Source organism: Pantherophis guttatus, chromosome 4, assembly GCF_059756535.1.
Source record: "Pantherophis guttatus breed Tessera chromosome 4, ASM5975653v1, whole genome shotgun sequence".
NCBI classification, from domain to species: Eukaryota; Metazoa; Chordata; class Lepidosauria; order Squamata; family Colubridae; genus Pantherophis; species Pantherophis guttatus.
This window is the reverse complement of record NC_142066.1, coordinates 33,688,541-33,760,629: the sequence shown is the minus strand read 5'-3', so window position 1 is coordinate 33,760,629 and position 72,089 is coordinate 33,688,541. Positions and strand designations below refer to the sequence as shown.

The following is a 72,089-nucleotide window of genomic DNA, read 5'->3' as shown; positions in this document are numbered from 1 at the left end:
CTTCCTTAAGAAGGATATCACATAAGTGGGACATCCCAGTTAGAAAAGCCTCTATCATTAATCTCAATCTCCACTCGAAAAGAAGGAAAAAGAGTCTGGTGGCGCAGTGGACTAAACTACTGTTAAAGTAGTATTTAGCTGCCAGCTGCCTTCAATTACTGCGAGTTCAATTCTCACCAGGCTCAAGGTTGACTCAGCCTTCCATCCTTCCGAGGTAGGTAAAATGAGGACCCGGTTTGTGGGGGCAATAAGCTGACTTTATATAAAAAAGAACACCGCTTTGGGGGGGGGCAAAAAGCCCTACTAAGCAGATATATACAAAAGTATGAAGGCTATTGCTTAAAAGCATTGTAAGCCGCCCTGAGTCTCCGGAGAAGGGCGGCATATAAAACAAACTAATAAATAAATAAATAAATAAATAAATAAATAAATAATAAGATGGTTTGGCATGTTTGCATTTTTATAAGTAAGCACCATTCTTTTGACCCAAGCTCAGAAATTACTCTTTTCAAAAGTCTGGAAGCCTGAAATACAATTCTGTCAGGGGCCTGACAATCTAGTCCAAAAGATATTGCAGTAATCAAGACCAAAGTTTGCCAATGCATTGATAAATGTGGCCAATTGATTTCTCTTTTGACTGCAATTCCAATAATTGGCCCTTATTCAATCTTGCTCCTGATTTAGAATTTCTCCAGTCTTTTCTGATTCATAAAGCTAGTGTTCATAAAACATATGGAGAGAGAGAGAAAGAGAGAGGGGAAGGAGAAATAAATAATAATATTTTTATAATTTATTGCTTTACAATATTCATAGCCAGACCAAATCTAGACAGATTCTGGACAGAATGCAATACAGTCAGAGACAAAAAATAAATAAATAAAACCCAAATAAATTTTAAACATAATGAACAATCAACATACAACATTAGGCACTCTTGAAGTAAAGAACCTAAGGACCATGGAACATTTCCTGTAGCCTAATCATAATTAACTACCTATTAATGTGTTTATTCAAAGAAGAGCTTTTCTTGATGCATGTAAAGAAATGACAGGAACAATTGTGGTGTAAACATTCAGAATATTCCAGTGACAGTGGTGGACAGCCATATATTTATTAGCTATAGTTTGTAGTCCAAAGGTAACCTAGTAGCTTAATTTCTACAGTTCCTTATTTCTCCATATTCTCCTATTTTTGGTGATACTTATCAGAGCCAAGTAAATGATGGAAGATTAATTAATTAAATAATCAGTCAGGGAAGAGATACAAGTACAGTGTGATTACTTTTGCTGAGAAACAATTCATGCAAGCCAGAAATTTTAAAAGCAAGCAAACTCATATGTAGAATTCTGCCATAAAATAACTAGACAATTCATGAACATTTTGTACCTTCAGTTAATCTGGGATTGGAATAATTATTTATGGAATTAACAATCCTATAAATTGAAAACTCTTCAAAATGAAAATTATATTTCTAACATTCAATCTTTATTTCATATTCTTCTTAGCAGTTCCCTATGGTTCATTTGAGGCCTCAGAACAATAATGTAAAATTTGGGGAGAAAAATGCAACCCAGCATTCCAGCACTGGAAGATAAAATAGAAAACGTCTCCACAGCTACTGAGTATTTTCCCTTCGAACTCAGATAGGTTGGAACAAAGGCTAACCAAACACTGCAGAAGACAAACATGCTGAAAGTGATGAACTTTGCTTCGTTGAAACTATCAGGTAACTTTCTGGCAAAAAAAGCCACAGAGAAACAGGCAATAGCCAAGAAGCCCAGGTAGCCCAACACAGAGTAAAACATGAGTACAGACCCTTCATTACATTCCAATACAATTTTTTTAGACAGTGAATGGATGTCAGCATTTGGGAATGGAGGGGAGTTTATCAACCACATGGCACAGATGTATATTTGAATGAGAGAACAGGAAATTACAATAGAATTGGCCAGTCTCCTTCCCACCAACCTTCTCAACCTAGATCCTGGTTTCGTAGCCATGAATGCCAAAACCACAGTGATTGTTTTGGCCAGCACACAAGAAAGAGCCACTGAGAACACAATGCCAAAAGTAATTTGTCGGAGGAGACATGTCACCTTCTGGGGGCAGCCAATGAATAACAGTGCACTAAGAAAACACAGCAGAAGAGAGAAAAGGAGACTGTAGGTGAGGTTCCTATTATTGGCTTTGACAATGGGAGTGTTGTGATGTTTTATAAATGCTCCAAACATCAAAGCTGTCATCAAAGAAAATAAAAGGGCAAGAAAAGCTAAACTGATCCCCAAATATTCCTCATAAGATAAGTAGGTTACGGTTTTAGGAATACAGAAATCCTGGCTCTTGCTTGGATATTTTCCAGCTTCACAGTTGTAACAGTCATTAATATCTGAAATATGGAATCGATTTCATATAGTTAGCAAATACATGCTACTATTATCATCACAAATAAGCAAAACAGCTTTTGTTATAACACTGAAAACTATTTCACATGGTGAGCAGGATACTGAATAAACTTAAACTGATTCTAGAATTGTTTTTTAAAGGAACAGTTTAAAGCCTTAAACTTGCAAAAAGCTTTTATGAAAATTTTCTGAATTTATTGAGGATAGTATAAGAGGACACATTTCATTTTCAATTGTTAAGCATTAAAGAAGCAGCCACATTTGATAAGGCTGCTAGGTTCTAATAGCAATAAAAGGATTGTGAGGTGACCTCTCAAATTTAGATGAATATACCATAAAATTGAACATGTATAAAAAAATGCAAAATAAACCATATGCACTTGAAAGACAGTTTTTGCATAGAACATTTTTGGTCTAAGCTCTCAGAATCTGATCAGAAAAGCCTATTCTGAGCATAATACAACATTGTAAATGCCAACTAAATGCCATCTGTTGAAAGTGGATCCCTTTCTTTGAGCCAGGAAAATGCTGACAAATAAAACATGAGGCACATTGTTGTAGGAAAGGAGGTTGATTGATTTTCCAACAGTAAAGGAATTTGTAGCTACAGAGAGAAAAATGGGGTTCTGAGATGTTGTATAGGGAGACTGGTTCTTGGTGTGGGGTTTGTGGGGAATAGGCTGTGTATATGCTGGTCCATATGTCTACCGTGGAACTTTCATGTTTCTCAAGAGGCCCCTAAGGGGGCGTGCATTTAGGCACCAGCGTGTCTACCGCCCCTGTCCCACTGTCCCCATTTATATGTAATCATTCTATGTGTTTATGGCTATGTTTTGCTTATTTATATCCTTTTATTTGTGCCAAAAAAAAATTTCATGTGTCCATGTCAATGTCTATACTGTTACTTGTTTCCTTGTACTTCTTGACAAATAAATAAAATATATATATATATGTGGGCTTGGGGTGTGTGTGTGGGTCGCCTATGTACATTTTCTACTGTGTCTCAACAAGTAAATCATAATTGTTCTTCCTGGTGTCTGTTGGCTTGCCTTTTGTAGTGTAGTTGGTATCTGGGCAACCTATTTGTGACTGCAGCAAAGTGTAACTGAACAGGTTCTTTGTCTGATAAATTACTCTTGCCCGGGTACTAGGTTTTGATACTTGGTTTTGCTATTGTCAGCTGATGGCTCAGCGGAGGTGCAGCTCAGCAATCTATTGTTACACTGTATGTCCCATAGTTTCCAGCCTGTATGGATCATGGGATTTATTTAATGGTTGAGCGATAACTGAGTGAGAGAGATAAAGTTAATTTTGGAATAGAGAATCCCTGATGATTATAATTTATTATTAAAATAAAATACTTAACATATATAAACAAGTGCAAAATAACACATATGGGTATATATCAGGGACGGGTTTCAAAACCCGTTGCTACCATTTTGTTCGTGGGTGCTCGTGCGCTTGTGCAATCCAGGCAGATGGGTGGAGCCTCCCACCACCACCGCTACCGGTTCGCCCTGGATTCAACCCACCACTGGTATATATGCAGATACATGTGTCTTATGCTTGACTCTAAATGACTATTTTGGGGAGGTGGTTTCTTTTATATTGTTCCATTTAAACAAAAGGGAGAAAGCATATACTTTTAAAATAAGTCTTTTTAAAAGCATATTCTATTACTCAGAGGTACATTTATTTATTTAGCATATGGTTGGTCACACACAGTATTAAAACACTTCATTTTTACAGGTTAAAAACAATTAAAACAATTTTAAAAAAGTAAGAAAACCTAAAAGGAAAACAGAAATAACATTTCCTCGGGGTGCCATCAACCAAACAGTGCAGGCTGGTGACCCCCAGGGGGAGGGCCTTCTCTGTGGGGGCACCTACCCTCTGGAATCAATTGCTTCCAGAGATAAGGAGAATCCAAGACCTCAGTGCCTTCCGCCGTGCCCTTAAAACCTTCCTTTTCCAGCAAGCTGGGCTGGCCTAATTTTTAAAGTGTTTTTAAGTGTTTTGTTTATTGTTTTTAATTAATGGGGCCAAATTTATATATATATATATATATATATATATATATATATATATATATATATATATATATATGTGTGTATGTGTATGTGTATGTGTATGTGTATGTGTATGTGTATGTGTATGTGTATGTGTATGTGTATGTGTATGTGTATGTGTATGTGTATGTGTATGTATATGTATATGTATATATATGTATATGTATATGTATATATATATATATATATGTATATGTATATATATATATATATATGTATATATATATATATGTGTATATATATATATATGTGTGTGTGTGTGTGTGTGTATATATATATATATATATATATATATATATATATATATATATATATATATATATAAATATATTAACTGTATTTTAATATTTGTACTCAATGTTTTTACTTGGCTGTTCACCGCCCTGAGTCCTCAGGGAGAAGGGCGGTATACAAATTTAAAATAAAATAAAATAAAATAAAAAATTTCAAAGTTTAATGTCGAGTTTGGAGATCCAGTCAGTAGCTGCCGTTGTTATGCAGAGGAAGTCCCTAGAATCTCCTGGATACCTTCTGTTAGGGCATTCCCTCACTATATGCTGGATAGTCTGTCGAGGGGCCCCACAATCACATTGTGCTGAAGGTGTCTTTCCCCATTTATACAGGGAGTCAGCACACACCCCATGAGTTGTTCTAATTCTATTTATATGTCACCCATATGTGTCAGGGTAGGCTAAATCCTGGAGGTATACTACTAGGACTGATATGCTCGGAGACATCTTGGGGGGAACAGCTATTCCACGCCTCCATCCACTTTTGTGTGGTGTTCTGATGATCGGCCATCAACTTAACTAGGTGTAGATTTTATGCACCCAGTAATTAGCCTCATCGTATGGTTAAGTTGAACATCAATAAGTCCTGTATGTAAACTGTTTATCCATACAGGTGCACAGTATTCCTCTGCAGAGTAGCAAAGCCCGAGGGCTGCACATCGGAGAGTTGGGGCTGAAGCTCCCCAAGTTGTTCCGCATAGTTTTTGTAGGATGTTATTTCTGCTGTTAACCTTGGCAGCCATATTCTGGATATGTTTCTTAAAGGACAGGGTCCTGTCTAAGGTGACCCCCAGGTATTTTGGTGTTGCCTCATATGGGAACAGTTTGTTATTTAGGTATACATTGAGTTCTCTTTTTGCCAATTTGTTGTTGAGGTGAAAACATGATGTAACTGTTTTACTTACACTTGGGATTAACCTCCATTGGTGGAAGTATGTGCTCAAAGTTGTAAGGTTGGCTGTAAGTACGCCTTAAGAGGTACAAATATGACTTTAGACAATGCCAATAGGAGGAACTTTTATTTTCCCATACATTCAGCAATTGGCAGTGTACCAGTGTACACCGTATAATTATTCCCTCCCTCCTCCCTCCCTCCCCCCTCTCTCTCTTTCTCTCTCTCTCTCTCTTTACCTTGTTCCTCTGAAATTTTTCCTTCAGAACATGGGATGCAGATGTAGCAACAAAACGGCTCTCCTTCTTTCACTTTCTTTCTTGTACCAGGATTGCAATTCTCACTGCATAGAGAAAGAGGTTGTGTCTAAATACATAAAAAAGGAGATTATCATCTACAGCATAAGGGTTTAAATTGTGAAAGATTTTTCATATGTTATCAATACAGCATGAAAGTTTTGCTTGAGAACAACTATATTACTTGCTCCAACACATCCTAAGCCAGACATTTCCCAGACATTATCCATAAAAATATTAAATAACCAAAATAGGTATTGTATAACATCTTTATTTGTGTGCAGCACTGAATCATTTCTTTTTATATTAGGTGTGCTTTTTTAAAAAAAATCATAATGCATTTTTAATAAGTTCAGCCAACCATCAATGCATGAATGCAACGTACAACGTAATTCAAATTTTGAGTTTTGGAACTGTCACTTCTAATTCCCACGCATCCTTTTGTATTATTTAGGGAATAATGCATCTTCTTTGATAGCTTTGATTCAGAGTGTTGAATAATTTTCCCCAGACACATCTCTGACTTTTCCATGTGTCACCATTTACTGGACCATAACATGCAACTATAATCAACCTCTGCATTTCAATTTCATATGTAATCACAACAACTTAAATGATACTAGCTTATATTTTGTGACCTATATTATACAATATAATATATTATATTGATGCATTCATCAAACAACTCCACATAAAATCTATAGTAAAAGTCAACGTCACCAAACCAAGAATTATTATCAACACTGAAGAAGACAAAAGTGGTTTTAAATTGGAGAAAGTAACATCAATAATCCTACATTTAACAGAATAACAGAGTTGGAAGGGACCTTGGAGTCTTCTAGTCCAACCCCCTGCTCAGGCAGGAAAGCCTAAACCATTTCAGATAAATGGTTGTCTAAGCTCCTCTTAAAAACCTCAAGTGTTGGACCATTCACAACTTCTGGAGGCAAATTGTTCCACAGATTAATTATTCTAACTGTCAGGAAATTGCTCTTTAGTTCTAGGTTGCTTCTCTCCTTAACTAATTTCCATCCATTGTTTCTTATCCTCCAAAGTCTTCAGGTACTTTGGAGAATAGGTTGACCTCCTCTTCTTTATGGAAGCCCCTTTGGGTTCACAATGTGTTGACTGCCTCTTCTTTAAGACAATCCCCCTAATCTTTGTGGCAATCCCTAACTGTTTTAATTTAGAATATACCTAAGAATAGAAAACATTTGTATTAAGATTTTTGATAAATGTTCACTGAGGATTAAAAGATCTCCCAATATATATTTGGTGAGAGCTTGAATCTCACCTGATTAAACCATCTGTGCCAGGTTATGGCATCCTCATTAATGGTGAAGGTTTGTTCGGAAACAGTCCCAGGATTCAACCACCCAACTTTCACTCTGTAAAAGGATTCATTTGAAGAAATGACCCAGTTGATCACATCAAATCCTGTCACTAACTCCCCATTGTGGTCAAAAGAAACTTGGTCACCAGCACTGTTGTTAAAAGATACAATTTTCAGATAATAATGGAGCTATATGGAAAAGTAAAATGAAAGAATTTACAAATTGGTTGCATTTGGACACAACTTGGATACAATATTGGACCTTACACACTGAGATACAAAAATATTTGCTGTGGATAGGCAAAATGGAAACATTTTTAATTACTATATTGAACTGAACAAAGCTTTTTTTTATATGGTACAATATTGTACTGTAGCAACAGCAATAGTACATAGACATATACTACTTCACAGCGTTTTATAGCCCTCGCTAAGCAATTTAAGATATCTACAGAGCTAATTAAGAAATAGTGGATAGTATACTCTGTTTTGAAGGGGCATGGTGACTGAGCAGTTAAGATGCTGAGCTTGTGAACCAGAAAGTTAGCAGTTCAAGACCTATATTGAAGCACCTTGCACTTCAAGGTGTTGGTGATCACCTTTAAAGCGCTCCATGGCTTAGGGCCGGGGTACTTACAGGACCGCCTTCTGCCACCAATTGCCTCCCACCGCCAGTTTGCTCCCACAGAGAGGGCCTCCTCAGGGTGCCATCGGCCAGACAATGTCGGCTGGCAACCCCCAGGGGGAGACCCTTCTCTGTGGTGGCACCTATCCTCTGAAACAATTTACCTCCAGAGATATGAGTGATCTCCGATCTCCAGACTTTTTGTCGGGCCCTAAAAACCTATTTTTTTCAGTTAGCCGGGCTGTCCTGATTTTACAGTTGGTTTTAAAATTTGATATGGATTTTAATTGAAAAGTTTTAAATTACGGGCCAAATTTATTTAATTATTTTAAATTTATTTTTAACTTTTGTGTATAAATGTTTTTATCTTGGCTGTTCACCGCCCTGAGTCCGAAAGGAGAAGGGTGGTATAGAAATCTGAAAAATAAATAAATAAATAAATAAATAAATAAATAAATAAATACTGAATGATGGACTGAACTTCTTACTTGCTCCAGTTCCTGCTAATCTAGCAGTTTGAAAACATGTAAATGCAAATAGATAAATAGGTACTACTTCAGTGGGAACGTAATAGTGTTCTATGCATCTTAATCTTTAAATGTGTAAGTGAATAAAATATAACATCTTTAAATTGGACTTCAGGCTCAACCCATCCAAGACCGAGTGCCTGTGGTTTCCAATGTCCCGATATAGTCAGTTGGCGCCATCACTGACTATTGGGGGCGAATCATTGGCCCCCACGGAGAGGGCTCACAACTTGGGCGTCCTCCTGGATTTACGGTTGTCTTTAGAAGAGCACTTGACGGCCGTGACCGGGAGGATTTTTCATCAGGTTCGCCTGATTCGCCAGTTGCGTCCCTTTCTGGATCGGGACTTGTTACGCATGGTCACTCATGCCCTCATCACCTCCCGCCTGGACTATTGCAATGCTCTCTACATGGGGCTCCCCTTGAGGAGCACCCAGAGGTTCCAACTGGCGCAGAGTGCGGCCACGCGGGTGGTAATGGGAATGACATGGCGCTCCCATGTAACACCTCTCCTGTGCGAGCTGCACTGACTCCCGGTGGTCTTCCGGGTGCGCTTCAAGGTTTTGGTTACCACCTTTAAAGCACTCCATGGCTTAGGACCTGGTTATTTACGGGACCGCCTACTACCACCAATAGCCTCCCACCAGCCAGTACGCTCTCATAGAGAGGGGCTCCTCCGGGTGCCATCAGCCAAACAGTGTCGACTGGCGGCCCCTAGGGGGAGAGCCTTCTCTGTGGGGGCACCTACCATCTGGAATAAGCTCCCCCCAGAGATACGGAGGATCCCGGATCTGCGCACCTTCCGCCGTGCTGTGAAGACCTTTTTATTCCACCAGGCAGGCTTGGCCTAATCTCTTCCCTCTTTTTAATATGTAAATTTTAATCTGTTTTTAAATTATTGGGGTGTTTTAATCTGTCTGGGCCAAAATGATTTAATTTGATTTTATCTGGTTTTTAAATTTTTTGTATCTATGTATTTTATTGTTTGGCTGTTCACTGCCCTGAGTCCTTCGGGAGTAGGGCGGTATACAAATCAAATAAACTAAACTAAACTAAACTTAAGTATTAGTGAATTCATTGACATCCATTCAACTTTCAAGGCAACAGTACAGAAAAAGTCTGCATTGTCTTCTTCTTAGATGTCTTTTTCCATTCTAGTCCATAATCTTCAAACTTTTTTTATTTTTTTTCACCCAGGTACAAATGAGATCCACAACCAGTTAACTTTTCAATATCAACCAAGGTAAGTTAGATGATGCCATCTGAACAGGTTCATAAATACATACTAATAATTAAACCTGAAATCACAAGTTGCAAAACAAATCTCAATTCAATTTCAGATCATAGCACAATAACAGGGGGGAAATGAGAAAAGGAGCTTGGCCAAAGAATCTTCTTGAGAATGAAGAAATGTTCAACGACACAAAGTCCCCAATTGAGAAGAGTAAAACTCCCAGAAGCCAGATAGTCTTCTCATGCTGACTGGGAATTATGAATGTTATTACTGAATATTTCTGGAAGGCACTATGTTAGGGAAAGCTGATTTAATTAATTACCTGCTGTAATAGCAGAATATGAGACTTTGGTCCTCTTCTATCCATCATTATTCTGTGTTTTAGCCTATATGAGGTTGCAGCATGCAATGCATAAGCCACAGCATAAATAGCATTGTAGATGCTATAGCTATGGCCAGTCATTTTCATCTCAAACAAAGTCCCAGGAAGAGTCTTTATCTTCTCTTCAGTACAAAAATTATTCTGTACCTCATCCACAATTGTATTAGGAAGAGAACACATGAAGGAATGTTCCCAAACATCCCTTATAAAACCATCTTCTTTTGTGTTGGAAGGATTTATATTCTCAACAAATGGCTCAAAACCTGGTAATTCACTGGAGCGAATTGTGAAGGACAGAGCACCATTGAGTATGTCTGTATTCCAAGTTCTCTGATAGGCAAAAGAAACAAGTTCTATCTGTCCGACCATAATCCATACCTTACCTATTGGCATACTTGTCTTTTCTTCTTCTAGTTCTAGATATGGCAACTATCGCAAATACGGTATGGTGTAAGATTCTCCATATAACACAACTACAGTGGCTTTGCTTCTCATCATATCATAATATGTTTTTATTATTTGGTACACTAAGTCTATTTTGACTTCACGTACCAATGGAAGTCTTTTTATAAAGGCAAAGCATACAGAGTGCTTTGAAAACAATGGAAGCATTGTTTGAATAAATGTTTCTCCATTATAATCATCCATAGCAATAAAACCAATCCATGTCCATCGAAAGTGTAGAACTAATGAGAGAACACCTATGTATTGAAGTGCTTCTTTGGGGGCCATCTGCTAGAAGAAAAAGCCTGGAGCTTTGTTAGTTGCCATTGGAAGAATGCCATATGTGAGCTAAAATCAGAAAAAAAGAAAGAAGGAAGAGGCAACAATATGTCAGTGTAATAGTTTAAAGTGTTCCAAAGACATTTGAAAAGATAAAATCTCCTGACATTTTTTTCTTTCGGATTTTATCAAATTTGATGAAAGGTGGTTTGTTTCAAAAATGTATTTTAATAGAGAAGAAAATCTCAGTGGAATTCTTATGAGTGAAATGTAGTATGTATGCATGGTCAAGGAAGATACACGTGGTGTGAGAATGTCTTGGAATCCTGATAGAAACATATTTTCAATTGTTTACTCTAAATTATAATGATACATATAATGCAGAAATTCCTTCCATTCAGGAGGAACAATGAAAAATTATTGCAAAGCTCTTTAGGAAAAATGTGGACAATCTGTCTACCCAATTTCTCTGCCCCTAAATTGGTGGAGCATTTTTAAACACAATCCATGTCTAGCATTATGTCCATGTTGTTGCATTATGACAACAATTTTTTTCAAGCTCTGTGAACAGGGCCGGATTTAGATTGAAAGAGGCCCTAGGCTATTCCACTTATGAGGCCCTTTCACCAGTGGTGGGATTCAATTTTTTAACAACAGGTTCTGTGGGCGTGGCTTAGTTGGAGGTGTGGCTTGGCAATCATGTGACTGGGTGGGCGTGGCTATGTGCATAGACTTTTTTCAGAGGGCTGAAAAAAGTCATTTCTGACTGGCCGTCACACTTTTGACCGGTCCTCACACTTATGACCATCCTCACATTTATGCCCGTGCAGCTTTCTTAACAACCATGTCACTCATTTCACAACTGCTTCTCTTCACCATGGTGACAAGATAGGGCAAAAACGTAAAATGTGAGGACAGTCGTAAGTTCGAGGACTGGTCAAAAGTGCGAGGACCAGTCAAAAATAACTTTTTCAGCCCTCTGAGTAGTCCATATGCACAAAAGGACTACCCAGAGGGCTGAAAAAAGTCATTTCTGACTGGGCCTCGCACTTTTGACCGGTCCTCACACTTATGACCATCCTCACATTTATGCCCGTGCAGCTTTCTTAACAACCATGTCACTCATTTCACAACTGCTTCTCTTCACCATGGTGACAAGATAGGGCAAAAATGTAAAATGTGAGGACAGTCGTAAGTTCGAGGACTGATCAAAAGTGCGAGGACCAGTCAGAAATAACTTTTTCAGCCCTCTGAGTAGTCCATATGCATAAAAGGATACAGCAATAGAGAGGGATGAAAGAAGGGAAGGGAAATTAGAGTAGGAGAGAGAGGGAGGAAGAGAGGAGGAGAAGGAGAAAGGAAGAGGAAGTAGGGAGGAGAAGAAGAGGGGGAGGAAGAGAAAGTAAGAAGGAAAGAAAAGAGAGGTGGTAAGGTTTGAGGAGAAAGATTGCTGTACAACAAAAAAGATGAAAGGGAAGAAAGCTAACCCCAAACAAATATAAAGATATTAAGATAAAGAATGAATTGTTAAACTTTAAAGAATAAAAGAGAACAAATATGAATAAATAACAATAATTAGAAACACACATACAAACATACAATGTATTTTCTTTGAACAGAGTATTTGGCCGGTTCACAAATTTAAACAGTGTTTAGTCACTTCAATTAAATTTACAATTTCTATATTTCCTTTTTGCCATATTTATTCCTCATCTATTTTTGTAAAAAACCAATATTACCCTCATCCTCATCTCTAATCTTAATCAAATTCAATTTTTCCCTTCTATTCTATATTATACCCCTTCCCATTGTCATCTATTTTTATATCCATCCTCACATTGGTTAATTATGTAATATTACAGTTGTTTAATATGAATTCAACATTTTAATATAAATCAATTAGTTATATAACTACCTTTTTTGTATATTAATCAATATGAACATGAATATTCCAATTATTTCCATGCAATCCAATTTCTTACAAATCAATTAATTATATTTACCAATAATAAACCAAATAATTTCCCCCATATATTCCTCCAAACCACAACTTAACCATTTCTGCTTTCAACACAATATACAATTAATAGTATCTCAATTATTACAATTCCCTAGTTAAATAGAGCTTTTTTTCTTTTGTGTTTTAAAATCTCCTTTTTCCCTAAATTTCCTGTTGTTTGCACCTACCTTTTTTGGTGAGGAAAAAGAAATCTGCCTGCCTAATTTTCCAACGTGCAAAGCCAACAGCCTGCTTTACTTTCTCTTTCGTTTTTCAGTATAGCTAGGGGGGAAAAAATCAGCACTTTTTGCAACCAAGGAGCAGATCTGTCAGCAAAACAGCTGAGAGCAAATCAGCTGGGGGTCGGAAGCCGATCTAAGCAAGGGCTAATTAGCCTATGCTGAAGCTCCGGGGGCCTATAAAATTACAAAAAAAACACCGAACCCTTTGTTAAATTGCTGGCTCCCCCACCCCTCGCCCACCACTATTTATTGGCAATAAATAGTGGTGCGGAGGGGCGGGGCAAGCCAGCAATTTAACAAAGGGTTCGGCTGCAGCACTGGCTCTAGGGCGGCCCTTTGAAGCCCCGCGGCAAGAATTTGAAGTTTTTTTTTCCTCTAGCCATCGGAGGCAGCAATAGATTGGGAGTGGGTGGGGTAAGCGAACGGCCGACGATCCAACAGAGCAGAGAGTGAGGGTGAGTGAAGGCATGGAAGCGGCTTTCTCCATCCTGCTCTCTTGCATCCGGAGCCGGTGGGGAATCACGTGGCAGCCACGTGGATCCCAGGCAGCGGAACTCAGGCTAGGGAAGGGGTGGGCAATTGTGGCTCTTTTACAACCTGTGGCCTTCAACTCCCAGAATTCGTCAGACAGCCAAGCTGTCTCAGGAATTCTGGAAGTTGAAGTCCACAGGTTGTAAAAGAGCCACAATTGCCCACCCCTGGCTACGGTAGGCTGGCGCCGCGCGGGTGGGAGGCGAGGGGCGGGCGAGCCAGCAATTTAACAAAGGGTTGGCCGAACCCCCTAGAATCCCCAGAATCCCACCACTGTGTAGGCCCCTCTTGATCTTGAGGCCCTAGGCTGAAGCCTAGTTAGCCTATAGGAAAATCCGGCTCTGTCTGTGAAGTAACCTGATTTTATTGTTCTCTGACAGGGCCTATTCCTAAAGGTCAGTTGGTATTTTAATGATTTGCATTTATTATATCTTAATATTTTCCCATTGTACAAATTCCTTACATTCATAAGCATGAAAAACCAAAACAAATCCTCTAAAACTAGGATTTATATATCCTGGTGGGGGAGATATACTGGATTTACTGGATTTCCTAAACAGAAAATTTAGTAGGGCCTTTTTTTATTATAAACTGAGTGTGCTATCCATCCAATTTATCTTATTGATCTTATAGATTTATCGTTACCAGAACTATAAATTAATTATAATTCACATATTTAACTTCAGATATGCTTACTTCCACCAGTTCCTTACCATTTAAGCAATTTATATTGCATTTATACATACATACATACATACATACATACATACATACATACATACATACATACTATGTATACATACTGGTACATAGAGACATATATTTCTGCTTCTAGAGAAAAAAACACTGTTATTAACATCTGCTGCTTGCAATTACTGCAAGTTCAAATCTCACCAGGCTCAAGGTTGACTCAGCCTTCCATCCTTTCAAAGGTAGGTAAAATGAGGACCCAGATTGTGGGGGCAATAAGCTGACTTTGTATAAATATACAAAAATATGAAGGCTATTGCTTAATGCATTGTAAGCCGCCCTGAGTCTCCGGAGAAGGGCGGCATATAAATTAAAGCAAAAAAAAAAAAAAAAAAGCACCTTAACAGACGAAGGCAGAATTAATAAAACAGAACATTTCAATTTCTCTTGCAAATGTGCTACCTGTGGAATCTTGTAGAGACTCAAGATGGTGGCCACATCAAAGGAAGTTTGAGAATCCAGACCCCCAATTACTGCAGTAACCTTATATTGAATATCACATAGATAATTAGGAACAAATCTCTTTAGTGTGTATATAAGTAGCATTGTAGAATAATAAGTCCATTTTGCATTTAAATAGCTGTCATAAATATGGAAAGCCAAAGTGACATTTGGTAAAATATGAGGGCTTTCATTGATCTCCTTTACTGCAAATGCCACAGCCAGGATCTGCTGATAATATTTGTCAGTATGCTAAAAGAAGAGTTGGATTTAGTACCATAAGTACAATTCACACTTCATAAAAACATTATCATTTCTTAAAACTTTGTCTTTATCATTATTCATTTTAATACTTCAGGATCTCGTTACTTGAGAAAATCTTAGACTATACAATTATTACTAAAAATCAAATCATAACAACAAAAACATATCTAGTCATACAGATCTTCAGAGCAGAATATTCTTTTAAATATTAGTAAAGACATTGTTTTCCATGAGGATGTACTAAATAAGATTTTTAACATCATACAAAACCACCAGAAAATGCTATTTAACATACATAACAAAAGTATATTTCTTCAAATTAGTAAACTAACCATCTCCTTCTGATATTACATAGGAATCAATAAGAAGAAATAATATAAAATAAGAATAAATAAAAAACCTTTCACTTTGAACAGAAAGAATAATAAGTATAACACTTTTGAACACCTTACTTAATCTCACTGAACAATGCAGGTAGAGGTTCTTCTGTGAAGGAAACAGGTGGAGAGACAATAAATATTTGAGAAACAATGCTGCCAATCATGAAATCTCCAGATAGATGATATTTGTGAGGTGGAGTCTGGGGCTGATAGAATTTGCATTGATCCTTGCATGTCATTTGAGGGAATAGTATTGATAGTAAGAAAATTAGTACCACTATTCTAAGTACAACTTTCCTGACCAGAAATAAATTCCTATCAATATCATTAAAGTATCTATGACACCACCACTTCATAAATTTAATATTCATTCCTTTTACTTATTCTAAAATGTGAGGACTTCATGATCAATGTAGATCTGTTTATAATTTTTTGCTACAATGCTGGATTCTGAGGGTGTTTATATATATTTATATATATTTCTTCACAACCATGCTATTAAGTTAGCTATGGAAACTGTTCAGCCCCCTTTTTTTACAAACAGCATAATTTTAGCCATTTGTGAATACATGAGAACAGTCACAATTATCCATTAAACTTGTAGATTCCCTATGGAGTTGTAAAAGAAAAATTGTTTACTGTATCTTTCCAAGAAGAGAAGGAATGTAGGATTGAGAAAAAAAAAGTATCAGAAATATGGTATGATGCTAGAAAGCAAATCTGTGTGTCTGGCCTATGTTGTAAGATAAAATACATAAATAGATGCTGTTCAAAGAAAATAAAGATTTGATTAACTGGCTTTTAGCCAATATGCTAAGAAATCTTGAACCATTATTTTAGCAAAACTGCTTTTATTCAACTACCTGGAACACTTTTAGCCTGCCATTTAATTGAAACAATCTGTTTGTAAATGTGGATTATGACCAGTGGTGGGATTCTGCCGGTTCTAGGGGGTTCGGCTGAACCCTTTGTTAAATTGCTGGCTCGCCCCGCCCCTTGCCCCGCCCCTCCGCACCACTATTTATTGCCAATAAATAGTGGTGGGCGAGGGGCGGGCCAGCCAGCAATTTAACAAAGGGTTCGGTGTTTTTTTGTAATTTTATTGGCCCACAGAGCTTCATCATAGGCTAATTAGCCCTTGATTAGATCGGCTCCCGACTCTCAGCTGATTTGCTCTCAGCTGTTTTGCTCAGGCTCTGCTGCTTGCTTGCAAAGAGTGCAGATTTTTTTTCCCCTATCTATGCTGAAAAACGAAACTGAAAGCAAAAGCCTGCTTTCCTGTTGCTGCAACGTTGGAAAATTAGGCAGGCAGAATTCTTTTCTTTTTCCTCACCAAAAAAGGTAGGTGCAAACAATGGGAAATTTAGGGGAAAAGAGGAGAGTTCAAGATTTTAAAACACAAAAGAAAAAAAGCTCTATTTAACTAGGGAATTGTAATAATTGAGATACTATTAATTGTATATTGTGTTGAAAGCAGAAATAGTTAAGTTGTGGTTTGGAGGAATATATGGGGGAAATTATTTGGTCTATTATTATTGGTAAATATAATTAATTGATTTGTAAGAAATTGGATTGCATGGAAATAATTGGAATATTCATGTTCATATTGATTAATATACAAAAAAGGTAGTTATATAACTAATTGATTTATATTAAAATGTTGAATTCATATTAAACAACTGTAATATTACATAATTAACCAATGTGAGGATGGATATAAAAATAGATGACAATGGGAAGGGGTATAATATAGAATAGAAGGGAAAAAATGAATTTGATTAAGATCAGAGATGAAGATGAAGGGTAATATTGGTTTTTTACAAAAATAGATGAGGAATAAATATGGCAAAAAGGAAATATAGAAATTGTAAATTTAATTGAAGTGACTAAACACTGTTTAAATTTGTGAACTGGCCAGATACTCTGTTCAAAGAAAATTCATTGTATGTTTGTATCTGTGTTTCTAATTATTGCTATTTATTTATATTTGTTCTCTTTTATTCTTTAAAGTTTAACAATTCATTCTTTATCTTAATATCTTTATATTTGTTTGGGGTTGGCTTTCTTCCCTTTCATCTTTTTTATTGTACAGCAATCTTTCTCCTCAAACCTAGCACCTCTCTCTTTTCTTTCTTTCTTACTTTCTTTTCCCCCCTTCTTCTCCTCCCTACTTCCTCTTCCTTTCTCCTTCTCCTCCTCTCTTCCTCCCTCTCTTACCCTCACTCCTACTCTAATTTCCCTTCCCTTCCTTCATCCCTCTCTATTGCTGTATCCTTTTATGCATATGGACTACTCAGAGGGCTGAAAAAATTATTTCTGACTGGTCTTTGCACTTTTGACCAGTCCTCGAACTTACAACTGGCCTCACATTTTACGTTTTTGCCCTATCTTGTCACCATGGTGAAGAGAAGCAGTTGTGAAATGAGTGACACGGTTGTTAAGAATGCTACAATGGGCAAAAATGATGACCAGTCATAAGTGCGAAGACCGGTCAAAAGTGTGAGAACCAGTCAGAAATCACTTTTTTCAGCCTCTGGGTAGTCCTTTTGTGCATATGTACTACTCAGAGGGCTGAAAAAGTTATTTTTGAGTGGTCCTCACACTTTTGACCAGTCCTCGAACTTACGACTGTCCTCACATTTTACGTTTTTGCCCTATCTTGTCACCATAATGAAGAGAAGCAATTGTGAAATGAGTGACACGGTTGTTAAGAATGCCACAATGGGCATAAATGTGAGGATGGTCATAAGTGCAAGGACCGGTCAAAAGTGCGAGGACCAGTCAGAAATGACTTTTTTCAGCCCTCTGTAGTCCCTATGCAGATAGCCACGCCCACCGGTCACATGACCAGCTAGCCATGCCCACCCAGTCACATGACCAGCTAGCCACGCCCACTCGGTCATATGACCACCAAGCTACACCCCAAACTAAGCCACGCCCACAGAACCAGTTGCTAAAAGTAATCACTACTTGTATGTATTTTTGGTTCTCACACTTATGACCATCTCAGGGTCTATATGATCATGGGGTCATCATTTGTGACCTTCTCAGCTGGCTTCCAACAAGCAAAGACAATGGAGGAATAGGATTGCTTAATGACCATAGCAAAAAAAGGTAATAAAATTGGGCCAAGTCACATGATAATTCAAAGACCATATCACTTAGCAATGGAAGTTCTGGTACCAATTGTGGTCATAAATTGAAGACTACCTTAATTATCCATTCTGAGTTTTGCTATCAGGACAGATGTTAATTGAAACATCATATATTCATAATCACAGTACTTAATTTCGTTAATTGTTTTTATGACATGTCTTCATCTCCTCTCCAGCCCACAGCTGAGTGAGCTTAAACTTGTCTTTTTGCTGCTACAAATTTAAAGCAGAACAAGCCTTCTTCTCCCAACATAGTTTTTTGTCACAAGCTACTCTGTATCATTGATCATGACTGATAACCCAAATCCTAAGACTATGATTTGCCAGACTTATTTTGGCCATATAGTTCCAGATATATCTTTAACCACATTACCTGCCACAATGGTTGGTTCTGAATTTCAGATCCCATCTTGTCCAGCATTGGTCTGTGAACAAATCTAGATGCAAACATGGCATGTAAAGAATGAGCCACTGCATAGACAGCATTGTAGATGCTATAACTGTGGCCAGTCATGTTCATTTCAAAAAAAGGAGCAAGAAGGCTTTTTAATTTCTCCTCTCCAGAACAAACATTATCAACCATTTTGTCCCTACTTGACTTTGGAAATATACAGTTGAAGGCAATTTGCCAAAGTCTCTGATAAACTCATCTGCTACGGTACTGGAAGGATTTCTGCTCTCAAGAAATCATTTATACTCTGGTAAATCGCTGGAATGAACTGAGAAGGACAGAGCACCATGGAACATTTCTGTATCCCAATTCCTTTGATAAGCAAATGAAATGAACTCCATCTGGGTTTGTCATTATCCAAACCAGGGGTCTGCAACCTTAAACACTCAAAGAGTCACTTGAGCCCATTTCCCACAGAAAACAAAACACCGGGAGCCACAAAACCTGGGTGGCATGGCCAACTTGACGTCATTCACTCCCACCCAGTCACATGACCCCCCAGTCATGCCTTTCCAGCTTTTGTGGATCCCCATTTTCTTTTCTATGGGAAATAGGTATCTCCCTCTCTCTGTCTCTGTCTCCCTCCCTCTCTCCCTCCCTCCCTCTCATCTCTCTTTCTCCCTGTCTATCTCCCTCTCCATTTCATCCCCCTCTTTCCATCTCTCTCTCTCTCTCTTTCTTTCTTTCTTTCTTTCCCCCTCTCTGTGTCTCTATGTCTGTGTGTGTGTGAGAGAGAGAGAATATCTCTCCCTCTCTCTTGCTCCCTCTTTCTGTATCTCTTTTCACTCTCTTGGAAAGCCCTGTGTGCTCTCCTTGGAGCTGTTCATTACCTCTTTTTCTTTCTTCCTTTTGGAAATCCGAGCTGGATGAGGAATGAGTGAACCCGCGGCGGAGGCTTCCCTCCCCCTCCTCTTGCGACCCCCTGGCTGGCTGTGGTGGGGCCGGGAGAGTGCACACGAGAGAAGGAGAGGTAGCATGATATACAACAGAAGTAAGATTTACATCACAGCACTAGACACTATAGAAAATCTGTTAAAAGGTGTTGCTTTTATAGCCTTAAACTGATTATTTACTTTTATACTACTTCAGAAAGGTGAAAGTTGTAACAAACACAATCATCATCTTTTCCCTGTACTGTATTCTGTTCAATGATTTATTGCTGACTTTGAGACAAAGTATTTGTAACTTCATTCAAATGCAACTTCTAAATTAGCAGTGCAAATTTATCCTTAATTAAACTCACTAAGTTGGAAATTCACCACATATATCATTCAAGAGTATGCTATAAATGGATGCAACATCATATATCCCTTAATGTATTATTTAAGATTACTCAAAATATTTCTTGATATGATTTGGTGAATGCAGATCTCTGGGCTTTTATTGCATTAGCAGTTATAATTGCAAAAATCTAACTTGACTGGAGTGTTGGTAGATTTATCTGATAAATTGACTGATATATTTTTTAAATCCCACTATTAGTACAGATCAAAGCAATATATATGGGGCTATCTCTTCCTCTTTATTCCTGACAACACCAAGCCTTCCAATAGGTTGGGATGGGAGAGGATGACTGCCTCAAAGTACTTCATGAACTTCCACAGATGAGAACAAGAGTCTTCCCAGTGTCAGCTATGCACCTCAATGACTATATAATTATTCTTTTAGTTGCTGAAATATTATGGATTGGAAGAGAAATAAAGATTTGGATGCATCCTGAGAGAGACAAGCATTAAAATCAAGCACATTCAGAATAAATAAATGAATAAAGAATAAGTTAATCTTTTTCACAGTTAAATTTATAATGCTTATATCTTTTAGGATTTCGTGATTGGGGTATCATTGGGGTAATTAAATTAAAATTAACTTCTAGGAAAAGGTCACTTGTCCCACAATGTTATGACCACAATATTAATGATTATGATCATCATAATGATCATAATCATAATGATTATGATAAATATCCATTGAAATGGATATCCATTGAAATGTATCTAGTTCTTACATAGAAGAGACCCTAATATATTTTAATTTGGATTGAATAATAGTTCAACATTTGCTTCACCCAAATTCAATGCCTTTACTGGATAAAGTCATGGGGAACACATTTACAATGGCAGAAGAAGAAATGGAAATAAGATAAATATTAAAAATCTTAGTTTGATGAAATTAACTATTTCATCAAACACTGTTGGAAGTGGTTCTTCTGTGAAGGTTAATGTATTGGAAACAATAAAGCTATGAGTAGTAATGACACCAATGATGAAGTCTCCCGACTGATAATAGGTCAGAGGTGGCAAGTGAAAAACACACAAGCCACATTTAACTATGGGAGTCTTGTACAATATGCAAGAAATTAGTAGAAACAGTAATGCCATCATCCCATTCACAGATTTCTCCTCTGCTCCCTCCATTATTTTCGGGGTTATTTTATCAATCCTCTATTGAAATGTCCTTTTGCATCTTGAGTTTTTGGTGGAAAATATAAATTATTAGATAGCAGATATGAGAATCTGTTGTTGTGCCTATACCTTGGCCATATGTATAAAAAATAGAAAGTATCATTGTTTTCTAATTTTCTATGTCAGTGATGGCTAAACTTCTCCAGGCTGAGTGTCCAAAGCGTACATATGTGAATGTGTACACGCAAACCCCCAAAATGCTATGAGTGCGCGGCTCCCCACATGCACCTCATGTATGTGTGACAGAGACCTGAAGACCAGTGGCTGGCAGATGTGCACACATGCGCAGCAGAGCTGAACTGCGGTGACAGCTCATGTGCCATCAGAGAGGACACTGCATGCCACTTCTGGCAGACGTGCCATAGGTTTGACATCACAGTTCTATGTTGTTACTGAAATTCAAGAGACAAGCTTAAATTCACTGTACTCATAGTATAGACTCTGGCATTTAGTAATTGAAAGTATCAGTGATCTAACAGATCCACATTTGTTCCTAGCCCCTGCCTATAACCTCTGAATGCTATACAAGATATATACTACTTTTCATAGTTTGTTGTTCAGTTACTGAATGTTAGCACCAGTAGCCACTCTACTCAAGTGGTCTGGGTTTGGGCAAGCAGCAAGATTAATTATAGTACTTCTGAAAATAAAGTTGAGGAATCCCCAAGGAACTGCAGAAAGGAGCATGTTTGTCAGATACAGACAGAAATTTTCTCTTTAACTTTGTTGGAAAACAGGAGACATCGTGAATTTTGAAGACCTTGGGATGAAATGTCAGTAAGTATGAATACATTCTTTATAATTGTTCAATTCCAGTAACAACTTATATTGTTTGAATAAATTTATTTTAACTTTTTAATTTTATTTCATTTTTGAAAAAAAAATTTAAAAACTAAAAAATATAAAGAATAAAAAACAAAAGAACATAACTAATACATCAACTATATATCAATTATAAAACACTATATGAAAGTTAAAATTAAACAAAGAAACCATTCTTTTAATTGTCATGTAATCCAGTCCAGAAGGAGACAATATTTTTATTCACTTCAATGAAAAAATGGAAGAATACATCTGATTTTCTGAAATGCTCTTGAGAAGAGACAGAAACTGTCATTTTAAAACCACCTAAAAGAAATGTTCATTGAAGAGATTCCAGTGGGGATAAGAAATCAAGTTTAAAAGAAAAACTTTGGCCATTTTTGAACAAAGCATAATCCACAAGTAGTTGAAATTTTTGTATGTCCTTGCCAGGGTAGTGTTGATTTCTTTCGAAACTGAATAGTGCAGAGTTACATTCCTGTTCCCTGATCTTCTGTGAGGGGAAGCTGGGCAAATATATTGGTAGTAGCTATTTTGTCAACTGAAGCACTTTCAGCAAAGAAGAGTTCTTTATCTTGTCTTTATAGTTCATTATTGCTTCATTCCTTTAGACTGTTGTTACTCCTATGACAATCCAGTATTATAAGGACTATTAAGAAAATAGGGAAACAGCTCTGTTTCATATGCTCGTAATTACTATATAAGCAAATCATTGCACACTGAATTTCACAGAAATGTATTTTTGTGTCTATTTTAAAATGCAAATTATAACATAGCACATCTAGCCAAACAGTGTAGATCAGGGTCGCCAATCTGTAGGCTGTGACCCACTACAGCTCCATTTGTGCAGGCGGTGTGTGTGCACACCCGCTGCTCACACAAATGAAGTTATGCATGTGCACATGCACCTGCCCATCACACAAAACCATTCCATCTTCCCCAGCCCACCCCCCCCACTGGGTGGCCAACCCAGAAAGGTTGGGGAACCAATTTAGCTTTCTGTGAAAATTCAGGTTATTTTAGTGAGGCCTCTGTGGGACTCCAATATGCCTTCCATTCATGAAAAGTTGATATAAATTTACCCCCTCCTGATCCCTGAGCATGGAGAGTGGTGTGGAGGCAGGAATAGCGCAGGCCAACCTAATGACGCAGGATGAGAACACCCCACCTCTCTTCACAAGGCACACCTGGGAACTGATACTTAAGGAGATGCTTTGGGGAGGGGTGCTTGTTGGGAACAAACACTGAATTCATAGAATTTTGTGTGCTGTTGTCAACGTCTGAAATTCGTTGGACTTCTTGCCTTCTCATTGCCTTGTTCTTTTGCTTTGTGGACTCATTGCCTTGTTCCTTTGCTTCGTGGACTCAATGCCTTGTTCTTTTGCCTCATTGGACTTCTTTCCTTGAAGCCATTGTGCTAACAGTGTTTCACTGGACTACTTGCAGCCAGAGGCAGCTGGAGATGTGTGTGTGAGCGTTTTGCTCCTGGACTTGCTGTAAATGTTTGGGGAAAAGTTGGAGCAATAAAGGGGAGTTTGAACTATCAGCTGACTGTGTGGCTTCTATGTCTTGCCCCATGTGATCACAATAAGATACAAAATAGGAAAGTAAATAGGAAAGCAATGAGGGGGGAGGGGAGGAGAAAAGTGAGGAAGGGTTAGGAAAAAGAAGTGCTGACTTCTGACTCTCTCTGTTGCAGTAAAATAAGCCATTAACATCAAACCACAACTTTTTGTTTTTTCATAATAATATAAACTAGCCATTTCTATAAGAATCTATCAATCTAATTGGTAAAACCCAAAATCAAAGTTTCAGTCCTTTCCACTTCAAGCAGTCATACAGATTTGACAAAGGTCAGTCTCCACAAACTACAGCAAGCAATCTAGGCAAATTCAGACATACTCTACCAAGTTTTGTTAATATATAATAATAGATATAATACTGATAATTAATGAAAGAAGCATAGCTATATTAGCAAAAGCAACCAAGGAACATCCATTGCTAGGGGTAGTTAAGTTTAGGGCATTAATGAAATTAGATTTTACTTCTGGAGCATGTCTCAAGATCCAACTGGTGTGAGCGCTAACTTGAATGTAAACACCAGGGCGTTTGGGGGCAGCACAGACATCTCCCCAGCTCACTACACCAGCCAAAACCCAATCTCCATTCCATGGACAAAGCAATGGTCCCCCTGAGTCTGCCTGTAAAATAAAGGAATAAAACATTACTCTCCAAGAATATTACGTGAATCTTCTACTGTCAGAAAAGGTTCTTGCATATGACCAAGGGTGGGCTGCTGAGGGTTCACAGGAGTACGGGAGAACCTCTAGCTAAGATTCTGTGCCATTTGGAGAACCCCCAAATTCCATTGCTGGCTGACCCTTCCCATCCCACCTGGCCCCTCCCAGGAGTCCCCAGAAGGCCCATTTTGAATGCAGGTAAGTGCAGGGCATGTACGAAGGCTCGGGGAGGGTGAAAAATGGGCCTCCAGAAGTTTGGGGAGCTGGGCCCATTTCTGGCCTCCAGATAGCCTCCGGAGCCTGGGAGACCATTTTCGCCCTCCTGGATGCTCAAGGAGACTCCGGAGCCCAGAGAGGGCAAAAGCGCCTCCTCCCCACTGTGGTACAGGAGGCTGACTAGGCCATGCCCACCATGGTCATGTCCACCCAAGAGAACCCCTTGCTAAAATTTTTGAAGCCTCCCCCTGCATATGACTGATAGGTGAATCTTACTTCAACCTTAGATATATGGATCATACTACCCAAAGGTTTTGAGCAAGACAGTTTGGGTGGGACAAAATGCTCTGTATACCAAGAAAAGAAAATGATGAGAGGGGTCAGAAGGAATATCTCATTCATTTCCACTCATGGCTCACAGCATGGGGCAATTGCCTCTCTCCAACCAATGGTAAACTGATCTTGTTCAATCAGTATAATTGTAACAAAAGCAAATATTAAAAAACCAAATTTCAGTTGCTCTTGAAAAAGCACCTTTGGGACAACCATGACCTAACTGACTGAGAATCTCCATAGACAAATATCAAAAAGGGAGTAAATCTTGCTCAGGAAAATAGATGTATAGAAACAAAATACTTCTTACAATAGTGATTAATAAGAACTTCATTAGCAGATGTCTTTGCAATAAATGGAAATAGCTCACATTAAAAGGCATATTAAAATGCATGAGGCATACAGAAGCCATTTTATGCTTATTTTGTTGTTTAGTACATATTATGAACTGATGCTACACTGCAGAATGTTTAATGCTGTTTAAATGTTTAATTTAATATCTTTAACCAGCCCCTTGAAAATTTAATATCTAAATTCAGAAAACATCCTAGAATTTATGAATAATTTAGTAATGTAGCAATTGCCTAATATTTATTAATTTAGTAATGAACAGTCCTTAATATTAACTTTGGAAGTCATGATTAGACCAAATTCTTATCAATAAATTAAGTAGGAGGGAAAACCCCATCTATTCAGGGGCCAATATCATTCAAGGAGAATGATGTTCCAGATGGCAAGTGCCATGGCAAAAATTATTTCTGGAATCCATCAATGAAGCTCCTTGGCTGATGAGACTCCATACATACTAGAAGGGCAGAGAGTCCCCATTCCTACGGTAGCAATTTTACCGTCCCAGCTTCAGACCAATCATCACTTTGCAGCCTAAACTACATTAAAATATTGTTGCCTGCTATGTATATGGCTATATGGCTCAGGGTTAAGATGATAGGCTTGTTGGCTGGAAAGACCTGAGACATGACCTGCACATGGTGAGGTGAGTTCCTGTCCTCACTCTAGCTCCTGTCAACCTATCAGTTTGAAAGCATTCAAATGCAAGTAGAAAAATAGGTAGCACTTTGGTGGGAAGATAACAGTGCTCTGTAACATCATGATGGTTATATGGCCATGGAAATGTCTTTGGACAGTGCTGGCTCAATGGTCTTGAAAAAGAGATGAGCATCGCCCCCCGATAGTTGGCATGACTAGCAGAATAAAATCCGCAGAGACCCATTTCCTCATATAACTATATATATAATTGGGAGGAAAACTGAAATATGCTTAGAATGAATAAAAAAGAATGTTAAATTCTGTAATGGTTAGGATACTGGGCCTACAAACCAAGAGACTGTGAATTCTAGCCCAACCCTATGCACAAAACCAGTTGAGTAGTCTTGGTCAAGTCATTTTCTCTCATCCCTAGGAAGAAAGCAAGGGCAAGCCATTTCCGCAAAATCTTGCCAAGAAAAGGGACTTTGCCAGATAATCAACAGACGTCAACAATGACTCAAAGGCACATGCACACAAATGATTATTACCTGGCAAGCATCCTTCCCTCCTTCCATGTAGCCTGCACACATCATGTCATCTTTTATTGCATTCGCCATCCCAGGCTCTTTAAAGTCACTGTAAAGAACCTCACAGGTAGCCCTGTCAATAAGGGGAAGAAGCACTTCCTGCAAAAGCTCAGTTCAGGAAGTGGGACTGACAAAAAGAGAAAAGAAATCTATTTCTTTAGGTTCCATCAAAGGAGAAAGCAGAACATCTATGTAAAAGAATGAATTTCAGGAACTGAACAGCTTGTCAATATATTTATTGCTGCTGAAATTTAGACAAATTTAAACAATTATTCATCAAATGTTATACCTTCTCTTCTTTAAACAAATTCTAAACAATGATGAAAGGTACATAAGCCCCTTTTCTGTTGCATTTGACTAAGCAGGTATTAAAATCTTTGATAACTTAATATTTTTACTCATTGTTTTTCCTCCAGAAAAGGTATTATTTTGTTAGTCTTCACAAATCCATCTCAAAATGTTACTCCATTCCAATAGAGCCAATTAGTAGAAGTTGGGGGCAGGATAAGGTTCTAATTGTGTGTGTGTTTGTGAGTGAGTGTGTGTGCGCGCGCATTAAGGATTTTGTGCTTAACTTGTTTCTGGCTTGAATTTAAGATATAAGCAATTTTAAAAAAAGGTCTACAGAAAAAGAACCATTCGATAAAATAGATTCACACCTATGATAATATAGTTTGTTTAATGACGTCAGTGACTCACTTCACAACCATCATAAAAATGGCTGTAGAATCAAAGCTGGTCATGTGGTGCCTTGACTTACAACCACAACTTAAAACCAAACTTCTGATCCCAATTTTGATTGTAAGTCAAGGACCACCTGTATTTCTACTAATCATTTGGAACAGTGGTCACCAACCGGTGGTCCACAGAGAAATTTTTTGTATTTTTGCATTTTTTTTATTGCACTCATCATCAAGCTATGGCCCCTGGGCCGGATATGGCCCGAGAGCAATTAATCTGGCCCGAGTGCAGGAACACATGGCTGTACCGCCCACATCACTCTTAAAGCCAAGCGCAAACCTCATCTTGAGTAGAACGGTGTAAGCCACACAAATTGGAACTGGAAGGTAAGACCAAGAGCTTGCTGCGCTCAGCCGAATGGCTGCTTCAGGGGGGGGAGGTTCAGCCGCCTTTCGGGCCTACATCTCTCCTTCTGCAAGGCCTCTGGGTGGGACTGTAGTAGTCACAGGACTGGCCGGTTGGTCATCCCGAACCAGCTCCTCCACTGGGATGCACCGGCCTGCTGGGGAGCTGCCTGCTCCCCAGCAGGCCGGTGCACCAGGGTGGAGGAGCTGCTCCGGGATGACCAACCGGCCAGTCCTGTGACTGTGACTACTACAGCTCTGGAATATGGGACTGTCCGTGGCAGGGCTGGAAATCTCTGCCCTGGGGTGGTATGTGCAATGTGCAACTTTGCAGGTGGTGCAATACACAAAAAGGAAGTGCAGCCCTCGCCATTCGGAATGAAATAATGGCGCTGTTGTAGTGGCAGGGGAGGGGGCAGCACAAGCAGGCAGAAGCAGCGGTTGCGATGGCTGGAAGCTGCGGGAGTGATGCACTACTTTCATTTGTGCAGCAGCAGGATTCTACCTTGGAATATTTGTGCCAGTTGGTGGCACAAGGCAGCCCTCGTCTCCTGCCGCTTGGGACTTGGAGCGGTTAACAGCATTTGGTCTGGCGAGCAGCCGGATTTTGCTCTTCATTATGGATGCCAGATCAGCCCCTGCAAGCTCTCATCTCTTGAGGAGCACTCCCTGAAGTGGCGCTGGAAACTTGGTCGGGCTCCTTGAGAGACGAGAGTTTGCAGGGGCCGATCTGGTGTCCACAATGGAGAGCAAAATCCAGCTTCTTCTCTCTGCTGTAGTGCGGCATCAGGATTCCGCCTTGGTATATTTGTGGCACAAGGCAGCCCTTGTTTCCTGCCACTTGGGATTCGGAGCGGGAAACAGTATTTGGTCTGGGGAGCAGCTGAATATTGCTCTCCATTGTGGACATTGGCCCCCTGCAAACTGTCGTCTCTTGTCTCTCAAGGAGCCCGACCAAAGTTTCTGCGCTGCTTCAGGGAGCGCTCCTCGAGAGACAAGATCTTGCAGGGGGCCGATCTGGCATTCGCAATGGAAAGCAAAATCGGCTGTTTCCTGAACCAGTCACCATTTACCGCTCCGAGTCCCAAGCAGCAGGAGACGAGGGCTGCTTTGCGCCACCGGCTGGTGCAAATATATCAAGATGAATGCTGATGCCATGCAAGTTCAAGTAGTGCTTCACTCCCGCATTTCTTCCGGCCCATGTTGGTGCTCTGCACACCTCGGTCTGTCAGGGAGATGCTTGACTTCCTCTCAGCCCCAAGACATAAGATGAGAGAGAGAGAGAGAGAGAGAGAGAGAGAGAGAGAGAGAGAGAGAGAGAGAGAGAGAGAGAGAGAGAGAGAGAGAGAGAATGAATCAGAATGAGATAGAGGGAAAGAGACAGAGAATGAAAGAGGGAGAAAGAAACAGATTGAAAGAGAGAAAACGAAAGGGAGAATGAGAGAGAAAGAGACAGAGAGAATCAGAAAGAGAGTGAGAGAGAGAATGAGAGACAGAGAAAGAGACAGAGAATGAAAGATAGAGAATCAGAGAGAATCAGAGAGAGAATCAGAGAGACAAAATGGAAGAGAGAATCAAAGAGAGAGAGACAGAATCAGAATGAGAGACATTGAGGCAGAGAGAGAGGAAAGGAGGGAGAGAGAGAAAGCAAGAGAGAATGAGAGAGAAAGAGTGGAAGAGAGGGGGGAGAGAGAGAGAAAGAAATAAAGAAAGAGGAGGGAGAGTGCCTGAAGGACCCCATCCTGTCACTAGGAGTCCAGGCGCTTCAGTAAGTGGCACGCTGGATTCATATTAGTGGTCCATGGGATTTAAAATTATGAACTTAGTGGTCCCTGAGGTCCAAAAGGTTGGGGACACCTGATTTGGAACATACTTACCTATAAGTAGCTACAAACACCAAAAGAGATGGAACTTCATATAGATATATATGATAGCTAGATTAGATAGCTAGATTAGCTAGCTAATCTAGCTATCATATATATAAGTAGATAGATAGAGATAGATAGATGATAGATAGATAGATGATAGATAGATAGGTAGATAGATAGATAGATAGATAGATAGGGATTAGATACCGTGTTTCCCCGAAGATAAGATCCTGTCTTATATTTTTTGAACCCTGAAATAAGCGCTTGGCCTTATTGCCATGTGCTCAAAAGCCCAATTGGGTTTATTATCAGGGGATGTCTTATTTTGGGAGAAACAGGGTAGGTGGATAGATGGATACAGGAGGGGGAGAGGGACCAGTTTGCCCAAACTGATTCTGCACGGTTTGGAGAACTGGCAAATCGGACCACCGCCTACCCCCACCTCCACCCATTTTTCAGGCCATTTTCAGGCTGTTTTTCTGGCCAAAATCGGCCCAAAAATCAGCCTGAAAACGCCCTGAGAAAAGGCCTGAAAACAGCCTGAAAAATCTTGCTGTGAGAGAAAGAGAAGTGTCCTGGGTCCCCTCGTCCCAGAAGCAGAAACCTCACATTCTTCCTTCTCTGTTAGCCCCCTTCTTCACATGGGATCACCCAGAAACAGAGACAGAGAGGGAGAAAGGGGTGGCATTTCTGTGTGCTCCTGTTTCTGTGTGGCACTTTCCTTCAATGCTAGCAGCCACCGCTGCCATCTTCTCCCTCTTTGTCTCTGCTTCTGGGAGATCCCATGTGAAGAAGCAGGCTAGCAGAGAAGGGAGAGTGTGAGGTTGCTGCTTCTGGAATGAGGGGACCTGGGAAGTGTCTGTGTCCAGCTTACCCAGCTTCTCTTCCTCTCACAGCAAGTTTTCTCAGTCTAGCTTGATGCAGCATCCCTCTCTCTCTCTCTCTCTCTCTCTCTCTCTCTCTCTCTCTCTCTCTCTCTCTCTCTCACACACACACACACACACACACACACACACACACACACACACAGAAAAACACACACACACACCCAAACAAACTCCTTCCCCCACCCCCCACTGGAGACTCCTGGATTCCCTCCCCAACCCTGCCTGTCCCATAGAGGTACCACGCACACAAGTGACATAGAGTTGGCCACAGCCACTCAGTCACATGACATCCCCCCCTCCGGCACACACACATCCCCAGCCAGTCATTAGGGCAGAGAACCGGTCGTTAAAAAATTTGGAGCTCACCACTGATCACACATAATATAGAAATATATCTGATAGCCTCACCTTGTGGTTTAATGTTCCCCCAGCCTGCAACCCAACAACCCAATCTGGGAGGGAAGACAATGGAAGATCCTGGTAAACAGGCAGGCTGGATACGCTGGGTGAAATTCACAGGGCTTTCGAGTTCTATTAATGCAATATCATTGCCGTTTATGAGCGAAGTGTAGTTGGAGTGCATGATAATTTGCTTCACATTTACTAGTACCGACTCTGGTCCAGGATTGGAGAGATTGTAGGATCCCAAAAGAATGGCAAATAGAGAGGGATCTGAGAGACTGTAGACAGAGAAATTGGCCAATAAAACATAAACAGGAATATGGGAATGAAAACAGATATATTGTATAAAAATTCAGCTACGAAGAGGAGGAGGTTGAAATTAGGCAGTTAAGAGAAAGTTGAAGAGGTATTTTAACTGTGGTTGGGAAACAGGAAAATAAATCTTGTGAGGAGATTGGGCTTTATCCCCCCCCCCCCAAAAAAAAGACCCCTCAAAAAACATGAATCTACTGGACAAAGTGTAACTGAAAACTCACTTCCTTAGGAATGGGAGAACATGAGTCATGAGTGGCCAACAGTAGCTAATAGATTGAATGTATGGTTTCTCCATGGAAGAATGGTAGAAACTTATCACCAGGATGACAGATGTCTTGGTAAAGGGAATGAAGTTTTATAAATTAGTTTCAGAAGTCTGAGAATCAATCTTGTGAGGCTTTGTATGAAGGGAATGAAGTTTGGAAACTGATCTCACCTGACAAAGCAATGTGCTGCTGTTAGAACCCAGCGTGAGGCAATGAGGGTTCCCCCACAGTGATGTGAATCTAAAATCTGTATGCTGGCCTGCCATGGCCATGAACCCACCTCAGCATCTCAACCTCCTACTATTCGGGAAGAGGGGATAAATCGACCACAAGCTGTGGGGAGAACAAGATAGGCAGATTAGTGTCTGGGTTTGAGTTCCCTGCAGCTGAAATCCATGGAAATTTTTACTCACCTGGAGGTGGCTGGGCCTCTGTAATGCCTGTGAAGACAAGAAGAGGAATATCAAGAGACTGAATGGACCAAACAGAGTAGCTAAAGATAAAACAAAAGAGGGCATATATTTATATATTTATAAATATATTTATATAAATATATAAATATATTTATAATTATATTTATAAATAATCTAAAAATTATATACTACACTAAGATCACTTTTAGATCTACAATATCTATCATGACATGAAAGATACATTTTTGAATTAATTATTCATTAATTAATGAATAATTAATTAACATATGTGACTTGGAACTTTTAAAATGTGCTGTGTCATTCAAAAATGATAATTTTCAGTACATCATGATCATTGCTTCACTTATCTCTGGTAAAAATACAGATCTGAAGGAACTTTTGACCCAACACCATCCAAAGAGTTTCAGAACTTGGGAGGATTTGTATGAGATAAAAGGAGTGAGACATCCTCAGCACTTTTGTTAACATTGCCTCTATACCTTACTGTCCTCTCTCTTTTTAAAATCAAATTGAAAGATTACTTTAATTCCAAAATAAAATAAAGTGGATGTGATACTTATAAAATTCTGTTTTCACTTTGTCATTATGGGATACTATAATCTATCAGTGTAGATTAATGAGGAAAAAAATGAGTTTTAACAAATGTAGAATCAGGCTGCAGCATAACAAAATTGACAAAAGTGAAGAGGGTCTGAATACTGTCTTAGCACACACACACACACACACACATATACACGTGTGTGTGTGTGTGTGTGTGTGTGTGTGTTTGCATGTGTAAGACAGAAATAGCATGAAGGAAGAAAAAGTTTCAAAAGTAACGCAGGCCTGGCCCACAGAATGTAAAAGGTAGGTGTGTGTGTGTGTGTGTGTGTGTGTGTGTGTGAGAGAGAGAGAGAGAGAGAGAGAGAGTGAGTGAGAGAGAGAGAGAGAGAGAGAGAGAGAGAGAGAGAGAGAGAGAGAAAAGAAAAACATTTGAATCTAAATTTCTCAGTCCAAAGTCAACATTTTATTTATTTCTTTGTAAGAGACAGAGTTAAAAGAGCATGAGAATTAGATTACTGAGTTTAACATTAAATGGCAACAGATAGCACATCTCTACTAATTTTCCTCAAAAGAATACAGGTAAACCAGTTATTTTCCCAGGTGGTGAATCAGTTCCTTTCTGTCCTTCAAACTATAAAAGAAAGCTTCTGTGGCAAGATAGAAAATAATGTTGTCCCATTTTTAGTATAGCCCAAATGATCATTCCTTATACATACTTGGTCCATATCTGAATGTTACAAGATCCAATGCCATATCCTCTCTCTAAGTGAAGAAACTTTGCAGTGGAATGATAAATTAGCTTTACCAACAGATGACAGCCCATATATATGGTAAGGTTTAGAGTGCCCAATTTACACTGTGTAAGAACACCACAAATTGAAGTATCAAGAATAATTCTAGACAACAACAAAGAAGCAGAGTCTTTATATCTTTTTGCTACTATCTAGTGATCTTCCACATTTTTGCAGCCAAAATATGGTACACGTTGTTATGAAAATCAGTGTCTGATCTTGGATCCACTATAATTACAGTACGGTAGTCAAATCAATCAACAGATAAACAGAAGATTTGAATTTCCCTCTTTTGTTACATATTTCCGAATTTACAATTAAGCATTTCCACCTTTAAACGTTTCTACATGAATGTACAGTTTCTACTCTCTTACTTATATACTATATTATCATACATACCATACTGATTCTGACATTACAAATGTAATAAATAATTGCATTCAATGGAAAAGGCATTTTTGAAATGGCAGTAAGCAAATGAAAACAATCTTTCCAATTATACCTTCTAATATTAGAGACAGCCGATATATAATTTTTGACTGTACTTCCTATAGTTCTGAACCATGTGGATTGGAATCCAGAAGTGCATTGGGTTGCCTTCTCCTGATGTAAATCATTTTTAATATTTATCTAATATTTATTTAGATTAATCTGGAAAACACTTAGTCCTAAAGGTAAATTTAACTCAGCTGTATGTCTCAGCCTGTGGTGAGTTAAACGATACCATGACCTTCCTCTTGCAGTGCCTGGAAGCTGCTAGGAGCTGGATGGGGAGCAACAAGTTGAAACTGAACCCTGGCAAGACTGAGTGGCTCTGGGTTTGGAGTTCTTTGACCCATAAAGAATAGCCACCTTTGGTCTTGGATGAAGTGGTACTGCCTCAAACAGATCCTGTGCATAATCTGGGAGTTTTCCTGGACTCAAAGAGCAGATGGCCATTATGGCCAGGAAGGCCTTTGCATAACTGTGGATTGTGTGCCAGTTATGCCCTTTCCTGGACCAACAAATCCTACTCATGGTCACTCAGGCCCTAATCACCTCCTGTCTTGACTATTGCAATGCGTTCTATATGGAGTTGCCCATGAAAAGCATCTGGAAACCTCAGTTGGTGCAACTGGAGCATGGTTTTGTGTAGACCTTGATGTGCACATATATCACCTCTCCTGTAGGAGCTGCATTGGTTGCCAATTCATTTCCAGGGGCAATTCAAGGTACTGGTTGTCATCTTTAAAGCCTCTCATGGCTTGGGACCAGGTTATCTGATGGACCATCTCTTTGCCAATCAAATCTACCTGACTCACTAGAGTGGGGAGCAAAGGTGGGTTTCTACCGGTTCGATCCAGTTCGGGTAAACTGGTAGCGGCGGTGGCTGGATGCTCCACCTGCCCTCCCAGACATCATCAAAAATACTCTGTGCATGCGCAGAAGTTTCTGTGCATGTGCAGAAGCATTGCATGTTCACAAAGATAGCGAACCGGTAGCACCGGGATTTGAAACCCACTACTGGTAGGGAGGCAAGGAATGTTGTGGGTCCTGTCCCCAAGAAGATACATACTTCTCTATGGTGGCTCCCTCCCTCTGGAACATCATTCCTCCAGAAATTAGACTGGCCTTCACTCTTTTGGAAAGTCCTGATAATGTGGTTCTGCCAGCGGGCCTGGGGAACCCAGAGCAGGTTGTAGCCCATTAAAGACTTGTATGAATGTGTGTTGCCACCTGGGTGTAGGGGGGTTATTATTTTATTATGTTAATTATTTATTTTTTTATTTCTTTTATATTGTGCTTTTATGTCCTGTAAGCCGCATTAAGTTGCCATGTGAAAATAAGTGGCAATATACATTTTCTAAATAAATAAATAATAAATACATTTTAAAAAAAAGAGAAATAAGGCTTCTGTAGTGTAAAACTCAGGAAATGTTACATTAACAAAAGTATGATTCAAGAATAATCACAGCTGAATAAATCCTACCAATCCAAACATTGGGAAAACTATATTAAATCCAAACATATTTCTAAAGTTTCCAATAAAACAAAACAAACCTTTTCTCAGAATCCAAATAATAAATTCAAATTATTTTTAGTAAACAAAAGAAACATTAATTAAAAATCTGCTGTTTAACAACCTGTATAAAGCCAGTCTCAGCTAGATATACAAGAGTTGGAAGAATGCCCTGGAATCGATGACTCAAAGTAACTATTATATCCTTGTTATCCACATTTATCAAAGAAATGCATGTATAATTGGAACACCCAGTAGATTCTTTCCTGCCTTCAGAAATTTCTCTTCTTAAAAATAAAAGAAAAGATTTTTTTTAAAAAAATTGTTTCAATTAAAATAGGAGAGAAATACATAATATATTTTCATACCATTCTACTATCAGATCCAGAGTCTTAGCCAATTGCATTAATTTAAAGTAGAGATTATTTCTAAAATCAAAACAAGTAAAATAAAATTAGTAACCTGCCCTGGATTAAATTCTAAAATTTACCTTTTGAAAAAAAAAAAGGGGGGGGGTTTCTCTCATCATCTTTTGATGTTTGTGTTTAATTTTTCAAAATAAAAAAAATTGGGTGCCTAGTAAATGAGAGAGGAAGAATGAACTTCTTTGCATTTTATACACCCACCTGTTTTGAAAAAAAAAAAAGTGCCTTAAAGAAAAAATATTCTCTTACCCATCAGAAGAGAGAGGAGGGCCAGATTTTTAATCCCAAGAAATCTCACCATCTTTGTTTATGAATCTATCTTGATTTAAGTCAAGTAATAAAAGAAGGAAAAAGTTAACAGGTAGATGAAGCCTAAAAGAATATAAATAACTGTCACTGTACTCTGACCTCCTTTTATAAACTTTATGCTCCGTATATAACTCCTCCTAGCATCTTAAAGGAAGTTTGTTGTTTTTGTTTAAATAATGTATTTGATATTGACTTCTCCAAGTGGACTGAGAGCTAACACTTTACTCCTTCCCAAGGTAGGGTGGAGCCTTTTTAATTGTATTAGTCAAAGAAAGGGGTAAGATTATAAGAACCCAGATAGATCAAAGACCAATCAGGTATTTACCAAGAGCTTAGAAGGAGTACACAAGGACAACTGTGTTATGTGACTGTTCATTCCAGAGTGGCTATCTTTTCAAAGAATATTGTACTTGGACATAGTGCGTGCATTTAAGTTTTCTTTACAAATTTCTAGGACTGTCCATGTCCTACAGCACCCACTGATTAGCAGTGGTTCTCAACCTTCCTAATACCACGACCCTTTAATACAGTTCCTCATGTTGTGGTGACCCCAAACCATAAAATTATTCCTAAAACCATTGAAAATATGTGTTTTCCGATGGTCTTAGGTGACCCCTGGGAAAGGGTCATTCGACCCCCAAAGGGGTCCCGACCCACAGGTTGAGAACCACTGGATTAGAGCTTCTGGATATAGTCTAATGATTGTGGAGGGCACCACATCTGTGAAATATCACATGACTGTTCTTGGAAAAGCAAACTTACAATAACATCATATTTGAGATGGTGTCACCAGCAATGGACCCACTGTAGGCCCGGCGACTTGGTTCTGCCTCAGTAAAGTTCTTTGTGCCAAAGAAACTGTGAAGTTCTTTTTATCTGTCTAAGAAGATAACATGGAGCATACACTGAAATCAGTGGTGGGTTTCAATTTTTTTTACTACCGGTTCTGTGGGGGTGGCTTGGTGGGCGTGGCATGCTTGGTAGAGGGGAAGGATACTGTAAAATCTCCATTCCCACCCCACTCCAGGGGAAGGTTACTGCAGCCCTAGGAAGAAGGCAAAGACATCCTGTTTCCAAAGTCTTGTCGAGAAAACTCCAGAGATTAGTTCACGCAGCTCCAGGAATTAACATTGACTCAAAGGCATACCTTTCCCCCCATCCCTCAAAGCCAATCTACCTTTATAGTGATTAGATAAATTAGATAAACAAACAAACACTATTTCCCATCCTCTAGAACTGATGTAAGCAAATTCAGAGAAAATAAAGAAATCTCTTTTAAAAAGCTATATTTTTTATTATTTATTGTCACATTTTCTACTACATTCTCCTACTGGTATCTTATGATTACATTACTTTGTTGTATACTGAAAGTTTATGCACCAGAGAGAAATAGAATAAAGTTGCCCAGGTATGAATATTCTCTTCTAAAGTACATTTGATGTAGTGTTGCCAGGTGTCCACTATTTGAGCGGACAGTCCACTTTTTTCACATTATGTTCACTATTTTTTTTCACAAAATAGTGGACATTTTTTTTATTCAAAACTTTATGATAAAATTAAAATGTAATTTAATATTTTACATATTATTATAATATATTTGATGTTTTGAATTTTAAGTAAAGTTTTGAAGTGATTATTTAATACGTGTTAAAATGTTTGTAAGAAAATATATAATTTAATTGTAATTTTTTTTTATTTTTTTACTACTTAACCACCACCACCACACCCCGCTTGTCCGCTATTTTTTGGAAGCAGACCTGGCAACCCTAATCTGATGCACTTTTATTCATTTATTTCTCTCTCTCTCTCTCTCCCTCCCTGTCTCTTTCTCTCTTCCCTCTTTCTCTTTCTTCCTCTCTGTCTCTCTTATCTCTCTTATCTCTCTCTGTGTGTGTCTCCCTCCCTCTCCCTCTCATCAAGCAAAAATACATTAAGAATTAAATGTTTTGCAGTTCCTGAACACCAAAATAAAAAATAAAAAAATCACATATAAAGGTAGGGAAGGGGGGGGGAGTACAACCCATAGGAAAATCTATAAAAAGGAGTGTAGTGACCACCAGGTGGCAATGTTAACACAATGTTTTCATTTTCTCACACATGCATAAACTTATAGCTAGTATGTAAATTTTCTCTTCATCTACTTGTGTTGAATAACAAATTAAAGGTACAGTAAACTTTCCAATAAGTTTAGTTTATAAAATAATAATAATTTTTAAACATAAGGCAGACTACTTCTATTCAAGATACCAACTCTGACTTCCAATAATTTATGGTAAGGCAATTTTCCCAATTTTGTATTTGTCTTACATCAAACTGAGTTTTTTGTATGTTATGTATGTATTATTATACACAAATAATCCTCAATTTGCGACAATAATGGAGTCTGGCACTTATGGTCGTAAATCAAAATGGTTGTAAAATGATCACCATGTGACAGGAGCTGGTTGTTAAGTGAATGTGATGGTCGTAAAGTGAACCCATTGTTCATTGTAGGGTGTTTTTTCTCCAGAAACAGGAAGTAAATGTTGGTTTTCCAGCAAAAATGTTATAAACCACCATCATGTGAATAATGGGAACATATTTAAACTCTGCAGTTCACTTGGCTCATTTCATTTATTGTGCTAAATCATGGCTTGCTTCATAAGAGGTTACATAAATCTAGGTTTTATACTTTGTGAAATCATAAGGATGATTGAGTCAGGGATATCATCTGAATCATGTCATGGATTTAATTTGGACTGTTGAATTGCTCTGAATCAACTGTTCCAATTTGATTTGGAAAGTCAGATCTTTTCAATGTTCAGAATTGATTTGGGGAGGAAAAATGTTTAGCATTTAATTTCACAAGCAGCTGGACTTTTTCATTCTATTTTAAAGTTGGCTTGATTTTGTGCCTTTTTTGAACTGCCTTTTAATTAAATTTCTGTTTGAAATCCACACAGTTCTTCAATACAAGATTTAAGACCTTTGTTATATGTGGATTTAATTATTGGGACTTATTTGAGAAACTTTGGCCTAAAAGAAACCACGGTTTAGCATGTTTAAACTCCTTGTCATCATTGATCTTGTTAAAAAAAATTACAGAAGCCAAGTTAATAGGGAAATAGCTGAGTTACATGTTTATTAGATATAATACAGTTTCTTGTGGATTAAAAAGAACATGACTTCTTATCTAACAGTACACGATTTCACACATATTAACCATCATTTCATTTATGTGATCTTACCTTAGTGGATGTGGGAAACACTATTGTTGTTTATGCACAATCATTTGCTGCTTAATGATGAATGCTTCTCTTAGTTCACAGAATATCATTTGACAGTGATGAAAAATGACACCACAGTTTCCTGCCATTTTGAAGTGAGAAATCTATAGACATTATGATATGTTTTTCTTAATATATAATTCCTATATATCTTTTTGAACGTCTTTTGGGTTCTCTTATGGTCCAGCTTTTGCTTTTCAAAATAATATGCACATTGTAGACTAAATTGCATATTCAGACTTATATTCCATATTACATCATATTAACTTTTTCAAGAAATTTTAGTCCCAACAATACATTTAAGATGGGTACCCAGTTAATATTTTTTGAAAGTTCCCACATTATGTTCAGCTTTAAATTAATAAAACAGGCAAAATTTTGCCTAACATAAATAAGACGTGTACTAACACCCACTTAACTGTAATTCAATATTTAACAAAACTTAGCATGTTGAAGAAGAGCAATTGCAACTGCATGTGAAGAAAATCATATTTGGGCTATAATGGAGCACAGCTATAGAGGTTTTTGCATTTTTAAAAAATGTTGGCTGATATCAAGCTGGCTTTTAACAGAGCAGATAAGATAGCCCTATTTTAAAAGTCTTGTGTCTTACTTTTTTTTTGTCTTTTAATATGCATATTAAGTCTAGTCAAAGCTTCATAATGGGAGATTGGAATGATAGATATAAGAACATGGAAAGTCATATACAGTATAACTTAGTAGTTCCAGGTCCTAAGTATTGTAAAATAAACTTTACAGAAAAACTGGAAAAGTGCTAGGCAGTCCTATGTAGGGTGTAAAAATCTGGACAACCCTTAGATGGAAGTAGAGAGTTATTTTTTATACCTTCTTGGTATCCAGTGGTAACTATATTTTTGGAACTAAAATATGCTGGGCCTGCTATGAGGACTTTCGCTGATCTGCAGGGGTCTCCAACCTTGGCAACTTTGCAGCTTGTGGACTTCAATTCCCAGAATTCCTCTTCAACTTCCAGGAAAGCTATACTGGCTGAGGAATTCTGGGAATAAAGAGGAATTCTGGGAGTTGAAGTCTACAAGTCATAAAGTTGCCACGGTTGGAGACCCCTGCCATAGGGTCTCACAGAGAATTCCATAGCTTGTCCAATTCTGATCTTTTAGGCACAATATAAACACATCACAATATTTAAATATCTTTTCGAAGACCTTCATGGCTGCTCTAAGTAATTCAATTAATTACTCTGGCATCTCCTTCAGCGTTGTCCAGATTATCAAAATTTCTGCATGCTGCACTCCCCACCCCACCCCCCACCCCAAGGAGATGCAATCCCCTCTCTTCGCTTGTTTGATTTTTTATAAAGGGGCTTGCAGTGTGTTTTCAGCCTCCCTATTTTCTTCCACTTCTGTCTGTCAACTTGCAACTCCAAGTTCAAACATTATTAGGTGGACTATTCAATTTACTAATTATACCCACTTTGCAGGAATTTGAGATTAAGAAACTGGTAAAAAAAAGAAAGAAAAGAAAACTTTTCTTTTGAACTCAGTTCAATTCCATGTGTGTGTATTCCAGCATCCCTGTTTGCAGAGAAGGGACGAAAATTTATCTATCTATCTATCTATCTATCTATCTATCTATCTATCTATCTATCTATTTAATTCAATTTGTATACCGCCCTTCTCCTAGTGGACTCAGGGCGGTGCACAGCCAGGAAAAAACTATGCCAACTTCAGGGTGGGAACAGAATTCCTCCTCAGAAATGCGTCCACCTTTTTAGTACGGTCGGATTCTTCTTCTTCTCCCATAAACGGCTCTTTACTCTCCTCACACGCGTCGTCTTTCCATCAATCTTGAGACTTTGATGGACCAATCCGCGCCACCTTCTTCATCTCCCTCCAGCAAAGGGAAGTAGTGATGCCTTCTGCCTCCAACATGCTTCTTTTTACTTTCGCTTTTGACTCCTTTGTCCCAAGCTTTACAGAGCCTGGCCCGGTACAGGTAAGATTGCAAAGGGTGGGGTCGACTTCTTTTAAGGACTTTTTTTTCCCCTGTCCCTTCTGTCTGCCTGATCCGGCTTAAGGTGTGCTTTAAGCTCAGCTGGCCGAGAAAAAAGGGTAGCGCGTCGAGATTTTTGCTTCATGAAATATCATTTGGCGATATGTGTGGCATTCGCGATCAGTTCGCCTTTCCGAGCTTCACTTCGACAAGGAGAGAACTCGGAGAAGTTGGGAGGGGAAAGAAAACGACGTCTCGCTTTTCTGCTCGCTAGAGAGTATTTTGATTCTGCCAATGAAGGATCAGAGAAAAAGTGGCAGCGGGCGAGAAGTGGGCGGTGGGATACCTATCAGGCGTCGTTTTCAAATAGTTTCCTCTGCTGTTTCACCAAACAACAATAACAGTGAAAAGGAAAGATTTCAGAGAAGAATCCCATTGTCTTACTGGAACTACAGGATCTGATGGTTTTTGCTTAATAAAAGGTGAAAGGGGTGGGAACCAAGATTATTTATAAAAGGTGAAAGGGGTGGGAACCAAGATTATTTTATTTTTTTATTTTTCCTACAAATTGCCCTCCAGAACAAAGATAAAGAAGGATGATTAAAATAGAACATGGACTTAAGGAGCGGCAGATAAGGTGCTTTACAGCTTCAAATAAACATAGAGATTGGAGCAAAGCTTGTTTTCAAATCCTGCACGTGTCAGAATTAGTAATAAGGGCTAGGCAGGCTGGATTAGACCTACAGAAAATCTGTTGGACAAATTGGTATTCCAGTTTACTGGTTATTGTAGCATAGCCAACTTCTTCCCAAAGGAACAGAAATGCCATAAGATGAGCACCATATAAATTTGATTAAATAAATAAATAGCAAGTAGTCTACCCAATAATTTCTTCAGCAGTGTCGTTGTTGTTGCTGTTAGTCACAAAGTTGTGTCCAACCCATCGCGACCCCCTGGACAACGTTCCTCCAGGCCTTCCTGTCCTGTACCATCCCCGGAGTCCATTTACGCTCCCGCCAACTGCTTCAGTGGCTCTATCCAGCCACCTCATTCTCTGCTGTCTTCTTCTTTTGTCCTCAATCATTCCCAGGCTCTTCTCCAGTAAATCCTTCCTTCTCATTAGGTGGCCAAAGTGTCATTAGTTATTAATAAATTCATCATTTTGTCAACTCCAAAGCAGTCTTTCTCAGGAGAGTGTTCTCCAAATTGTTGGGCTTCAAAATCCTAAAATTTTCAATCAGTAAAATGGCTGCGAATTCTGACACATGAAGTCCAATAGTGGTACCAGGTTTAAGAAAGCTACTTTGAAGTGAGATTGCAAGTTGTATGGTTGTCTTCCTTGGTGTAAGACCTTAGATTAATTTGATTAATTCTTCATTCTGGAGAATTCTTCTTGAAATTGCCCATCTCTTAACTCGCATGGATCAAGTTCAAGTCTTGGCATTTCTTAAAATCAGGTCTTAATTTTTACAATCTCATAGTTTTCTACACCTCTTTTTGGATTTTTTTTCAACTTCCCTGTCTAGCCTATGGCTCCTTTATTTCCTGGTGGTGTCTCATCCAAGTACTTAACAGGCAAAACTTTTGTTTAAATGTTTGAAGATCAGCCAAGGTCATTTAGATGCTTTCACCTAGCTTGATCTACCCTAAAAGTGTAGGTTTGTTAGCCTAGAATTGTTACTAATTATAAGTAAGTACCACTACTGGATTAGCAATCAAAAATTGCCTGCAGGAACAAGAAGATAATGTAAGAAAGTCTCACTGGAGGGAACCAAGTCTTCCTAATAGCAATTGTATTATTCATATTCTGCTTTATCACAAAAGGACAAACAAGTCTTCTATTCTTTGTTCTAATCTTTGCTATCTGGAGGTACCTATCCACTAAAAACAGCCAGATATAGTACTCAACCATGAATTTCCCCCCCCACACACACACTTTTTTTTAAGCATCAACTAAAAATAGGGATAGGGATATATCATGTATCATCACAACACAACAAACATAACATAACGTAACTTATAATTAATATACCATTGTTAACTAACTGCTTTTGCCTCAACACTTAATAGTGTGCAGGTTTTTATGAGTTCATTGAACTAAAGTAATATGGTTTGATGTCACATGCTTCAATGGGGACTTCAGAACGAAAATGTGAAGAGGAACATGTGAAAGTCGTATTATTTCCTGGCAGGCTTTTCCTGCTTGGCTGGCTTTTCTTATGTCCCCACCCTTGCTAATCACACTTAAATACAATGCATTTTTTAAAAAAAGAAAAGGTGGTATGATTGAATAAGTTGTAGAAATGAGAGTAAAAGTAAAATTCTGTATGATAATAATAATTAACAAATATGCACCGTTAATACGATAATGGATGTGTGACCAAAGATACTTTTTCTTTTTATGTATTGTTGACTGTATTAATATATATGTACCTTGTATATACATGGTATAATATTTTACTTTTTATATGTTTAATAAAGTTTTATTTTTAAAATTAAAAAAAAAGAAAAAGAAAAAGAAAAGAAAAGAAAAGTACCTAACGTTAAGACATTCAGGAACAGAATCAGAAACTATGGGTATGGTTGAGTTCAGCCAGCCCTGAAATAGTGGGTCAATGATGTTACAGAAATAGAAGATGAAACTTATTACAAAACTCTTTGTCTCTAGCAGTAGGAAACAAGGGCAGATGTTCAGAAGAGTGGAAGAATCCATTTTCTTCTCTCTCTAATTTGCATGGTACTGAAAGCTACAGTGTTCTAAAAATAAAAGGCAATATAATTTAACATTTGCTCTTTAGCTCAACTTGTTTTTGAGTTTACTTAAGTATTAGAAAGATTGCATTTAAGAAGCTTCTGTAAAAGACTGAAATAAAAATATATAATATTTGGAGAACTTCCTTACAAAAAGACTTTGTGCTATAAAGACTTTGCATTTCTCACCTCAAATCCAACCATCAAGAACAGGCATTTCTTTCTTTGTTATGAAGTAGATAAAATGGCAGGGATGAACAATGGCAACTCACTCTAAGCTAATGGTTAAAACCATATAAACTGAGATAAGCTTCCTGCAGAAATAATATTCATAATACTAAATCTCTCTTGCAAGTTTACTGTGCAAGTTTACTGTGACCACATTAATAAATTCCATCAGCCTTTCTTATCTTGATATCACCTAGGTATTTTGTACTATAACTTCTGTTATCTACAGCTCATTTTTGTTTTAATGAACCTGTAATCCCTTGCATCGGGGTGAAGTTGGATGACTGAACAGAGCTTGAGTATTTACTGGCCAGTTGCCCTTCCTGATGCCTGTGCGAAGTTCACAGCAGACAGCTACTCATTGCGGCTAGATAGAGAAACATCTGCCACTACCTAGGTTCAAACTCACAGCCTCCTGATTGGGAGGAGAGAGCTTCACTTCTAGGCCACCATGCTGCTCCATCTATAGCCCATTTAACCCATTACAATACTCTAAACTTAAAATTAAGTCACTCTCTCTCATTCCAATCTACCTCGCAGAGTTATTGTGGGGAAAATAGAAGGAGGAAGATGTGTTGGATATGTTTGCTGCCTTCATATATACAATAAAGGTGAAATACAAATAAATAAATAAAATAAACACATAAGATTTCTTCTAATTAAACAGGTTGACTAAAATTAAAAGAAGTGTTTTTTTGGCTGCACACAGCCATGTAACTAACCCTAACCTTCTTTGCCTGATTTTGACAATTTAAGCAGAATTTGTACTCAGTTTGTACTCAGATAGGAGACCACAAGGAAACCCCAAGTCTAAATGTTAGACTGGAAAATTGAACAACTACAGCAACAAATTACTAAAGGCAATCGTAAATTGTTATTGTATTATTTCCTTTTCATAGATGTAACATAGATGTGCCATAACATCACCAGAAATCAAGTTTTCATCTTTATCAGTGAACAAATATGCACAACAACTTTAATGAGACTTTAATGAGAATATCCTGTTTCTTTCCTTCTATTAATCGAGTTTCTAGAACAAATCTTTACACATGATCAGAACTGTAAATTCTTTTCAGTGAGCTTATGTTCCAAATCTTTCCTGGATGGTGGGGAGTGGACAGAGGATACTTTCAAATATTAAAAAAAAATCCTTAAGAGGAAAATTCCAAGGTCCTGTATGCTGCCTTTACTCCTACTGTACTCCATAATAAAACCTTCTAGGATTTCCTACAAGGTCCTTTATATATTTATGCCATCTCACTGTTACAAAGCTTAAAAAAAAAAAAAGTTTGAAGTTGCTGTTTTGCCATTTCCCAATTTAACTAAGATGACCAGACGTCCCGCTTTTGGCGGGACAGTCCCGATTTTTAGCAATTTGTCCCGCGTCCCGCGGCGTTTTAAAAAAGTCCCGATTTTTCATTCTGCCTCCTGAGTCCCAGCTGATGGCTAGAGGGAAAAAAACTGTTTAAACTCTTGCCGCGGGGCTTCAAAGGGCCGCCCTACAGCTGTTCTGTGTTAAAAGAAAACAAATGAGTAGACCCATGCCTGCAAAAATAGAAAAAACAGCCCCTTACAGCTTCCGTGTAGGTTAATTAGCACGTTGATTAGCTCGACTTCCCCACTCTCAGCTGATTTGCTCTCAGCTGTTTTGCGCAGGGCTCTTGCTGCTTGCTAAATTGCTCGAGCAGATTTTTTTTTCTCCTTGTGCAAACCAAGCTCAAAATGAAACTGAAAGTAAAACAGGCTGTTGGCTTGCAACGTTGGAAAATTAGGCAGCAGATTTCTTTTCTTTTTCCTCACCAAAAAAGGTAGGTGCAAACCAAAAGAGGAGTTCAAGATTTTAAAACACAAAAGAAAAAAAGTTCTATTTAACTAGGGAATTGTAATAATTGAGATACTATTAATTGTATATTGTGTTGAAAGCAGAAATGGTTAAGTTGTGGTTTGGAGGAATATATGGGGGAAATTATTTGGTTTATTATTATTGGTAAATATAATTAATTGATTTGTAAGAAATTGGACTGCATGGAAATAATTGGAATATTCATGTTCATATTGATTAATATACAAAAAAGATAGCTATATAACTAATAGATTATTTTTGGTTTTAATACTAGAATTATTGGGATAAGTATTATAGTAGTATAGATAATTTTTAGCATTATAAAAGATTTAAGTTTTTTAAGAAGTCATTTCCGTGAGTTCGTGTAATTGCAACTACTAGGCTTAGTCCAATGGCTGCCCCGCAGACTGAAATTGTCAGTAAGATAATTGGTATTGGGATTTGTGACATGGTTAATGAGGTAGAGGTAAACATAACTAGTATTGTAAATACAATAAGTATTATTGTCTCTACGCACATTAGGGCTAGTATTAGATGTTTGTGTTGTAGTGATAGGGCGGTTATAGTAACCATAAATGTTAGGTATATAGTGGTTTTTATTAGTTCCATTACTATGGCTTATGATGAGTAAGTTCTTTTGAGTCGAAATCAAATATCTATTAGACTACCGTAGTATTCTGTTCATTCCAGCCCACCCTGTAATCACTCATACAACAGCCCTAGTGTAAGGATTGTTAGTAGTACTATGGTTAGTGTAATAGTTGTTGTAGGCGGGTTAGTGTTTATGCTTCAAGGGATAGGAAGTAGAAGTATTTGTATTAAAATGTTGAATTTGTATTAAACAACTGTATTACATAATTACATAATTAACCAATGTGAAGATGGATATAAAATAGATGACAATGGGAAGAGGTATAATATAGAATAGAAGGGAAAAATTGAATTTGATTAAGATTAGAGATGAGGATGAAGGCTAATATTGTTTTTTTAAAAAAACATGAATAAATATGGCAAAAAGGAAATACATCTTTTTCATCTTTTTTATTGTACAGCAATCTTTCTCCTCAAACCTACCACCTCTGTCTTTTTTTTCCTTCTTACTTTCTCTTCCCCCTACCCTCTTCTTCTCCTCCCTACTTCCTCTTCCTTTCTCCTTCTCCTCTCTTCCTCCCTCTCTTACCCTCACTGCTACTCTAATTTCCCTTCCCTTCCTTCATCCCTCTCTATTGCTGTATCCTTTTATGCATATGGATTACTCAGAGGGCTGAAAGTTATTTTTGACTGGTCCTAGCACTTTTGACCAGTCCTCGAACTTACGACTGTCCTCACATTTTACGTTTTTTGCCTTATCTTATCACCAGGGTGAAGAGAAGCAGTTGTGAAATGAGTGACATGGTTGTTAAGAATACTGCACGGGCATAAATGTGAGGATGGTCATAAATGTGAGGACCAGTCAAAAGTGTGAGGACCTGTCAGAAATGACTTTTTTCAGCCCTCTGAATAGTCCCTGTACACATAGCCATGGCCACCCGGTTACATGACCAGCTAGCCACGCCCACCCAGTCACATGACCTCCAAGCCACGCCCACAAAATAAGCCACGCCCACAATGGTGTCCCTCTTTACCAATGTTAAAATCTGGTCACCTTAAATTTAACTGATTCCTAATATCTTGGATTACAGTCCCCAACATACCCAGTTTTGTTTCTCTTTGTGTTTTTTTTTCCCTTTTTGTTCCCATTGCTTAATATTTTGCTTATCATACAGTTGATTTAAAATCATTATTAAGACTACAAAAAAAGAAAAACAGAAACCTTTGTTTTGAACCGTTTTGAATAGGCTTGTGCTGTTCGTGTATAATGATCGGACTAGCACCATTAATTTTTGCATTCTTTTTCACAAATGGTTCTTTTTATTTCTTCCATCCAAAATAAAGTCAAAGGACTGGTCTTTCGTGACCCATTTTCTATTTTCTTCTTTCTGTACCCCATCTTTATTTCTCAAATTCTGGATAACATAGGATTAGGAAAAGTTGTTAAGGCACCAAGCCAGAATGCAGGAGTCTGTGAATTCAATTCCAGCAGGATTGTTGTTGTGAGGAAAATAGGAGACAGAAGTTATGTTGGATATGTTTATTGCCTTGATTTATTTATAAAATAATAAAAGGAGATAAATAGACAAATAAATAAACAAATAAATGATAAGGAAAAAGAGAAATGACCTTAGCAATGTGATCTTCTCTATTCTAGAAAGGAGGAGTTTGGAATCCCATAGCATCCTGGTCACTACAGAAGGGAAATAAAAATAGTGCTAAACCGTGAGTTGGTTCTTTATTTTCCAAAGAAAAATATTTGGGGAAATAATGCTGAAAGAATTAATGTAATAACTTGATCTAACTTCTGTGTTCTCATCATCTTCACCATGACCACCTCCACTTCAATTTATTGGAATATCGGTAAAAATTGTAACTTCCTAGCAACAAAGAATCATACATGTTTAAAAAATGATTGAGTAACAAGAAATTAAGATTCTGTGAGAGGTTGCTATTTATTTATTTATTTATTTATTTATTTATTTATTTATTTATTGACAGCAATTATGCTATTTCTGTGAATTTTTTATTTTATTTATTTATTTTTATTAAAACAATTTCAGTCATTTCAGAATCCATTGCAACTTTTGTATTTTTCTGCAGATTATTTATTATTATTGCATTTTTAATTATTCTTGTGATCAATTTGGAATTCTGTGGAAAATTGATGTAGTCTAAACACTTTAAAGCCCTTTCTAGACTGAAGAAATGACAGCTTTAAGAATTCAAATCAGCTAAAAGAAAAACCAGAAACAGAAATCAGTGGTATCTAAGTCCACCTATGATTTATTTATCAGTTAATCCTGATTATCAGTTCGCTTTTCAAACACTAAGCATTTTATTTGTTTACTTTTGATGAGTCACTTTCTCAAGAAGAAATAAAGGAAAGGCAATCATATCATCTAGATTTCATTTTCCCACATAAATCATAAAACATAATGTTGCAAAGTTGACTTTCCCACCATAAAAAAAAGGTTGCCACAAAGGAATATGACAAATACAAAAATAGCCAAAATACTATGTATTATTGGTTTAATTGTTTTGGACTGAGGAATGCAGTCTTTTCACTTTCACTTTTCACTTTGTCTCTGGAGACAAACAGAGATCACAGGCCAGGATAAAGGAAGCCCATTTTTTGTTCTATGAGTATAACGCTCATTGGAAATGGATTTTAGGAGGAAATGAAGTCATTGATTTTCTTTATTTAATATCTCCTTTTTCTCTTCACTTAACATTCCCTTTTCTCTGGTTTTTAATCTTTCCTCCTCCACTTCCTCCTCCTCCTCCTCCTCCTCCTTGCATATTGCGAGCTTCTGACCTGGGTAAATAACAATTAAATCTGATTAAGGTTTAATTCCTATGACCAGAACTATTGCCAAAACTGAATACTTTAACAACAGAATAATCAGAGACGCCATTGAGATAGATAAAGACCCACACAGCATGAATAAACGAGATGACACCTCCCACCTACCAGCCATTTCGAAACCCACCCTCATTGACAAACGAGTCCCTAACACAAAGAATGATACCAAACCCACACTCACGAAAACCACACAGGATGTCACCACCACATATCCACGCAAAAAGCAAACCCACATCGATGAGGCACAACCACAAACCAGAAGCCAGACCGCATCATTAGCCACTTTAAACCCCTCCAATCCATACATGAAGCAAACTGACACCCACCACGAAGATGTGGCATGACCACGAACGTGAACCAAACAACAGCAACGCAGCTCACCAGCTCAAATCCCCCTGCAACTCAGACTAACCCGAGCACAACCAAGCCCCCACTTAAACAGAACACACCCCCATCCAATCAGAGCACAGCCAAACCCCCATCCAATCAGAACACACCTCCACCCAATCAGAACACAGCCAAGCTCCCACCCAATCAGTTCACACCCCCACTGGCAGTTAAAAGGAAGAAACAGCTGCGATCACACATTGCTCCTAGAAGCACAAAGCCGAAAACACCAGCCTGAAGATGATGAATGAGACTTCGTCGAAATGTCGCCAAGACACTTCCAATTTTACATGGGAGAAAACCCAAATAACCAAAGACCTAGATAGATAGATAGATAGATAGATAGATAGATAGATAGATAGATAGATAGATAGATAGATGACAGATAGAAGATGATTGATAGATGATGCATGGATGGATGCATGGATGGGTAGATAGATAGATAGATAGATAGATAGATAGATAGATAGATAGATAGATAGATAGATAGATGTTTAATTCAACGATAGATTGATCTTATTCAATAAGCAGGTGAATACAGGAAAAAGCAGCCTTGCAGATGACCAGATTCAGAGCCACACAGGACCATAAAAATGTCAAACAACCTTCAATTGCAAATGTAAGACAAGGTGCAGCCAGCTCAAATCCCAAAACTGGGTGGACTCTCAAGTAGAACAGGAAACATACCTGCTTCTTGTTACACTTGGAAACATTCATCATAGTCCAGGGCTGCCACATTTTGTATTAGCTTTAGCTTCCAAGTGCTTTACAGGTGCAGCCAAATGTAGATCATTTATAGTTATCAAGATGAGATGACTAGGGCCTGGATGAATGGGAGCAAGGTTTCTCAATCCAAAAATGATTGCATTAGTGCACAAGATCTAACTTCAAAAGTCCATTTGGTCGCAGCTGTCACTTATCTGAAGAAGAGCTATAAGTCAAGAAGGATCCCAAGTTGTGGACCGCTTTGAACTAATGAGTATAATTTTCCATAGAGTTATGGAACAGCACTTCAATTGTTTGGTGTAGGGTTGAAATATTATTACTGTTGATACATGACTGTGCTGGTGGATTACACTTCCAGTGGTTTCACATAGATGTGAAGATAACCTGGGCTACTCCACGAAATAGAGGTCTCTGAGCAGAGCTGTCATCTCCTCCTCTGCTGAGAACCACCCTTTAGGAAGAGAAAGAATTATTGAAAGACAATATGTCAGTGAGAACTGACTTCTTCATTTCCCACTCAAAGTTATAGAGTCCCTTTTCAAAAATAGCAAGTTCCTTACCACTCCTGTCAATCTGGCATGGCCATCACAATTGAGTTGAGTTTCTTCTATCTTGGCTCTCTTCAGACCTGAAACTTGTCTCCAACTGAGTAACCATAAAAGATGTACCCAATTTATTTTTACCTGGTTGTTTCCCTTTTCAGAAGATGCCAACACCTTCATTGGAATTGGGGCAGCCAGTACAGCTAGTAGGTTTGGATGAAAATGGGAGTCTCTACTTGGATACAGAGGCCCTGAATAGTTGCTTAGAGCAGGAAGAGGTGAAAGATACTCCCATCTGCTTGATTTCCATAGTTGGGGAACAGCGACAGGGTAAATCTTTCTTGTTAAATTTCCTCCTACGGAGACTTAAAAACTTGGTAAGTCTGAGAATAAGTGTTTATTTTCTTAGTGTTTTAAAATGATTTTGATTGGTGGTAATCTTCCTATGAACTTATAGTGTTATGTAGATTTTATTCAAGAAATCAAGCATGCAGAATGAGTTATATGGGTTGCATTTTGCACACGTTCAACTTTCTAAAGAATATGAGGAGAAATGGATAAGGCATATGAGGAAATGTATAAGGCATACATTCCTTGTCTGAAAAACCAAATGTAACAGCTTAATAATCAACCAATTATTATATTGATTATTATATTATATTATTACTGAAGGTAGAGCAGTATCTCATATCTCATCAGTATCTCACTGGCAGAGTACAAATGACTCTCAAGGGGTTTCTAATTTCCCAAGAGATTTATGCCATAAATAAATCATAAAAGATAATTAAAAAATAAATAATAAAATGAAGAATAAAAGAAAAACATCCATTTTACCAAAAGGCAAATTGATGAACTTTGCAGAAATAAGGAGCAAAATAGAGAACATTGCTTGGCCAAGTAATTTTTGACATATTGTGAAATATGTGTCATTTGACTAACCATGCTATTGCAGCAATTGCATATTTCTTATCTAAATTATTTTTTTCCTAGGCTGTTACAGATAACTCTTGGCTGGGCCAAGAAGATGAGCCATTGACAGGTTTCGAATGGCATCCAGGAAATAAGAGCATCACCAAAGGGATATGGATATGGAATCAGCCATTTTTGGTCCTTGATGAAAATGAAAAGGTAAACATTTGAGTTCAATCCACGAAGTAATTTCCCTCTTTTTTCTGCCTTTTGTCTTCTTCTTTGTATCCTCTATGCCAGGTTTTTCAACAATTTTCTGAATTTAATGCATTTCCCTCCTCCTACACATCACAACAGTCTCCCAACTAAATAAAATTTCATTAATGCTATGCAAAAGGTTGATAGTATGATAGAAAACATAGATCTTGCCATGAACAATGTTGCTTGCCCGAGCTGGAGGTTGATCTAATTGATATGTCTGCATGATTGATTTGTTGATTGATTGATTTGTTGATGATATGCCATCAAGTCAATGTTGACTTCTAGCAACCAAATGGACAGTTTTCTTCACAATGATCTCTCCCTAATCTGGTCCTTCAGATCTTCCAATGTGCACCTATCATTGTTGTAATTGTATCTATTCACCTTGTTGAGTGTCCTCTTCTCTTTCCTTCCACTTTTCCTATCTACAGTCTTCTGTAGAGACTAAGTGTTTCATATAATATATATGAGGTGGTATGTGATAATTTGTGCTTCAAATGAGAAGCCTGGGTTAATTTGTTTTATGTTCCATTTGTTTTCCTTGTTGTCCATGGTACTTTCAGGAATTTCTTCCTGCACCAAATTTCAAAAACACAATGGAAAACTAGGTCACTGTACAGCATTCTGAAGCTTGTGTTTTTGCAAAAAAAAAAAAAAAAAATCTGTTCAACACAGAAAACAGATTCTAAAAGGTAACAGATTTACCAGTAATACAGAATGTGTCTTTACCACAATGTGAAGAGAGGGAAGAGAATTTTGAAAATAGAAACTTGCTTTTGATGTCACACCTAACATCTGCTCTATTCAGCTGTGCTTTGTGTGATCTTTGCCACTTCCTAACTATTTTACTTTTTGTCTTGTTTTGGTTGCATCTCTTATGAAACTTAGATGACTCAATGGGCAAACTGGACCCTAGCCTATCTTTTCCATTATAAAATGATTAATTTCCTGTACTTCTGTTATGATGGTTGGACCGTTTTCAGTAGTTTTCTCTCTCTATTTTTTATTCCGTTTATCGTCATTTTGATTTTTTAAAAAATGTCAAAAATGCTGGGAGTTGTAGTTTAACCAGGACAGAATTTATTTATTTATCTATCTATCTATCTATCTATCTATCTATCTATCTATCTATCTATCTATTTATTTATTTATTTATTTATTTATTGGTTCAATTTATATGCCGCTCTTCTCCGGAGACTCAGGGGGCTTACAATGCATTAAGCAATAGCCTTCATACTTTTGTATATACCTGCTTAGTAGGGCTTTTGCCCCCCCCCCAAGCGGTGTTCTTTTTTATACAAAGTCAGCTTATTGCCCCCACAATCCGGGTCCTCATTTTACCTACCTTGAAAGGATGAAAGGCTGAGTCAACCTTGAGCCTGGTGAGATTTGAACTTGCAATAATTGTAGGCAGCTGGTGCTACTTAATAATTAAGCTGGCCTGGCCTAACTCTCCTCTTTTAAATTTTTAATCTGTGATTTTAGAAATTGGGTGTTTTAATCCGTGTTTCGGCCAAAATATTTAATAATTTTAAGGGATTTTTTAATATTTGTATTATTTGTATTTTATCTTGGATGTTCACCGCCCTGAGTCCTTCGGGAGTAGGGCGGTATAGAAATTTGATTAATAAATAAATAAATAGTACTTTAGTCTGCTGCGCCACCAAGACTCTAAAAGATTTACCATCTCTGCTAAAAGCATATAATATACTTTAGAAATGAATTTTGTGGTTATGTACACACAACATTCCTAAAATGGTTATTAAATAATCCACATTGCACAACTTATTGAATAAGAATCTAAACAAAAAGGATAGAATCATAATGTGTGTGTGTGTGTGTGTGTGTGTGTGTGTGTGTGTGTGTGTGTGTCCACTTATTTCTCTTCTCTGTTTCATCTCCAGGTAGCCTTGTTTTTGATTGACACGGAGGGCTCAATGGCTATAGAGAGAAGCAAGGACAATGGTGTCAAGCTTTCAGCTTTCTCCATGCTGTTAAGTTCCTATCAGGTAGAGTTCTAGAAACCAAATCATCCTTTTTTCCCTCTAGGCTGTAAAAATACCACATACTTACCATACCTTTGTTATGTTTCTTAATTATCTTTTAGATTCTTAATTTATCCCATAACTTGAAGGATCCAGACCTGGAATACATGGAAGTGAGTTGGGTTTTAAATATTAAAAGTGAGGTCCTTGTCCAAGGGAGAGGTGGGAGACAGTGCAACATTATCAGGTAGAGGCGATATAAAAAATATTGCTAAAAGAAGGTGGCCTAACCCAAAGCCCAGACTTGGTATCCTTTGATTCAGGTAACCAAATTGGAAAGATCCTAGATTATTTTACTTGGTTCTCTTGACTGAATTGCAGGAATCTGTCAGCTGTGATACCCAAAGTGTTCCCAAAGTATTGCCAAGTCTCATTGTGGAGTAAATGTTAACAGGAATGTCAAACAACCAAGTCAGATTGCAAAAAAAAAGCCATTTAATTTAATTTATTAGGCACTATTAGGCACATTGACCTGCCAGAACAAACTGATTTCAAGACAGCTTCATTAATCTTTGTCCCAATGGAAAACATGGGCACCTAGTAGTTATTATCAGATCCCTGTTGCTCCTGTGTGTGCATTTGTGACCTACTCGCTCTTCCGTTTCCACAATGAAGACATCAAAATAGATCAGGGAAACCAGTCAGGAAATTTTCAAATTTACATGGTTGACTCAGCCATGAATACAATCACTGAACAAAGCTTGGATCCCCACAGCATGTTGATTTTAGATACCAAATTAACCCATTGTCTGAATCTGCACATCCATTGAATCATTAACTTATCTCTGGTGCTTGGTTCATGCAATTCACTGTGTCACAAAAACACTGTGTTACAATTTGGCATGTTGTACAAATGCAACTGATAATTCTTTAACTGATCTGAATAATTTGGTTGTCTCAATAACATTAAAAGTATTAGCTGGAAAACTAATATTGCTTTGTCTTTGTTTAAAAGCAATAGGTTAAGTAGTTTAAGGTGATTACTGTATTACATTTTAAAGGGTGAATAAATATACCCCCATCAGCTTAAACACAGTACTGTATTTAAGTATACCGTCCTGAATTCTCTGGAATAGGTCAGAATACAGATGTGACGTAAGACAAATTTGTAAATTTAAATAGATATTATTGTTGTCTTAAAATAACAACAACAACAACAACAACAACAAATGACAACATCTTCCTATCCTGTGTTTTGGGGAAGGATTCAATAGGTGGATAAAAATGCCAAATCCAATTTAAACATCTGGATGGCTGTGCAATGAACCATTATCATATCATTTCTAGAAATATAATTTTTATGTGTCTCTTTATCTTTCCTGTTATCAAAAACTCAAGGTAGCCAACAGTAAAAACAATAACTCACAAAATCATTTATTTCCTAAATCACGTTTTAGTTCTTTATCTCTGCTACTGAGTGAATAGACAATTAATTTCAGTGAAATTCAATCACCTAATTTAGTAGTCATCTACTTCTTTTATCTCACAGATGTTTTTGTACATAGCGAAGTCTGTGGGCCATCAGTTCAAGCTAAAGCCTGTTCAGGTACGGAGTCCCATCTTTTTCCTCCTTTCTTTTTACATGTAATGTATATTTTCTCTCCCTCTTCCACTGACACCATTCCCTCAGGACTGTTGCTCTTATACATGGTCAAAGAGGCCCTTTGTTCCTGAATTCCTGTTCACAGCTAACGCCTCTTCATCTCTGTTTTCTTCTGCCTGGTACACCCATCTCTCCTTTTCTTTCATTGTGAATACCAATGAATTTTTTTTATGCACTGCTATTGAAAATGCATTATTTATCTCTATAATGTATTCATTTTTCATCTCGAGAAAGGACAATAATCTCTGAATAACGCTTTTTTTTTAAAGAAAAAGTCAAAAATTGGATAGACCAGGAATATTTCCACCATATTCATAAAATAAGGGCTGGTTGAGTAGGATAACTTATTTTTCCAAAGCACACACCCGTTCCTTCCCTCACTGTGCTGTTGCTTTAAGAAAGTTTTCTCTGCTTGATTTGAATGTCAGAACCTAATCAGGCAGTGATAAAGTTAGTACAGAAAATGAGATTTTCATCAAAAGTATGGATAACAACCTCAGGTCCTGAGGCTTCGAGTTCCATTTTTCAGCAATAAGAAATCCTGTTCAGAATTATAATTTTTCCAAATAGATGTTGTAAGCCATTGAAAGTCCAAAAGTTATATCTATCCAAAATGAGAAAAAAGCAACCCAAATGTTGCTATGATTCCCTTGGTGACAATAGCAATAGCACTTAGATTTAGATACTGCTTCACAGTGCTTTTACAGCCCTCTCTAAGCAGTTTACAGAGTCACCATATTGCCCCCTACAACCTGGGACCTCATTTTACCCACCTTGGAAGGAAGGAAGGAAAGCTGAGTAAACCTTGAGCCACTGGGACTTGAACTGACAAACTGCTGGCAATCAGCAGACAGCAGAAGTAGCCTGCAGTATTGCACTCTAACCACGGTGCCACCACATAGTATCATCAGCCCTACCTGTTGTGATCTTTGGAAACTGAAAAGGGGGAGGTTGTTAAAAAGAAACAGGAGTAGCCTAATTGCAATGTGAATGTCACTTACTTAACAAATGTTTCACTTAGCAATATAAATAAGGGAAAGTGTTGTCTTACTTTCACTGTAATTATGATATGCTTGGTAAATGATATAAATAAAATGAAAACCAATCTTTAAAAGTAGGACTGGCCTCAGACAGAGATCAGAACTAAAGCTCTAGGAGAACAGATTGTTTTCATTATTATTCTCCTGCCCTCTATAAGTGAAGAGATGAGGCAGCTTTGCTCCCCATTGGCTGCATAGCCTGGGACCAGAAGGATGGATGAGTGAATAAGATGAGGGGATTTGCAGAGTAAGAAAGAATCTGATAAAGTAGGAAAGCCCTTAGAAGTTACAGGTAGTCCTCGAGGTATGACCACAATTGAGCCCAAAATTTATGTTGCTAAGTGAAACATTTATTAAATGAGTTTGCCCCATTTCACCACATTTCTTGCCATAGTTGTTAAGTGAATCATTGCATTTGTTAAGTTAGTAACCCAGTTATTAATTGAACCTGGCTTCCTCATTAACTTTGCTTATCAAAAGGTCCCAAGAAATGATCACATAACCCCGGGACACTGAAATATCATAAATATGTATCAGTTGCCAATCATCTGAATTTTGATCGTGTGACTATGGGAATGCTGCAGTGATTGTAGGTGTGAAAAACGGTCATAAGTCACTTTTTTCAGTGCCATTGTAACTTTGAATGGTCACTAAATGAACTGTTGTAAATTGAAGACTAGATATATTTCATCCAGGGCCTAAAAGTCAGCTTTGTTTAGTAGGGAAGGATCCTAGTTTTTCAGCAGTATGCATTATTCATCTGTCTCCCTGTTTTGGCAGCATTGATGGATATGCCAAATGCATCCTTTGGCAAGAGAAGGTGATAAGATTGAAAATACTTCCTGTGGTTCTTTGTAATGGTAGAATCATCCCCATAACTTTGCAGCCCTATGTACAATCTGCTTTCTAACTCACCTTTGCTACCGTGTAGAGTAGGTTTCTTGCTTCCATGCATCCAGTGGACGTGTAGTGGGACCAGAATCGGAAGAAAGGAAGTCAAATTCTCTTGCTTTTTTGTTGCAGCATCTTGATCTCTTGGTTCGTGACTGGTTCTGTCCTCCCACCTATGGATTCCAGGGTGGACAAGTTTATCTCCATGATATCATCCAGGTAAACCTATTATAGAAATTATAGAAGATATCCTGTGTTGAGAATGAAGAGATTATCAGGAGTCCATCTAAAGAAAAGAAACAGAGTGATTGTGAGGTGGTGTTACAATGGTTGCATCTTCTCCCTTCTATTTGTCCATTTAACTTCAGACGCTGGAGGGTCAACCCAACCGGTATTCACGATCCCTGGAAATATTCAAAAGCACCAACACTTCTTGTTACCTGATGCCCTTCCCTGGCAAGGCGTTGGTGATGGGAACTGAAGGCACCATAGCAGGCAAGAATCTTTCTTTCCATTATACTTTCTTCATGTTCCTCCCACAAGTCTATTCATTTGGCATTTTAGGAAGGAATAAGCACAATTACTTCATTCCATCAGAAGGAGGAACATTAATATCATAAATCCTTTCTGATTAGCGGTGGAGTTTAAAAGCAGTTAAATCAATTCATTCTTTGGCTTGAAATGGAACTGGGGAACTGGGGTAAACAAACTATGGAACTATGGTTTTTTTTCTAGTATCATCATTTAAAAATTGCTCTGAATCCAAAAGGCAATGTAAAATGACTCTGGTGAAGCCAACAAGATTTTCCACTTTCCCAGACTATTTTTTATGAAATAAATTCTTATTCTACAAATAATTGGTATGACCAAAATTCACCAAAACTTTGTTAAGTTTCTTTCTTTAAATTTCAACTTTCTATTATATTTCAACTTTCTATTATATTTCAACTTTCTATTATATTTACCTCAAGTTTCTATACAAACTCAAAGTAAACCGTTCCAAACTCGATTGCAGAAAATATGACTTCAGTAACAGAGTGGTCAATGCCTGGAATGCACTACCTGACTCTGTAGTTTCTTCCCCAAACCCCCAAAACTTTAATCTTAAACTGTCTACTGTTGACCTCACCCTATTCCTAAGAGGTCTGTAAAGGGCGTGCATAAGTGCACCAGATTGCCTACCATCCCTGTCCTAATATTCCTTTTTACTTACTCTTTTCATGTATTCAAATTATGTTTATACTTTTTATTTGTAATCTTATATCTTTAATTCTTTTAATTATCTTAACTTTTGCATTTGTATGTTTTTAATTTTGGCTGTTCACCGCCCTGAGTCCCTTCCGGGAGAAGGGCGGTATACAAATTAAATTAATAATAAATGAATAAATAAATATATGCTTGACAAATAAATAAACTTAAACTATTTGATATTTGTGGCTAATAGCAAAATATGCCTTTTTCTGAAAGGGCTCCTCATCCCTCCCTTAGTACTACTCACGGTTGATAGATCAATTTTGTAAGCCCTCTGCTGCACTCATTTTCCCCAAAGCTTATAAGATTACTAAAAGTGCACAAAGCCTGAGTCTTGGAGATATTAAAAATATTCTAAAATAACAATTTCATTTCTCCAACCACCAGCACCCAAACACACTGCATATACAGGCATACATACTGAAGCAAAGATTTATCAGATAGGATAGCTCCCTTTTAAGGCCAAGTCAACACTCTGTTGCATTTTGGAGTCTTGGGCTTAATCTGGTTGCATTCAAATATTTTCAACCATTAACTCCAGAAAAAGTAAAAAAATAAAAATAAAAAATTGTGCTGGCCAGAACAGTCTGAATTGTTTTTTGCAGATATGGATGACGATTTTAGGGGATTCCTGAAGGATTATGGGAATCATATTGCCAGATCAGCTGGAATGCATGTACAGAGAAATCAGAACAACGAGCCTCTCACCGGGATAGAACTTGCTGATAAGATAAAGGTGAGAGTTATGGGAATCAAATGATGTAAGCAACCTATGCCTTTGTATAAGTGTTTGGCATATAGAGATTTCTATTATTGCCTCCAAAATATATCAGTTTCTTGAGGTGTTTCTCAACCTCAGGAATTTTAAGATGCATGGACTTCAATTCCCAGAAGTCCCAGAAGCAGGGGTGAAATGCTCCCAGTTCGAACCGGATCTCCTGATCCGGTAGCGATGGAGGCGGGTGGTTCAGAGAACAGGTAGCAAAAGTCCCTGCCCCCCCCAATTGCCCAACTGAGCCGCGCAATCATCGAAGGCTTTTTTTTTTATTTTTAAAAGCATATTTTCTACAACCTCTTTGTAGAAGCATTTAAAAATGCTTTTAAAAGTAAAAAAAAAAAGGCTCTGATGATCACGCGGCTCAGCTGGCATCACCAGAGGCTTTTAAAAGCATTTTTTCTACAACCTCTTCGGCCAAAGAGGTTATAGAAAAAATGTTTTTAAAAGGAAAAAAAGCCTCTGCCAATCAGGCAAGTCAGCTGGGATCGTCAGAGGCTTTAAAAGCATTTTTTTACAACATCTTCAGCCGAAGAGGTTGTAGAAAAATAGTTTTAAAAGTAAAAAGAACAAACAAAGTTGGCCATGCCTACTCAGTCATATTACCCTCCCACACACACACCATGCCACGCCCACAGAACCGGTAGTAACAAATTTTACATTTCACCACTGCCCAGAAGTATTGGCTAGGGCAGGGGTCTCCAACCTTGGCAACTTTACGACTTGTGGACTTCAACTCTCAGAATTCTGGGAGTTGAAGTCCACAAGTCGTAAAGTTGCCAAGGTTGGAGATCCTGGACTAGGAATTCTGAGAGTTGAAGTCTACACATCTTAAAGTTGTCAAGTTTGAAAAACACTAATGCAATTATTCCTTCTCTAATAAAATTACTTATATAATATTATTTATTACAATTACATCTATGCTGTAATCTGTACTGTATAACACTATAACTCAACCTCAGCAAGGATTTCAACTCGCAGAATTCCCTAATTGGTGTGCTCTAAAACATACAGTACTTCTCCATTACTATCTACCAAACATTGATGTCTTCTTATATACAGGTAATCCATAACTGAGCCCAAAATTTCTGTTGCTAAGTGAGACATTTATTAAGTTAGGTTTGTTAGGTAGAGCTGTGGTCTAGAGGTGAAGCTCTTGCCTCATAATCAGGAGGTTGTGAGTTCAATCCTAGGTAGAGGCATATGTAGGGTCTCCTGCTTGGGCAGGGGGTTGGATTAGATGACCTGTAAAGTCCCTTCCAACTCTGTTAAAGTGAATTTTACCCCATTTTATGATGTTTCTTGCCACAATTGTTAAGTGAATTGCTGCAGTTGTTAAGTTAGCAACATGGTTGTTAAATGAATCTAGCTTCCCAATTGATTTTTGCTTGACTGAGGGTCGGAAAAGGTGATCACATGACCCCAGGATACAGCAACCGTCATAAATGTGAGTCAAATTGCCAAGAATCTGAATTTTGATCATCATGGGAATATTGCATCAATTGAAAGTGTGAAAAATTGTCATAAGTCACTTTTTTCAATGGTGTTGTAATTTTCAACGGTCACTAAATGAACTGTTGTAAATCAGGGACTACCTGTAGTCTATTCTGACAATCCCCCCCCCCGCCCGCCTTTCTGGGAATTAAAAGTGTTGTCACTTTTAACAGCCAGCAGATGGAGCACTTACACTTTTCTAAATTGTCCTTTTTGTTTCTGTACATTTGTTTTCATTGTCCACTCCTTCCAAAAGGAACAACTTCTATCTTTTTGCTGCTAATGGCAGCAGAAAACATACATCTCCTATCTTCCCAATCACAACCTAAAGCAGGTTGCTGTTTTATTGGCATCTAACTCTGCTACTCTAATGGTAGACAAAAGGTTTAAATGAGAGGGAAAGGAAGGCGCACAGAGATCTGAAGCCAGCAAGTTCAATCTTTGTGAGATGCTCTATTCCGGATAGGTGAAAAATGGTTATATGGAGAGGGACCCTAGAATCTGCAGTTTGGACTAAAATTGTATGTGTGAATTGACAGGCAAACAGGAAAGGTCCAGCACTGCCTGTTCAAAACATGATTTCACAGAAACTCAGAGTTAAAATCCGCGCTCATTTCAAAAATCCAGTTAAAAAATAAAGGGAAATCATCAAAGCCATTAAAAAGCGAAAGTTAGAGTATTTTGGACATGTGATGCGACACCCAGAAAAATATGGCATCCTTCACTTAATCCTCCAGGGAAAAATTTAAGGCAAATGAGGCCCAGGCAGAAGAAGAACATCTTGGCTTCAAAACCTAAGGGACTGGTTTGGACAAAACTCAGCAGCACTTTTTCATACGGCTGTTGACAAAAATAGGATTGCCAACATGATCGCCAACGTCCGATGACGGACATGGCACAAGAAGAAGAAGAAGTTAAAAACATCCAGGCAAATGATCCTTGAAGTACCACTTGAACACATTACACAAAGGGTAATTTAACTCCACTGCTGCTTGGCTCTGTTTGTAGCCAGTGGATATCTGCCACATCAAGGTGTTTGTTCTGAATCTTATGGGGAGCTTTAGTCACACATTCAGTTGTTGTCTGGTTTGGTTTGAGCCTTGTTACTACAGACTCTGAAGGAAAAGAACATGGTTGCCTCCCTTCTTTTATCCAGTTATTAATGGGAGAAATCATGATATGCTTTGGCTTGACTTGGCGCACTGATGCAATTGATGTTCCCTCATAGCATGGCCAAAATTAATACAAGCCTAATGAGATCTTTATGCATGATGATACTGCGTCCCTCTAGCCTGCCTTGGCACATCTGTGAGTCTTTTCAGCAGTTGACATATGTGTTCAATATATGAGTTTTTGTGTGTTTGTGTGTGTTAAAAAAAAATCCTTCTCACCTCTATGGTTGGTATGCATCTTCCTCACTCTTGGGTCTTCTACCAGGACCCTTGAAGTTTGAGGGTTCTGAGTAGGATCCTAGCTGATCCTAGTATTGCACTTGATTAGACAGAGAGCTATGTTGGAGGCCCTCTCCCAGCTTAGGAGTCACAGCCCCACATGTTACCACTACAGGGTGCAATTCAGCCTTTACTTTTCACATCCTCCTTAGTTCTTCCATTGGGCTTGATACTTCTCTAGTTTCTCGTACTCCTTCTTCCTGATGTTGCTATCACTTGGCACCACTACATCTATCGCCACCATTGTCTTCTGGTCCTTGTCTACTGTCACAACACTAGTAGTAGTTCTACCTATTTGTAGTAATATATAATTTTATTCAAGATTTTTATATATGTAAAATATAAACATGAAAATATACAATGAAGTGTTGAAAAAAAAACCCTGCAAGGTAAGTATAGACTAGGGGTGTCAAACTCAATTTCATTGAGGGCCACATCAGGGTTATGTTTGACCTTGCGGGGGGCAGGGGGCATGGCCAGCACAACATCACTATGGTGGCCTAAGCGCTCTGCCAGTGAAAACAGGCTCCCGAGCTCCATTTTTTACTTTTCTTGCTCTATATCAATGACTTATGTGATCAACTTAAAAGCAATTGCGTCCTTTTGGCCGATGATGTCAAATTATTCAATACTACAGATAATTCTATTGTTTTGCAAAGTGATCTTGACTATGTATCTGAATGGTCATCTATTTGGCAACTTCAAATTTCGATTAATAAATGCTCTGTCTTACATATTGGTAAGCATAATCAGAATATCAAGTATAAGCTAGGTGGCATTGATCCAGCAGATGACCCTCAGTTTGTCAAGGACCTAGGTGTACTTATCTCTGACGACCTATATTCCAAAGTTCACTGTAACAGCGTTGCTAAAAAAGCATTAAGCATTTTAAGTTTAATTTTGCGAAGTTTTTTTCTGGAAACATTGTATTGCTAATTAGAGCTTATAAAACTTATGATAGAACAATTCAATTGTTCAACTGTTTGGAATCCCCACCATATATCTGACATCAGTACAATCGAGTGGCTTCAGAAGTATTTCACAAGAAAAGTCTTGCACTCTTCCGTGCACAATAGAATTCCTATGCTACTAGGCTCGAAATTCTTGGTTTGGATAACTTAGAACTGTGTTGCTTGCGGTCAGACCTAGGTATTGCATACAAAATTATACGTAGTAATGTTTTACCTGTAAACGACTTTTTTTGTTTTAATCTCAATAATACGCACAATAACAACCACTTAAACTCAATGTAAATCGTTCTAAATTTGACTGTAAAAAATATGATTTATGTAACAGAGTTGTCAAAGTCTGGAATGCTCTACCTAATCCAGTTGTCTCAGCTACAAATTTTCACAGTTTCAGTTGTAAATTCCGTGGACCTTACTTCATACTTAAGTGGTCAGTAGAGTGGATGTGCATAAGTGCACTCACATGCCTATCGTCCCTGTCATTTTTTTTTCTTTTATTCTTGTTCTCATTTTTGTTTTGTTTGTTTGACAAATTCTAATAAATAAATAAAATAAATAAATGATATGGGAAAAATACTGTGCATTGATCTATCCATATAGTCCATGTGCAGGTAGGTTATAAATTTACTCTCTACATATCTGGAAGTATTCTGAATAGCCATCTAGGAAAGTCTTTTGTTAATCAATTTTTACATGTTTTTTATTCTTTCAGGCTTTGTCAGAACTCATGAAACAATATCACACTGGTTTTTCCTCACCCACAGAGGTACTGACTTCTCCATTTTTTTTTTCTGTATCTTTCCCCGGTATACACTTATAACTAGTTTGCACTTTTTAAAAAGAAAAACATCCTTCAGATCAAATTCCACATTTGAATAGAATTCTATTGGCCAAGTGTGATTGCTGATTCCATGAACACATCCAGGTTGTTTTCTGGGCAGCTATGTAGAAATGATTTGCTTTCACTCTTTTCTGTTTCATTTTGCTTTAATCTTAGCCTAATTTACAATTCTAATATTGCTGGGTGGGTTCCCAACAAGGAATCACAAGAGCCTGATAAACATAATGGGGCATGAAGAAGAGCAAAGGAATCTTGCTAAAGCTAAATTGGACTGGGCCTAGTTAGCATTTGGATGGAAGACCATCCATTTATTGAATTCTATAGAGCCATGGAAGATGGGATGAGGCCATCATAAATAACTTGTTAGATATGCTTTTGGAGGTCCATAGCAGGAAATCCTATTTCTGATAGTGATAGATTAACCAGTGGGGCAGCTTGACTTCAGAAGTTGGAGGTGCTTCACCACTGGAGGCCTTTAAGAAGAGACTGGACAGCCACTTGCCTCAAATTGTATAGGGTCTCCTGCTTGAGCAGGGGGTTGGACTAGAAGACTTCCAAGATCCCTTCCAGCTCTATTCTGATTGATTGGATTCTGCAGTTGTAACCATTTCCATTAAAAAGGAGCAGTTATGAAGCTAAATAGCTGACATGATGGACCTGCTGCACAATCCAACTTTATTACTTTCCTTGTCTCTTCTGGGATGTGAGGGAACTCAAGGAAAGATTAAAATTTTCTGTAGCCACATCTGCTAATATTTCCTTTTTCCTTCTTCTCAGATGATCTATACCTTCAACCAGAACAACAATAAAATGTTCCAGATGAAATTTAAAAAGTTCATCCAAAAGCAGGTAGGACAAGCCCAGTTTTATTATAGTTTTAATTTTTTAAAAGGCAAAAAATGATGATTCTGAAAATGCAAATACTTGGAATATGTTAGAGAGAGAACAGATTTCTATGGTTTGTAAATTGGCATGTAGTGAAGGTGAAAGGATTGACATTTAGTCAGTATGGTAGACTAGAATCAGAGATGTAATAGAAACCAGAGGGATGAGCTTTTAAAGTTCAAGTCCAGATAAGGACCAGAATTTTGGTTGCTAAACGATGTGGTCATTAAGTATGAAATCATCCGTGATCAGATCCCTGTTTTACAAACATTTTTCCACAGTTGTTAGGCAAAATATCATAATTAAGCTAATGACTTGTTAAATGAATTATGTGGTCATTAAGTGAATCTGGGTTCCCCCATTTGACTTTGTTGAAAACTAACTAGATCACAAATTGCAGTCCTGTGATAACAGGATGCTGCAACTATTGTAAATGCAAGCTGGTTGCTGAGCTTCCAAATCATCACTTAAATTCAAGAACAAGCTATAAATCACTTTTTTCAAAGCTATCGTAACCCTAAACTATCATTAAATGAACAGTCATAAATTGAGGACTACCTGTAGTGGTGTTAGTAAGTATTTAAATACAGAAAAAGGAAATCAAATGATTTTTGATTGATATTGTCTGAGGATGGACTGTGTTTTGCAAAATTTAGTAGATAAACCATTGATCCCTGGTGGTGCGGTGGTTAGATACAGTATTGCAGGCTAACTCTGCCCATAACCTGGAGTTCAATCCTGACAGGGCTTAAGTTTTGACTCGGCCTTCCACCTTTCTGAAGTCAATAAAAAGAGGATCCAGATTGTTGGGGGCAATATGCTAAACCTCTCAGAGAGTGTTGTAAAACACTATGAAGCAGTATATAAGTCTAAGTGCTATTGCTATTCCTAGACCCATAAAACAAGTTAAAATATTTTGGCAGTTCAAAAGCTTATCACACAGGTATGGGTTTGTTTGTTAGTTAGTTAGTTAGTTAGTTAGTTAGTTAGTTAGTTAGTTAGTTAGTTAGTTTCAGCTTAATTGACCAGAAAAGACTATTGGGAATATAAAATGGCAAATATAAAAAATCTGGGGGCCTTAGATATAAGGGCATATTAAGTATATGATAAATAGTGGGATAATAAGAAGCAGCATTGTTATGAATCATGAGATGATTAATATTTTCAGTTTTCTCCATCTATTTCTGTACTACCCTTTCATCTTCAATCTTAGGATGAAATCTCACGTTCAATGTTGGGAAGCCTACGTGTGTCCCCAAATTCGATGACTAAGCGCTTAAAGGAGAAGCAAGAGAAACTGCTCCAACAGTTCCGAGACTCATTTCAGGGTGATGAGCCACATCAGACAGAATTTTTAACTTGCCTGGACTCATACCAGAAGTGTGAAGCTAAAGATTTCTTGGAAGATTATAGACGCCGCTTCAAATCCTCTGCTATCAAAGCCGGAGTAGCCATTGGGGTGGGTGCTGTGGGGTTAGCTGGTGGAGCTGTTGGAGCTGGTATAGCAGCAGCCTTGTTGGCAGGGGAAGCCATTGTGCTGGGCACTGGTGCTACTTTTGCAATTGGGACTGTGGCTGGGGCAAGCACATTTGGACTGATTGGGGGAGGAGTGGGAGCTGGTGTGGGGAGCTGCATGTGGGATTCTAAAGACAATGATAACAAGAATGATAATGATGATGAGACAGAAGAAGAACAGGAGGAGGAAAATGTGTCAGATGAGAAAAGTCTTATTAACTGATGAGGTTCATCTTAAGAATTAAAGCCCCACACGTCCTTCATTAAAGAACAAATACCTGCTATAAAGACATAAATCCCAAGAGACTAGTCTCATGTGCGCTCCTTTGTCTCAAGAACTATGGAGAATTAGTTATTCTGTGACCATTCTGGGATAGCCATAAAATAGCATAGTTCCAGCACAAAAATTTGGACTTGCAAGTGACAATAAAAGACAAAAGCAAATGCTTCATATAGCAGCAATTAAAAGAATAATTATTTCCTCTGTATCTCTCCCTCCCACTGGGGGAAGGGGGAGTGCTCCAGTGAATTACCAATAGCATGTTTCTCCTGCTCTAGCACTTATTCTGAGATATAGAATAAAGGAGAAAAGGAAATTATATCCAGGGCATCAGCTGTGGACATGGAGCTACTTAATGATATCCATTCTGCAATGGTCTGCTTTGGATCAAAATCTAAAACAGACTAAAGTGGGCTTTGTTGTCATCTCAAAATTTATCACAAGAGGCAATTCCTTCACCCTTCACAGAAAGATGGAGCTGCATCGAAGGTTAAATGTGTGATTTATGTTGTGTTACAGTTACAATACTTCCTGAAGGGAAGGCCCTTCGCTTGATCTTTCATGCCCCAGTCATCTCCTGTCTGGATTATTGCAATGCACTCCACATGGGGCTACCATTAAAAATTATTCAGAATCTTCAGTTATGTGAGCTGCATTGGGTCTCTGATAAACTCATCTGCTACTGTACTGGAAGGATTTCTGCTCTCAAGAAATCATTTATACTCTGGTAAATCACTGGAATGAACTGAGAAGGACAGAGCACCATGGAACATTTCTGTATCCCAATTCCTTTGATAAGCAAATGAAATGAACTCCATCTGGGCTTGTCATTATCCAAACCAGGGGTCTGCAACCTTAAACACTCAAAGAGTCACTTGAGCCCATTTCCCACAGAAAACAAAACACCGGGAGCCACAAAACCTGGGTGGCATGGCCAACTTGATGTCATTCACTCCCACCCAGTCACATGACCCCCCGGTCATGCCTTTCCAGCTTTTGTGGATCCCCATTTTCTTTTCTATGGGAAATAGGTATCTCCCTCTCTCTGTCTCTGTCTCCCTCCCTCTCTCTTTCCCTCCCTCTCATCTCTCTTTTTCCCTGTCTATCTCCTTCTCCATTTCATCCCCCTTTCCATCTCTCTCTCTCTCTTTCTTTCTTTCTTTCCCCCTCTCTGTGTCTCTATGTCTGTTTGTGTGTGAGAGAGAATATCTCTCCCTCTCTCTTGCTCCCTGTTTCTGTATCTGTTTTCACTCTCTTGGAAAGCCCTGTGTGCTCTCCTTGGAGCTGTTCATTACCTCTTTTTCTTTCTTCCTTTTGGAAATCCGAGCTGGATGAGGAATGAGTGAACCCGCGGCGGAGGCTTCCCTCCCCCTCCTCTTGCGACCCCCTGACTGGCTGTGGTGGGGCCGGGAGAGTGCACACGAGAGAAGGAGAGGTAGCATGATATACAACAGAAGTAAGATTTACATCACAGCACTAGACACTATAGAAAATCTGTTAAAAGGTGTTGCTTTTATAGCCTTAAACTGCTTCCACATTTAAATTGATTATTTATTTTTATACTACTTCAGAAAGGTGAAAGTTGTAACAAACACAATCATCATCTTTTCCCTGTACTGTATTCTGTTCAATGATTTATTGCTGACTTTGAGACGAAGTATTTGTAACTTCATTCAAATGCAACTTCTAAATTAGCAGTGCAAATTTATCCTTAATTAAACTCACTAAGTTGGAAATTCACCACATATATCATTCAAGAGTATGCTATAAATGGATGCAACATCATATATTCCTTAATGTATTATTTAAGATTACTCAAAATATTTCTTGATATGATTTGGTGAATGCAGATCTCTGGGCTTTTATTGCATTAGCAGTTATAATTGCAAAAATCTAACTTGACTGGAGTGTTGGTAGATTTATCTGATAAATTGACTGATATATTTTTAAATCCCACTATTAGTACAGATCAAGGCAATATATATGGAGCTATCTCTTCCTCTTTATTCCTGACAACACCAAGCCTTCCAGTAGGTTGGGATGGGAGAGGATGACTGCCTCAAAGTACTTCATGAACTTCCACAGATGAGAACAAGAGTCTTCCCAGTGTCAGCTATGCACCTCAATGACTATATAATTATTCTTTTAGTTGCTGAAATATTATGGATTGGAAGAGAAATAAAGATTTGGATGCATCTTGAGAGAGACAAGCATTAAAATCAAGCACATTCAGAATAAATAAATGAATAAAGAATAAGTTAATCTTTTTCACAGTTAAATTTATAATGCTTATATCTTTTAGGATTTTGTGATTGGGGTATCATTGGGGTAATTAAATTAAAATTAACTTCTAGGAAAAGGTCACTTGTCCCACAATGTTATGACCACAATATTAATGATTATGATCATCATAATGATCATAATCATAATGATTATGATAAATATCCATTGAAATGGATATCCATTGAAATGTATCTAGTACTTACATAGAAGAGACCCTAATATATTTTAATTTGGATTGAATAATATTTCAACGTTTGCTTCGCCCAAACTCAATGCCTTTACTGGATAAAGTCATAGGAAACACATTTACAATGGTAGAAGAAGAAATGGAAATAAGATAAATATTAAAAATCTTAGTTTGATGAAATTAACTATTTCATCAAACACTGTTGGAAGTGGTTCTTCTGTGAAGGTTAATGTATTGGAAACAATAAAGCTATGAGTAGTAATGACACCAATGATGAAGTCTCCCGACTGATAATAGGTCAGAGGTGGCAAGTGAAAAACACACAAGCCACATTTAACTATGGGAATCTTGCACAATATGCAAGAAATTATTAGAAACAGTAATGCCATCATCCCATTCACAGATTTCTCCTCTGCTCCCTCCATTATTTTCGGGGTTATTTTATCAATTCTCTATTGAAATGTCCTTTTGCATCTTGAGTTTTTGGTGGAAAATATAAATTATTAGATAGCAGATATGAGAATGGACGTTGTCTTACCTGAACGTCCCTTTTCTGGGCGCTGCGTACACTATCCATACATGGTTAATCCTTCAGTGCTTGGCAAACAACTGAGTGAAAACAAAAGGCTTTTGTTCCCCTTTCTGGCTCCCAAGCCACGCCTCTCGTCCCATGATGCCCCAGTCTGAACGAAGGCGCAGCAGACAAGAAACCACGCTACAAGTAACGTATACAACTCAACTTTATTAACTCAAGTTAACGTAAGGGAAAGAAACTAGTCTCAGCCATCCCAGTGACAGGCAGCCCTCACGGGCGGGATATGGATAGTGTACGCAGCGCCCAGAAAAGGGACGTTCAGGTAAGACAACGTCCATTTTCCTGTGCGCTGCTCCCACTATCCATGCATGGGATATACCCAAGCCTACACTCCCTGGGTGGGGGGCTGCCTGCCCTCAGAGTCCTCCTCTGTCAGTACTTTTTGCAGAATTCTGCGGCCAAAGGATGCCTCCGCTGAATTGTAGGCATCGATTCTGTAGTGGCGGATGAACGGTGTGAGGGATGACCACGTTGCCGCTCTGCAGATGTCCACGACCGAAGCTTGGGTGGCCCAGGCTGCTGAGGTGGCCGCGCTGTGTGTCGAGTGTGGTAGGATCTTGTCGGGGGTCGGTTTGGCGCTCAGGTCATATGCCAGGGCAATGCAGGCCTTGATCCATCTGCTGACTGTGGCTGCTGATATCTTCTGACCCATGGACTTTGGGTTGAAGGAGACCAGGAGTCCCTCCGTACGGTGGAAAGGAGCGGTCCGCCGGATGTAAGTGTGGAGGGCGCGTCGCACATCTAGAGTGTGCCACCTCTCTTCTCTGGGATCGCGAGGTGCGGGGCAAAAGTCCGGTAGGATGAGTTCCTGAGCTCGGTGGAACCACGAGTTGACCTTCGGGATAAAGGCAGGGTCCAGGCGCAGGGTCACCGTGGAGTCATGGAAAATGCACAAATCTCTGCGGACTGACAGAGCCGCGAGCTCTGAAACCCTCCTCGCTGAGGTGATCGCCAGCAGGAAGGTCACCTTAAACGATAGGTACTTAAGCGCTGTCGTGTCTAGGGGCTCGAAGGGGGGCCCCGTCAGTGCCCTCAACACAAGAGGCAGATCCCATGAGGGGTAGCGGTGGACTGTGGGGGGCCGCAGGTTGGTGGCCCCATGTAGAAACCCCTTGATGCGTGGGTGGTGTGCGAGGGATTGGTACGGGGGGCACGCAATGACTGTTGACAGCGCCGCTGTCTGTCTCCGCAGAGTTGCGGGGGCCAGGCCCTTGTCTAGGCCAGCTTGTAGGAACCGCAGGATGTCGCGAATGGTGGATGACGTGGGGTCAACGTGCTGTTGGGTGCTCCATCTACAGAACGCCTGCCATGAAGTCTCGTAGATACGGGTCGTAGCTGGCCGTCTGGCCGCCTGGATAGTGGTAACCACTTCGTCTGGTAGGCTGTCCTTCTTCAGGATGACCCGTTCAAGTGCCAGACGGCTAATTGCAGCCACTGGGGCTCTGGGTGTGTGACTGCTCCTTGGCACAGGACGAGCTGCTGTGGCGGGATCAGCCATGGCTGTTCTACAGACAGGGCTACTAGGTTGGCGAACCATGGTCTCTGGGGCCAGTTTGGGGCTACCAGGAGTAGGTCGGCTCTTTCTGCTAGCAGCTTCCGAATGAGTCGCGGGAGTAGCGGGACTGGTGGGAATGCGTACAGGAGACCCTCGGGCCACTTGCAGCGCAGCGCATCGTGGTCCTCCGCT

The 72,089-nt window shown here is 38.4% G+C and overlaps 1 protein-coding gene and 1 pseudogene across 2 annotated transcripts; one reads left to right on the top strand and one right to left on the bottom strand.

The window, feature by feature from the left end:
- Window positions 1–24,218: 24,218 nt before the first annotated feature.
- Window positions 24,219–31,889, bottom strand: LOC132712411 (prostasin-like; annotated as a pseudogene). Its single transcript, XR_015734319.1, has 4 exons — window positions 31,627–31,889; window positions 30,882–31,153; window positions 26,595–26,760; window positions 24,219–24,471 (listed from the first exon to the last, which is right to left on the bottom strand). The product of XR_015734319.1 is annotated as a prostasin-like (transcript).
- Window positions 31,890–40,984: 9,095 nt separating this feature from the next.
- On the top strand, window positions 40,985–67,361 carry LOC117660078 (RING finger protein 112). Its single transcript, XM_087891922.1, has 13 exons — window positions 40,985–41,197; window positions 48,265–48,332; window positions 51,290–51,505; window positions 52,119–52,256; window positions 54,203–54,307; window positions 54,406–54,456; window positions 55,833–55,889; window positions 58,010–58,096; window positions 58,246–58,372; window positions 59,734–59,864; window positions 64,529–64,582; window positions 65,435–65,506; window positions 66,756–67,361. The coding sequence occupies exons 3-13, from the start codon at window positions 51,293–51,295 to the stop codon at window positions 67,278–67,280; spliced, it is 1,560 nt and encodes a 519-aa protein (XP_087748048.1). The 5' UTR covers window positions 40,985–41,197; window positions 48,265–48,332; window positions 51,290–51,292; the 3' UTR covers window positions 67,281–67,361.
- Window positions 67,362–72,089: the final 4,728 nt, after the last annotated feature.

Excerpts from the sequence above, each read along its gene's own strand:
- LOC117660078 (XM_087891922.1), top strand. The coding sequence starts at position 51,293 with ATGCCAACACCTTCATTGGAATTGGGGCAGCCAGTACAGCTAGTAGGT. Across the intron at positions 51,506-52,118 it reads TACGGAGACTTAAAAACTTG|GCTGTTACAGATAACTCTTG; the intron begins GTAAGTCTGAGA and ends TTTTTTTCCTAG. Across the intron at positions 58,097-58,245 it reads ATCTCCATGATATCATCCAG|ACGCTGGAGGGTCAACCCAA; the intron begins GTAAACCTATTA and ends ATTTAACTTCAG.